General features: G+C 36.5%; 3 protein-coding genes and 1 non-coding gene across 6 annotated transcripts; 3 read left to right on the top strand and 1 right to left on the bottom strand.

The window, feature by feature from the left end:
* The first annotated feature begins 19,603 nt into the window (after positions 1 to 19,603).
* LOC110783808 (uncharacterized) lies at positions 19,604 to 35,922 on the top strand. Its single transcript, XM_021988190.2, has 21 exons — positions 19,604 to 19,832; positions 19,950 to 20,023; positions 20,120 to 20,197; positions 20,290 to 20,421; positions 24,602 to 24,652; positions 24,759 to 24,899; positions 24,990 to 25,112; positions 25,285 to 25,362; positions 26,016 to 26,108; positions 26,206 to 26,328; positions 26,843 to 26,926; positions 27,885 to 27,983; positions 28,226 to 28,432; positions 30,422 to 30,491; positions 31,346 to 31,449; positions 31,547 to 31,806; positions 31,906 to 31,992; positions 32,091 to 32,321; positions 34,458 to 34,536; positions 34,699 to 34,762; positions 35,512 to 35,922. Exons 1-21 carry the CDS (start codon positions 19,742 to 19,744, stop codon positions 35,628 to 35,630), a joined length of 2,388 nt encoding a protein of 795 aa, XP_021843882.1. The 5' UTR covers positions 19,604 to 19,741; the 3' UTR covers positions 35,631 to 35,922.
* Positions 35,923 to 39,780: 3,858 nt separating this feature from the next.
* On the top strand, positions 39,781 to 39,870 carry LOC130462316 (small nucleolar RNA snoR114). The gene has a single exon (XR_008922412.1). It is a non-coding gene; the product is annotated as a small nucleolar RNA snoR114 (small nucleolar RNA).
* Positions 39,871 to 40,067: 197 nt separating this feature from the next.
* LOC110783823 (cyclin-J18) lies at positions 40,068 to 40,955 on the top strand. Its single transcript, XM_021988207.2, has one exon. It carries the CDS (start codon positions 40,083 to 40,085, stop codon positions 40,827 to 40,829), a length of 747 nt encoding a protein of 248 aa, XP_021843899.1. The 5' UTR covers positions 40,068 to 40,082; the 3' UTR covers positions 40,830 to 40,955.
* Positions 40,956 to 43,824: 2,869 nt separating this feature from the next.
* LOC110783807 (pentatricopeptide repeat-containing protein At1g76280) lies at positions 43,825 to 67,788 on the bottom strand. Of its 3 annotated transcripts, none has more exons than XM_021988188.2 (15): positions 67,223 to 67,788; positions 66,080 to 66,208; positions 65,919 to 65,979; positions 65,607 to 65,664; positions 64,453 to 64,646; positions 61,448 to 61,555; positions 60,351 to 60,533; positions 56,040 to 56,564; positions 53,702 to 53,797; positions 53,429 to 53,602; positions 50,881 to 51,108; positions 47,982 to 48,119; positions 47,712 to 47,900; positions 46,178 to 46,297; positions 43,825 to 44,690 (listed from the first exon to the last, which is right to left on the bottom strand). In XM_021988188.2, exons 2-15 carry the CDS (start codon positions 66,091 to 66,093, stop codon positions 44,304 to 44,306), a joined length of 2,475 nt encoding a protein of 824 aa, XP_021843880.2. In that variant the 5' UTR covers positions 66,094 to 66,208; positions 67,223 to 67,788; the 3' UTR covers positions 43,825 to 44,303. The 3 variants fall into 3 exon arrangements, with proteins under 3 accessions (XP_021843880.2, XP_021843878.2, XP_021843879.2); XM_021988186.2 differs by lacking the exon at positions 67,223 to 67,788 and adding an exon at positions 66,653 to 66,924; XM_021988187.2 differs by lacking the exon at positions 67,223 to 67,788 and adding an exon at positions 66,376 to 66,463.
* Between the last annotated feature and the right edge of the window lie 4,301 nt (positions 67,789 to 72,089).

The raw sequence follows: 72,089 nt of genomic DNA, 5'->3' as shown, positions 1-72,089 counted from the left end.
TGAGTGTAGCAATAATCGTGACTTTTTTTTTGGTGTGGCTGCACTTGAATTGTTTTTTTGTTACTCAAGCTGCCTACGTACTTGAAAAATAATTGATAAGTTACCTTGCAAGATCAAGCCAACGTAGTTCAACAGACATTTTTTTTTTCGTTTTTTTTTTTTTTTTTTTGTCAAATTTTCTTCTTTTTTTTTCGAGCGAGCAGTTTATCGTCTTACTTAGGAGTTTACATATATTTCACTTTTCATGAGTAATACCGCTTCAGAAACTTGTCGTTGATAGGCCCTACTCTCAATCCTTTTGCGTCAACAATTTTGTACGCCCCGTTAGTGTATACCTCTTGTACGACATATGGACTATCCCATTTTGAAGTGAATTTACTTCCAGTCTTACGAGAAGTAATGATAGGTCGTCTTACTGCTAGGACTATGTCCCCCACTTGAAAAGAGCGAGGTCGAACTTTCTTGTTGAATGCGCTTGACAGACGAGCCTGGTAGCATTCTGATTTCTGTTGTGCTCGAAGTCTTTTCTCGTCAAGTGCCTCTAATTCTGCTAGACGAAGTTTATCGTTTTCATCATTAGTCAACCCCTCTTGAATAGCTACTCGCAACGACTGGATTTGAAGTTCCAAAAGCAAAATAGCTTCGACACCATACACCAAAGCATATGGGGTTGACTGTGTTGATGTTTTGTATGACGTCCTGTAAGCCCAAAGACCTTCCCCTATCCTTTCATGCCAATCACGCTTCGATTTGGAAACAACTTTGCTCAATAATTTGCAAAGTGTTTTGTTGAAAGCTTCAGCCAGACCATTTGCAGGAGCGTTGTACATGGACGACTTGTGCTGCGTGAATTTAAACTTCTCACAAAGACTTGTCATTAGTGTGTTGAAAAACGGTTTTCCATTGTCAGTTATGAATCGTCGAGGTATACCGTACCTGTAAATGATGTGAGTACGAATGAAATCGACGACATTTTCTTTCTTGACCTCGCGAAGAGGAATGGCCTCCCACTTAGAGAAATATATAATCAGTTGCTTCTAAGATGTATGCTTGACCTGCAGATGACTTTGGTGTAATTGGACCAACCACGTCAAGTCCCCATGCTTCAAAAGGCCAAGATGAGACCGTAGGGTGCAATGGTTCTGGAGGTTGGTGGATGAAATTAGCATGAAACTGACAAGCTTCACATTTCTTCGCATAGTCCATGCTGTCTTGCACCATTGTTGGCCAATAATAGCCCATTATTTTAAGGCAATCATACAACTTAGGACCTGATTGATGTGCGACACAAATTCCAGCGTGAGCCTCTTCCATGGCTTTCATTATTTCTTCGTCTTCGATGCATCTTGACCACGAGTCATTGAAAGATCGTCGAAATAGAGTTCCATTAAAAAGTATACATCGAGGGGCTCGACGACGAATCTCCATTCTATGTCGTGGATCACTAAGCAATTTTTGATGACTTAGATAGTCGATAATTGGTTGACGCCAATCTTCCTGATCAATTTTATGAACAATGATCATGTCGACTTCCTCAACTTCTTCATCTTCAATTTCGTCTACGTCAAGCGCAACGACCCAACGGTTGCAAACCGGTACAGACATGGTTTCTTCTGCCCCTAGTGCCAAAGTGGCTGCAAGCCCTGCAAGTGCGTCAGCCATTTTGTTGGCACTCTTTGGAACATGATTTAACATAACAGTGTCAAGCTTCTCAAGAAACTTTGTTGCATATCTGTGATGAGGAATTAAATCCTCTTTCTTGACTTCATATTCTCCTAAGAGTTGGCTTATCACGAGTTGTGAATCCCCGTAAATATCTAAGTCCTTTAGTCCTAGTTCCATAGCCATATGGAGGCCTAAGATGAGGGCTTGGTATTCGGCCATATTATTTGAGCATAACTAAGTTAACACAAACGAGTAAGTCAGAACATGCTTTTCTGGAGACAAAAAGACAACTCCACCTCCAGCGCCATCTTGACGAGCAGCCCCGTCAAAATACATCTCCCAAGGTGGGAGTACGTCAATATAGAACACATCCTCCCCAGGCAAATCAACAGAAAGCTCCCAGTCATGTGGCACTGGATGATCAAGAAATCTGCTATTGCTTGGCCTTTCATGGATTTTTGTGGCACGTACACAATGTCATACTGTTTTATGAGTACAACCCATTTTGCAAGTCGTCCTGAGAGAACTGGTCTTGAAAGGATATACTTGATTGGGTCAGCTTTTGAGATGACATGGACTATATGAGCCTGCATGTAATGCTTTAACTTTTGGATGGCAAAAACCAAGGCAAGACAAAAAATTTCAATAGGTGAGTAGTTCAATTCAGCACCCACCAACGTCCGACTCAGGTAGTAAAGAGTCGTTTCTTTGCGTTCCTCTATTTCTTGTGCGCACATTGCCCCCAACGACCGCTCTTGTGCAGCAATGTAGAGGATAATAAGTTTTCCTTTGACTGGTGCCCTAACACCGGTGGAGAAGACAAGTAATTTTTAATGCTTTCAAATGCCTTTCGACATGAGTCATCCCAATTAAAAGGAGTATCTTTTTTCATGAGATGGCTAAATGGGTGACATCTTCCAGCAAGGTTGGAGATGAAAGTTCGAATGTATGCCAAACTCCCTTGAAGGCCACGAAGTTCTTTAAGATTTCGAGGTTCGGGCATTTCTTGGATTTCCTTAATCTTTGTCTGATCAATTTCGATACCCCTATGGTTGACAATAAAACCTAGAAATTTTCCAGATGTGACACCGAATGCGCATTTAAGGGGGTTCATTTTTAATTGACATTTTCGCAATCTTTCAAACACTTTGCGGAGGTCAGACAAATGACTCTCCCTCTTTCTATACTTGACTACCAAGTCATCAACGTAGCATTCCACTATCTTGTGCATCATGTCTTCAAAAAATTTCGGCATCGCACGTTGATATGTGGCTCCTGCATTCTTTAATCCAAAGGGCATGACTTTATAGAAAAATATCCCTTTTGGTGTGCGAAACGCGGTGGCTTCTTGATCTTCGGGCGCCATACTGATTTGATTGTAGCCAGCTGTACAATCCATGAAAGACAATTCTTCATGACCAGTCGTAGCATCTATCATGATTTCTGTGACTGGTAGCGGAAAATCGTCTTTCAGACATGCTTCGTTCAAGTCGCGAAAGTCCACACAAACCCGTAGTTGTCCGTTTTTTTTTCTCACGGGGACTACATTTGCTATCCATGTAGGATATATGACTTCACGAATAAAGTCTGCACCTATGAGTTTATTTACCTCCGATTCAATTTCAGGGATCAACTCCGGTCTAAAACGTCTTTGAGATTGTTTCTTTGGAAAAACACCTTTTTTATCGCCAAGCGATGTAAGGCGATTCTCGGGTCGAGACCGGGCATTTCTTTATAGCTCCACGCAAAGACATCTTTAAATTCTGAGAGTAATTCAGCATACTCATGTTCTTCCTCTTGAGTGAGAAGAGAGCTAAATACACAGGACGTGGTTCTTCAAGAGTTCCAAGGTTTAACTCCTTTAGTTCGTCCACAGTCGTTTGCCCCCCATCTTCAAGTATTTTAGGAGCCAAGTCGGTCTCTATTTCATCATCCGAATTCGAGACTTCTTGGGTTGTCACATGATTTGAGGAAACAAACTTTTGGTCATCCTCCGCAACATTTTCAGATGACTTCTTTTGATTGGTAAACACCACAGTACGAACCCTTGCTTTTGGGGGTTGTTGTTCAGTGATGTCTATGTCTTGAGTGCGTTTCATGCGAGAGGGAACAACACTTATTGCATCATCATTTCCTCTTGCATCATCATTTCTTTTCCTGATGTGACCAAGTGCTGATTGTCTTAATTGGTTGGTCGTCAAGCGTGGATGACGTGCCGACACGACTGAAGACATATCCTTTCCTCTTTGGCCAAGGACTTGATGATATTTTCCTCACATTCCCATGTTCACCAAGCCTGTCAAACACAGATGACTGGTTCTTAGTTGTAGGTGGACGCAGTCGATCGAAAACATAAGTTTTCTCCGGCTGATCATCACTTTCAGCCTCATTTTCTTCAACCTCTTCTGCAGTTATATACTGTGAAGACGAGGTGTTCACTTTTCTCCATTTCGAGATTTTGACTGGTGTGGGGTAGGGATGGCAATAGGTAGGGTCTGGGTAGGGTCTAGTAATACCCGGACCCGGACCCTAACTTTTTGACATATACCCATACCCTACCCTTACCCTACAGGGTCTAAAATTATAAGACCCTTACCCGGACCCTATGGGTTCGACAGGGTATGGGTAGGGTCTAGGGTCTTATGCGGTTCCGCGTAAAACTATAACTTTTATTTCCTTTTTTGTATGAAATTATATGTAATATGCAAAAATAATACAAGAACAACGATTAATAAGGCATTTTAAAACAAATAAATAGCTAGTCTTCAAAAATTATCCTTGTCTTTCCTTAAACACAATACATTTTAAAGTACGAAGCTCATAAATTACAAAATCCCACATTCTTAAATACACAACATTAATGTTAATAAATAGGCATCCATTCAGTACTTTAGTAGTAGTTATCGTCCATATCATCATCTACTTCATCATCAAGATCCTACAAAAAAAGTGAAGTACATAAAAATAACAAAATTTAAGTGGGTCTAAATATAGGGTATGGGTAGGGTATGGGTCTTAAGGGTCCGCGGGTAGGGTATGGGTAGGGTACAGGTCTGAAAAATTAAGACCCTTACCCTACCCTAAAAAAAACAGCATATGCCCATACCCTACCCTTACCCTATAGGGTCTAAAAAATAAAGATCCATACCCTAATTTTAGGGTAGGGTCTGACAGGGTCCGGGTAGGGTCCTGGACCCGCTGCCATCCCTAGTGTGGGGCTTTTAAATCCTACCCCCGTCTTGGATTCCTGAAACCCGTCACCGTACTCAAGAAGTTTCTTTTGTGTGTCATTGAGACCATGAGGTTTAGCATCAATGACTTTACTCATAGGTGTTGGATTTTTAAAAGCATATCCCGACTTTGCCAAGAGCTTATATGCATTCAGGTCAAACTTCTCTTTATTTAGCTCTTTGACTCCTGAGGATTCTTCAACGATAGGCGACTTGATTATTTGACTACTCTTTGCCTTAGAAAGGGGAAATATTTTTTTGCTCTTCAAGTCTTGGAGAACAACTTCATCAACTTTCTTCCCCACCTTTGTCTAAAATTTAGCGTTCTGACATTCTGCAAATGGTGATTCGCCTTCTTTGCGACGTGACTTTGGGATGTATCGCAAGACAGGGGCGGTCGATGGCGCTTTTTCCTATTGGATGGGTTTACGGACAACTTCTTTATTCACCTTTTGAAGTTCCTGCTTCTGAATTGACAACTCCTTAGGGATTAAAGACGAATCAACTTCTTTCTTGTTATCCTTCTTGCCTGTAGAGAGGATTTGAGATGGAAGTATCTCACTTGACGCTCCTTCATCTTCAAAGAATTTGGCGTCAGCAAAGTAGGAATAAGCTTTAGCGAAAGGTTTGACATCCCCATTGATTTTCTTTTCACCTCCACGATAGTATTTGAGACATTGGTGGAGGGTCGAAACGACGACACCATTTTCATGAAACCAATGTTAGGTTAAGATACATATGAATAAACATAAATCATGCGGAAAAACCATAAAGCCAGGAAACATATTATTTACACATAATCATTTAGCATAATTCAGATGCATACACTTTGTAGCGTGCCCTCCCTAGCTGCGCCCGAACCGAACAAGAACAAGTCTTTAGGACTCCAAGTGTCGTCCCTCCGTAGATAGTCCACAGCACGTCCGGATCCTCCTTAAGATTGACCAACTAGAATCGCCCTTAAGGTACTATAAATTTCGGCTAATAGGGCAAGTGTTTGTGGCTGATTTTTGCTTGAAAATCTTACCTTTTAATACTTCAATTTTCGATGTAAATATGTGACCCTAGGAACCTATTTATAGAGTTATGGAAAAGGACTTGGAATCCTATTAGGATACTAATTAATTTAATTATAATCCTACTAGGACTCTAATTAAATAAACTAAATCTTTTTAGGATTAGATTTAATCATATGACAAATCCCGGTAGCCTTAGAATTCGAGTAACACACTTCGAGTGATACGCTAGCACCGCACGCAGGCCTTACGGCCCACGCACAGCGCCAGCCCACTCGTCGCAGCCCATGTCGCAGCTCCGCGCGCGCCAAGGCCATTGCTGGGCCTGGCCTTGCGCTGGGCCTGGCGTGGCTTGGCAGCGTGTGTTTGGGCGCTTGGGCTTGATGGGCGTAGGCCTGGCTTCGTGCTGGGCCTTCGTCTAGCAAGTCTCGTCCGATGCTAATTTGTACGATGCGCTTCCGATTAAATTCTCGATTCCGGAATTTATTTTCGATACGAACAATATTTAATATTTCCGATTCCGGAATTAATTTCCGTTTCGAACAAATATTTAATATTTCCGTTTCCGGAATTATTTTCCGATTTCGATAATATTTCCGATTCTGACAATATTTCCGTTTCCGGCAATATTTCCGATTCCGGCAATATTTCCATTTCCAATAATATTTTCCGATACGTACCATGTTTCCGTTTCCGGCAACATCTACGACTTGGATAATATTTTACATTTCCGATACGATCCATATTTCTGTTTCCGGCAATATCATCGTTTCCGGAGTATTCATTTCTTGCCTTTGACGATCTCAGCTCCCACTGAAACCAAGATCCATCGATTCTGAATATCCATAGATGGAGTATTTAATGCCATTAAATACTTGATCCGTTTACGTACTATTTGTGTGACCCTACGGGTTCAGTCAAGAGTAAGCTGTGGATTAATATCATTAATTCCACTTGAACTGAAGCGGCCTCTAGTTAGGCATTCAGCTCACTTGATCTCACTGAATTATTAACTTGTTAATTAATACTGAACCGCATTTATTAAACTTAACATTAAATGCATACTTGGACCAAGGGCATTATTTCCTTCAGTCTCCCACTTGTCCTTAGGGACAAGTGTGCATTTCCTAATTCCTTTGTCGCTCAATGCTTGCTCTTGAACATAAGGTAAGAGTTGTCATCCTTATTATGTCCACTGTTAGGTTATTTAGCATACTTGGCGTGTGGTTTGTTGCACTTGGGCCTGGCTTCGTGTTGGGCCTTGGTCTAGCAAGCCTCGTCCGATGCTACTTCGTACGATACGCTTCTGATTAAATTCCCGATTCCGGAATTCATTTCCGATACGAACTATATTTAATATTTCCGATTCCGGAATTAATTTCCGTTTCGAACAAATATTTAATATTTCCGTTTCCGGAATTATTTTCCGATTTCGATAATATTTCCGATTTTGACAATATTTCCGTTTCCGGGAATATTTCCGATTCCGGCAATATTTCCATTTCCGATAATATTTTCCGATACGTACCATGTTTCTGTTTCCGGCAACATCTACGACTTGGATAATATTTATATTTCCGATACGATCCATATTTCCGTTTCCGGCAATATCAAACAATAGAATATCAACAGACACATGAAAGTCCTTGAATATTCTGTTCTCCTTGAAGCACTTGTAAAGTCTTCTAAGAGATGTCTATTCTTTAAAGCCACTTCTATAGTCCTTAAAGAATAAGTGTTCGGATTTTCTAAAGAACTTCAAAAAGCCTCCAGAATGTCCATTTATGTTTGTTGTTCGCCTCGAAGACTTTCGAGGTCTATTTTCTCCCACTTGTCATTTTGGAAACGAATCTCCAAAAGGACATTATTTCGAGCAAAAAAACATTATGTTCTCAAAAATTCGTGGTAGAAACAATACCCTTGTGTCTCATTTGAATAAATCACAATGAAACATATATCTATACTTGGGCCTTAGTTTGTTGAATAACAAACACTAAGCTCCCACTGAGTTTAGCAACTCTTTAGATATCTGTTATTGAAAAGATATTCTGAAATTACTTTTCAATAGCTTTGACGAATTTGGTTTAGTTTGGTAGTAGTTGAGCATTTTGTTTTAGAAATTATAGGAAAAGTCTTTATGATTCATCATTGATCGAATCAAATACTAATTGACTTCGATCATTCCAACTTAGATATGCCATATCTTATGGAGCTAGATCGTGAAATTACAACACATAATCATTGATGATCATTTTTGGTCTTAAAGTAATCATCAACATGATCTAACCTAGATCTTTATGATTTTTTTCCAAGTGGGATTTATACTTCTGAATCTTTGAACTAGCCAAACAGATTCAAACTTATATCACATTGAGTAAATAAACCTATATTCACTCAAATCTGTGTGAAATAATAAAGTCATAAAACCTTTCTTTAGCTTTGAACTCTATCGTCTAGGCGTTCTAACAATAGTTCATATCTTTTGTTACTTTCAACAAGTAAGACTAGCTTGTCTTGAATTGATCTAGAAATCAATCAACTTTCAAAAATCCATCAAAATAGAGCTTATGAATGTTAACTTGTTTATATGGTCTAAGCAACAATGCCAAAGATTAGTGGAACTCAAATCAAGGGTTTGATTTGAACCTAGTAAAGTTCTTATTGTTTAAGAGTTGTTTGTTTTAATCAAGCATATTGACTCAACCCGTAAATGACCATTTCATTCAAATAAACAAACAAACATTGTTTTTGTCTTTCTGAATGTGAGTCTTTCTGCGTTTGAAAACAGAAATTTTGGTATGCTGATTATGGAACAAAATAGCCATTAAGTTCCAGCATTTGAAAGGACTTAAAAGAAACTAGATGACCCTACAACTAATGTAGCATTGCCATGCTTCATTTCCCACTTGTAAGCCATTTGTGTAGCCTAGCTTCCATTATTTGAGTTATTACCGAAGTAAGAACCTCAAGTGGTATATGATACCAAGGAAGTTTGATTTCTAGGTCACTTCTCTTTAAATATAAACTTATAGGTAGAAACGGAATCGTAAATTCCTTTCATTTGTTCCTTGTTTTCCTATTTCTTGTACCCTTTCTTATAGTCTTAAGAAGTGAATTCTCTAGTGTTGACTTTTATACTTTGTTAGACATGTCCAATGTCACTCCAACAAGGCTCTTACCATTTTATGTTGAATATTAAGTTTCAACTAGATGATCTTACCGGAAGCTTCTAAAGTTCTCTAAGCATCGATCTATTCGAATGTCTAGGGACTAGACTCATTCGAGAATTAAATGGACAAAGATATTAGGTTGTTAACCATTGGACAAGGCTCTTACTATGTTGGTTAGATTTTAAGTGAACTAAAATCCTTAATCATGCAACATAATCAAGCCATAATCTCATGCATAATTAAGACATATTTAAAGCAATAAATAATTTAAAGCATGCATAAGATAAATGTGATCTAGTATGGCCCGACTTCATCTTGAAGCTTCAACTTCAAAGTCCGTCTTTGAAAATGGATTGGAAACTCCGTCTTGAATTTCACCGTGGGAGGCGCCATTTTCTTCAAATAGGATCAGCTATAATTAAACTAATTAAAACTATTTGATGGTACGCAGACCATATTTGAATTGAAAAACAAACTTTGGTGCATTAGACCAATTACATTCAAATTAATGGTACGCAGACCATATTTTCTATCCTATTTAGGCCATACTAGTCACTTCATAACCTGCAAAACAGTACATATACAATATATACCATTCACCCATTCATTATCATGAATGGCCCACATAGCTGGTTAGTAAAACACATTGTATGCATCACATAAATATTTGCAGCAATTAATCAAGGGCAGCAATAATCTACCAATTATTCAGTCCTTATTAATTCTAATCAAGTTGTTTAACCTTAAAGGATTTGTAGACCTAATCAAGAGTTTATGACTAAAGGCTCCCACTTAAACCAATAACTTTATATGCTTTACTAATTTTAAACATAAAAATGTATTTCTAGTCTAACCGGAAACATACAAGTTTAATTAAAATTTAAAGCTCATATAAAATTATAATCGAATCCATTTATTTAATTTATTTTTCAGTTGAATTAAATGAATTTAAATTAATTCAAGCTTTAATTTTAGTAAAATAATTAGTATAAATTAAAATTTATAATAATATTCAAAATTAAAATCCGAGAAAATAATTTAAATTATTAATTTTAAAATTAATTAAAATTATTTCTGAACTGAAATTTTCAAATTAAACTTCAAAACGACTCAATCGTAACACGACGAGCACTTGGGCTTGCGCCCAAGCCCCATCGTGTGCACGACCGATCGCATGGCCATGGCACATTGTCAGCAGCAGCCACGCGCAAACACAGCAAGCCAAGCCACGCTTGCGCGCAGCATGACCATTGGCGAAGCTGCGCTCGTGGTGCGCGGAATAGTGCTTGCTGGGCGACCCAGCTTGCGCTCTCCCGCGCGCATGCCTCGGCCTTGTGCCATGCCCCTTCGCCCACCGCCCATCAACACAGCACACACGCCCAGGCTCCTCGCCTCGCGCGCGCGCCATGACTTGGTTGCTCGTTGCATTCGTACCGCACGGGCGACGAGCTCCCTTGCTCGTCGTCGCGTGCCCGCACTATACAACACCCCTTTAGGGTAACACGTAGCTTCCATTGCTTTGTGCGTGCAACATTTATGGGCGTTTTTCAAAAAATTTAAAATTTTTAATTCAAAATTAATGACAAATTAATAAAACATATTAATTTCATAATTTTAGGGCGAAAAAATCGAAAATTTATTAATCAATTAATTTCCGATTAACATGGATTCAAATCCAGGTCATAAAAAATTAAAATTTAACATATATTAACAATTTTTATGGTGGTTTTTAATCATGGATACCTAATTAAATTATTAATTAATTATGAAAAACAAATCAATTCTAAATTATTCGAATTTCAACAAATTAATCATAATAACAAATTAGGTTGTATAATTAACAAGTCTAGGCATTCAAAGTTGTTAAACATATACTGTAGGTCAATCAAAAACTCAAGATTTATCAACAAGAATCGCAAATATTCAATTTAACATCTTAAATTTACAAACTTTTGCGTTCGAAAAACTAAAACCTCCGAAAAGTCATAGTTAGGCTTAGAATGCCTTTTACATGCGGAATTGACACAAAAATCACTCTATTTGGTTGAGTAACGAAGAAACTGCCGAAAAACTGTGTACATATAATTAAATAAACGCAATTTGCAATTAATTAATAATTACGAAAATTAATCACCCCTTTTAATTTCTGCAAATTTGTAAAATTTAACCATGTTATGCAATTTAGATTATGAAAATAATAAGAGGCTCGTGATACCACTGTTAGGTTATGATACATATGACAAAACATAAATCATGCGGAAAACCTTAATGCCAGGAAACATATTATTTACACATAATCATATAGCATAATTTAGATGCATACACTTTGTAGCGTGCCTTCCCTAGCTGCGCCCGAACCGAACAAGAACAAGTCTTTAGGACTCCAAGTGTCGTCCCTCCGTAGATAGTCCACAGCACGTCCGGATCCGCCTTAAGCTTGACCAACTAGAATCGCCCTTAAGGTTCCTAGGAATTTTCGGCTAAACTGGTTGCAAGTGTTTGGCTGATTTTTGCTTCAAAATCTTACCTTTGAATACTTCAATGTTGTGTACAAATTTGTGACCCTGGGCACCTATTTATAGAGTTATGGAAAAGGACTTATAATCCTATTAGAATACTAATTTAGTTTAATTAGAATCCTGCTAGGACTCTATTAAATAAACTTTATCTATTAGGATTAGGATTTAATCATATGACGAATCCCGATAGTTTTAGGATTCGTTTAATCACGCACACGAGCAACGCACAAGCACCGCACGCCCACGCGCAAGCCTTGTGGCCCACGCCAAGCGCACAGCGCTGAGGCCCACTGCTCGCAGCCTGCTTGATCCGTGCGCGCGCCCAATTCTTGGCTGGGCCTGGCCTTGCGCTGGGCCTGGTCGAGGCTTGGCGTGTGGTTTGTTGCGCTTAGGCCTGGCTTCGTGCTGGGCCTTGGTCTAGCAAGCCTCGTCCGATGCTACTTCGTACGATACGCTTTTGATTAAATTCCCGATTCCGGAATTCATTTCCGATACGAACAATATTTAATATTTCCGATTCCGGAATTAATTTCCGTTTCGAACAAATATTTAATATTTCCGTTTCCGGAATTATTTTCCGATTTCGATAATATTTCCGATTCTGACAATATTTCCGTTTCCGGGAATATTTCCGATTCCGGCAATATTTCCATTTCCGATAATATTTTTCGATACGTACCATGTTTCCGTTTTCGGCAACATCTACGACTTGGATAATATTTATATTTCCGATACGATCCATATTTCCGTTTCCGGCAATATCATCGTTTCCGGAGTATTCATTTTTTTCTTTTGACGATCTCAGCTCCCACTGAAACCAAGATCCGTCGATTCCGAATATCCATAGATGGAGTATTTAATGCCATTAAATACTTGATCCGTTTACGTACTATTTGTGTGACCCTACGGGTTCAGTCAAGAGTAAGCTGTGGATTAATATCATTAATTCCACTTGAACTGAAGCGGCCTCTAGTTAGGTATTCAGCTCACTTGATTTCACTGAATTATTAACTTGTTAATTAATACTGAACCGCATTTATTAGACTTAACATTAAATGCATACTTGGACCAAGGGCATTATTTCCTTCATGATTGACAATTCATTTGTTTTTATCCCTAAATCAATCATTGTGAATTTGGGCATAATGTTGACAGCGGATCCACCGTCGACTAAGATGCGACCCACTTTTTGTTCACGAATATAGCCAGACACAAACAAAGGTCGATTGTGGGGCTTTGACCCCATGAGCAAATCATCATCTGTAAAGGCCAAAGCTGTATTACAGGATAGACACTTAGCCGAATTCTCTGCAGGCTCCCCCAGCATCCTTTACCTTGTCAACATATAATTCAGGGTGTTGGAGCGCAAGGGCCACCTGTTGGCACATTTTCTTAAGCAAATGGAAAATTTGCTTCCAGCCCATACGTGATGGCAACGCTTCTAGGATAGCGGCAACTTTTGAGTCTACCACTGATTCAGACTGTTGTAAGGTCAATTTTATGGACGTCTCCTCTCCACCGACTAGTTCTTCCTCACCCTCAACGAATGAGACTGTATTGACAATCACTGTATTGAAGTAATCTTCTGTAAAAATTCTTCTAAAGTCACAGGATCCAAAGGTTCCTGCTCAAGAATATCGATAGGGAGCACCTTCTGTTTGTTAGCACTCCTTGACTTCCTTTTTCCTTTTGAGAGTTTGACGCTCTTCTTCTTTTGTTGTTTCTTCTTGCGACGAGGGGGTTGCGGTTGTGGCATGTGTACTTGTTTTCTTGGCCTCTTCCTTGTGACGACCGTCCACCCTTCGTCATCTTCCTCGTGTTCAACTGGAAACACATCATCATGTTGAACTGCTTGTCCCATCACGTAAACAATTACTGGCTCCAAACTTTCGAATTGTAGGGTTTGAGCCTGTAGAGGTGATTCACACAATGCTGAAGCGTGATTAGTTGTAACCGCCTCATCCAGATCAAGAACAATCTTCCCATCCTTAGCAAGTTGCATAATCTTCTCCTTTAGAGTTATGCATTTTTCGATGGGATGACTCACCAACCTATCTATGGGCAGTACTTAGGATCGGAAGTTCTTCCCATTTGCTCAGGTCGCTTGGAGTCGGGAAGTTCTATGACTTTGTTTTTAAGCAAGTCAACTAACATGCCAGGCAAGTCTGAGTCTGGGAAGGGATATTTCTTAGCCTGCAGCTCCTTCAAAGTAGGCTTGTCACTCTTGGAAAACCTGGAAGACGAGGCTTTGTATTCTTCCTTTGCCTTTCCAGAAATCTTGATAGGCGTTGAACTAGTAGTTATTGACATAGTCTCCTTAGTCAGACTTTTGAAGGGTTTCTCAACCTTAGTGTATTCCTTCTTCTCTTTCTTTACTTCCGAAGAAGCCCCTTTTTCTTGTTTTTAAGGGAAATCTCCATATCATGAGCCCTCGTTGCCAGCTCTTGAAATGATCTCGGCCTTATACCCTGTAAGATATAAAGGAGATCCCAGTCCATTCCATTGATGCACATTTCTACAGCAGAAGTTTCAGTCAGACGATCTTTGCATTCCAGACTCAACGCGCGCCAACGGTTGATGTACTCAAGGACCGGCTCATCCTTCCATTGTACAATTTGCGTTAGCTCTGTCATGCTAACTACGCGTTGAGTGCTAAAGAACATTTTGTAAAACTCGGTCTCCATTTGATCCCAACTGTCAATGGATTGCGCGGGCAGACCAGTGTACCAATCAAAGACAGTCCCTTTGAGAGAACGGACAAATTGTTTAATGAGCAAGTCGTCCGTTGTACCGCCATTGTTGCATGTCTCTATGAAGTGTGCGACATGCTGCTTGGGATTACCCTTCCCATCAAATTGGTTGAATTTTGGTGGATGGTAACCTGTTGGCATCCGCAGCTTGTCAATTCTCTTTGTATAAGGTTTCACGTAACGATGATTGCCATGAGAGCCTCCTCCCAGTTCACTTCTGATAGCTTTGGCTATCATGTCTTGTATTTTTTGAGCACTGACTTTGACAGAGCCACCTGAGTGACTACTAGAGTCAGAGTTATCACCATCACTCTCAGAACTCCCGTGACTTGAAGTGTTGTTTGTAGGACGTTTGTTAAGCTTCTTAGTTAGATGCTTGATTTTAGCATATTTTTCTTCTCCATCCGCCTTTAGCCGCTCGAGAAGAACCCTCATCTCAGCAAGTTGCTCCTCCACAGTTTTCGCATTAATCACCATTACAGACGCAGTGTCTGCATGTGAGAACTCAAAGGGGTCTTCGGAACCAGGTGCCTCTTCGAATGTCGCAGTTGGAGAAACACTACGTACCAGTTTCAGAGTTGTTCTCTCCGTCATAAAATTCGAAGAGTGGGATATTGTGGATGACCATCTTGTCATAAGCTCCAAGAAAGTTTTGCTTTAATTTAAGAGAAGCAATAGGATGTTGTTCCGGTTCAGCTGGAAACGCTAAACCGAATACACAGCTTCATGCGAACTTTGAGAGGAAGGTGTGACAAACACCTTAGCAACTGAGGGAAAAGCATGGTGTTTGCGCGCCTTGGTAGGAACGCATGCAGTTTGCAGATCTGCTACAGCAGAAGCAGTATTCTTCTTCCTCATTCCTCTCGTAATGATACTAGTGTTTTGGAACATTGCAGCCAATGTTGCAGCTCGCTCCTGAACTGTGACAGTTGTCACGCCAGCGGGTTGAGAGTTGATTTTCTTTGGATCCATGGAAATAGAGATGAGAGGCAGAGATAGTCCCACCGAGCGTGCCAAAATTTGTTTACACAAAGTTTCTAGTCTAGGCAAATAAGATAGAAAATAATGTAACAAAGTAATTTTATTGATATTTGAATATTTGGGTACAATCTCTGTATTTAAAAGTTTACAAAAAAATAAACTAAGTCCTCTGATTATGTTCCGCAACTGACGGTGACACGTGATTGACACCTGTATTTGAGTGTAGGGTGACAGTCGTCTGATGACGTCAACCTGAGTTTGAGTGTAGGGTGACACTTGTCGACGTCAACCTGAATTTGAAGGTTTTGTTTGAATGCACTCGAACGAGAGCTTATAAAGCTTTAGTATCGTTCGAACGTGTTTGAGTATATCTGAACAGTCGGCACGAATTTGATGTGCTTGTTGACTACTTTTCAGAGAGAATTCCAAGAGAATTGTATGAGCTCCTGAGAATAATGAATTTCTGATGATCCCCCGCTACTGAAGTAGAATAGTAGTATTTATAGGAGATGAAGACTCCTTTACTGGACTTGATAGGTTTGGGCTCGGGCGCATTTTGTGACTTGAGAGTCTTTAACCTGGTCCACTTGATTGGTTTGTTTTGGGCTAATAACATGGACTAGCCCAAATGTTTATGACCCAAATTGTATTTGATTGATTTGGGTATTTAGTTTAGGTGGGCTTAAATAATTAAAAATGGATTATAATATGATTTTGGTCCAAATTAATTAATTAAATTTAATCGTAATACACTAATAAATTTTTAGTTTCGACAGTCGTATTTAAGGAAAAATATGCACCTGAAATATATTGTTGGTTGTTATAAAACGTAAATATTCTTTGAATATCTTAAAAAATTACATATAAATGTAAATTATCAAGATTCCATTCTTAAAGTTCATATAATTATGTAATAAATAAGTATGTTATTTTCCTCAAACTAAAAATTTGAGTACATGGTGCTGAAAAGTATACCTTTCTCTTTTATTTGCTCATTTTATAATACAGAAAATTATATTACACATAAATTAATTAATAGATAAATTATTGTCATACTAGATTGAATGCATTATATTTTATGGTAACAATGACTTATCAATATGGAAAAGTAATTTTAAAAAAGTTCAATGTTTTACGTACGTAGGAAATTGACACCTAATATCTTAATTATATGGAGTACTACCTAATAAAATTGTATCTTATTATGTACTCCATATATTTTTTTTTAAATAATATATCATGAATATTTCATTATGGAATACAATTTTATGCAATATCTTTATACACAATAATATCATTGACAACATTACTAACATATATACGTACTTATTTAATCCATTATACAATTTTATTGTACATTCTCACGTCTTTATAGAATGGAACTGAATATCTAAACATATTTTTAAAATAAGAACTAGTGTGTGGCCCGGGCGATGCCCCAAATGCTACATTGAATAACTAAAGTTTTAGATTTTTCTTGAGCTCAATATTTGACCAAAATACTTGTCTTCTATAGAATGAAAAATATCCGTTAAGTTCATCAACTACACAGACACGCTAAGTCATTTATCATGGCAAGTAAGTTTTCAATCATATCATCTTACAATGTGTATAATTTGTTTTCTCGTGGAACTAAGTGCGTCAAATTTATAAACACCAAATTAGATATATATACAGCTATGTAAGGCAATCCTATAGTTGATTCTTATGAGACTTATGACATCATGTTTCTTCATGGTTGTCATAATGCTTTAATTTTTCTTCTTTTCAAAATAGTCCATAGAAATTAAAAAGTCATTTAAAAATTTATTTGTTTTAGATTTCATGTGAACATTTATTTATAAATTAATGTGAAGATATGAACCACAATTGGTAGTTGGTTAAGATGGTAATGAGAATTATCATCCGCACTTGAGGTCTGGTGTTCGAACCTCATTGTATTGATTTTTGGTTGTCCATTACATAATACTTGGTGAGTGGATGATGTGGCGTGAGGAGAGTACTACGTGACACATATACATTTTCCACAACGCCTTTTAATATATTATTAGTATAGATTATAAACAAGCATCATATTATTGTTACTAATAATATGTACTCCGTATTGCATAGTAATTTCTTAGAGGGAATAATTTATGTAAGAGTACACAAGATATGAATCTTAAACTTAAATTATTTTTATATTTGATAAAATGTACTACTATAGAAAAACAATTAAATTTTAATGCAAGTTTGCGATAAATTAAAATTAGTTTACCTCCCTATATAATATAATCAAGGAATGAAAACATTTTTTGTCTGTTAGGAATGAAAGCATTTTAGCATATACTATTCTTCGTTCTTTTGAGCGCTACTATGTTATTCATATTGACCAAAATCGTGGATACTCAACAACCGATTTGACAATATAACAATAAGATGTTAGTAATAATTTGTTAATGGTTGTTTTAATTTTTATTATTAACCTTTTACGAAGTATACAATTGAAACATATCAATAAAATATAAACACTATATCCAATAAAGTAACTAATATCTAAGATATTATGACTTTATGAGAAATATTATTCTCAATTGCATGGCATTATTATCTACAACATCTCCATATAAATACGTTAAATCATAATTAAAATAAAAAAATCGGTGGAACAGATTTAATGGACATTCATCTATCTCCGCCCTGTTTAGACGTAAATAAGTAGTGGTTTGATAAGTGATGAACATTTATACAGATAAAATAATATTCTCCATGGTGACCTGGTCGGTTTGGTTTTGAGTTTTAGCCAATGTAGTTTCTTTCTTCATAAATACAAATCACAAAGTACAACCAATTTTTTAAATTTTATTTTGATCACATAAAAAACAAATGGAATAAAGAAAAATGGAGGTAGGGTGCATTCTTTTCACCTTATTTAAAATGAATTTAAATTTATCTAAACTTATTGGATTTGGACTTGATTATATATAGACCTAATTAAACTTATTGGATTTGATCATAACTGATTTCAAAAGAGTACACTTGAAATAGAGCAAGTAACAAAATGAGGTGGGCAACAAAATGATACGGGTAACACAAAAAAAAAAAAAAAAGACATAATATCTGAACATATAACTTTTTTTTCAAGGGTGAAGAAAACACATATGTAATATAAGTTATAATCATTTGTTCCGAATATTTCTATAATTTTTATAGTTATTAATAAAATATTTTGTTAATAAAATAAGTTCAGTATTCTCAAAAGTGAGTAGATATACTGCACATTTTTTATGGATTCATATTTAAATTTTAAAGTTACTATGCAAGGTAAAAGAAATTTCTGATAAGATGCATTTGTAATGGGATAATAACTAGAGATGGCCAACGTGGTGTGTTGGATCATGAGTGAGTTTGGTGGGTCATGGGGCGGGGATAATTAACACACAAACCTCCGTAGTTAAATCAGGGTGGGTTGAGTCGTGGATTGTATCGGAAAAAATGGACAAAGTACATGATGAGTCGTGGGTTACATGGGTCGTGGTGGGTTGTGCGTATCGAGTGGGTTCGATGGGTTTGGTGGGTTACGACAGGTTTAGGCCAAATATGACTCTGATGGGTCAGGTGTATTAGGTGGGTCTGGTAGGTTTAGACGAGTTTTAAGAACTGATGTGGGTTAGGTGGGTTTAGACACTTTTTTAAGCGATAAAAAGTTACAAATTTTATATGAATTTAAATGAATTAATATATGTTATTCACATACTCACATAAATGTGGTTAATGTATATTTAAACAATAAAATTAGATTTTTAAACATTTTAAACATACAAAATAGTTTAAATTAGAAATGGTTCGGTGGGTTGAGTTCGTGTATTGGGTGGGTTGGGTTTAGGTGTTGGGTTGGATGGGTCGGGTGTGCCGTGGTGGGCTGTGTCGAGTTCGATGAGGTCGGTCGAAGTGGGTTGTGTTGAAAAAACTCGACCCACGACACATTGTGTCATGGGTCGTCCCACTATGGCTGTGTCAGGATGGGCTAGGTTAGACCCGACTCACTGTCCATCTCTAATAAAGACTAACGAAGCATGTAACCAAATGGGTACGAAAAACACGATAAAAATATGAGATAGTATAGGATGTTAATTGATTTTTATACCTAACATGAAATTACGAATAACATGTGTAAATCAGTAAATGAGAATGAAAAATCCAATTTTTTTTTTCTAAACTAATTTAACTTCGCACTTAAAATTAAAATTTGTAAATAGTTGACATCCCTAAACACAACACACTTACACACCCAAACAGAGTTTGGCGGGGTAGGGTTTTAAGTTAGCAAGCATTCTCAACTTCCAGAAGTTAGGGTTTTTCAGTCTCTCCTCCCCTTTCATCTGTAAATGGTCTCTGTTTTGTGAAGCAGTAGCAGCGGCAGCGGCAGCCATGGGAGGTTCTCGAGCTCAAGTTAACAAAGCTCACAAAACTCGTTTTGCCTCTAAATCTTCTCGCAATATTCACAAAACTTCTCTTAAAGGTGTTCTTTTCTTTCAATTCCTGCTGCTCTTACCTTCAATTAGCCTCAGTTTTCTTCTTTATTCGTTCATTATTCGTTCATTTTGAAGGTTTAATTTCTAATTTTTGTATGAATCAGATAAGCATCAAAATGCGAAATCGGACCGTTTCGGTAAAGGTGCTCGTGCTGCTCGCATTCAGCGCAATAATATGGTAATTTCTTAACATATTTTTAACCATAATTGTTATTTTAATCATATTGAATTGATTCATTTGATAATTTTATTTGAATTTGATTAATTTTGATAGATACGAGATCAAAAGCGGACTGCAGTCTTGAATGAAAAAAGGGCATCAAGTGGATCAGCAAGTCCACCTCTTGTTATTGTGAGTTATTATTATTCATTGTTTATTTCGTGAGTTTGGTTTGATTAAATTTGTTTATTTTGTAGCTTATTAAATTTTTTAATGGTAATTAGGTCTTGTTTGGTCTGTCTGCTAATGTGGACCTGAATGCGGTCGAAAGAGATTTGTTGGGATTACTATCATCAGAATGCGGCAGTGAGGCATCTCCTACTGTTGTCTCGTCCGAGTACAAGATAAGAGCCACTGTATGTTTTCATTTCTCGGATATATAATTGGTTTTTATTGTTGATTCATTGATGTGGAGCATGTTTCCCTAGAATGCACAACCAAATTTGTGTCGCCTGCCTGGTATCCAATTATCCAAAGGTTTGGTTTGTGTTATTTTCTTCCCTCCTTTTGGTCATGTTGAGTATGACCTTGTGTCATATAAGTTAAAAGACGTAAACTTGTGTTCCGTGGATACTTTTTTTCGCTACAGCCGTTGTTCCTAATTTCCTATGGATCAACTTGTGATTACTTGCCACTACCTGTCTGAGTACTGTTTCAGTCATTAAATAGAATTAAGGAATTGATAATGCACAGCTCCTGTATAAAAATCCGCAGCTTTGTTCCCCTTAATAATAAAAGGATGAGGAGTAAAGGAGAAATGTTCAATTTTCAATGGAATATATTTTCCTATACAGTGTCAGACAAAGTGGTCTACAATCTATACTAATATATTAAAAGGCGTTGTGGAAAATGTATATGTGTCACGTAGTACTCTCCTCACGCCACATCATCCACTCACCATGTAGTATGTAATGGCAACCAAAAATCAATACAATGAGGTTCGAACACCAGACCTCTAATTTGGATGATAATTCTCATTACCATCTTAACCAACCACCAATTATGGTTTATCTATTCACATTAATTTATAAATAAATGTTCACATGAAATCTAAAACAAATAAATTTTTATGTGACTTTTTAATTTCTATATATGTACTATTTTGAAAAGGAAAAAAAATTAAACATTATGACAACCATGAAGAAAACTGATGTCATAAGTCTCATAAGAATCAACTATAGATTGTCTTACATAGCTGCATATATATCTAATTTAGTGTTTATTAATTTGACGTACTTAGTTCCACGAGAAAATAAATTATACAAATTGTAAGATGATATGGTTGAAAACTTATTTGCCATGATAAATGACTTAGCGTGCATGTGTAGTTGACAAACTTAACGGATATTTTCCATTCTATAGAATACAAGTATTTTGGTCAAATATTGAGTTCAAGAAAAATCTAAAACATTAGTTATTCAATGTAGCATCCGGGGCATCGACCGGGTCACACACTAGTTAGATAATTAGATAGTGTTTTGGTTTCAATTTTTTGAGCGTGCTTCTTGCTACTGTTTTCACTATTTGAGCCTTTGAATTTGCTTTACTTGTATGTTGTAACCACATAAGGTGCGAGATATGGTAAGAAAGGCACTCTTACAGTTCAAGATTTTTTCTGTGATTTTGTGGTGCCCCCTTATATATTTAACTTCCAAGACCATAGGTCGTGAGATCGGTAGTGGTCGCTGGGTGGTGCTGTTTGGTTTCAGGGTTTCAAGTAGTTTTTTTAAAGTAGATAGAAAAAATAAAAAATTATCATGTCAAAAGCTAGTTTGATCAATTAACTTCTTCATTGACAGTTTGACATCTTCCAAAAACAATCAGAAATTTGTGATTATTCAACAATTACAACTATTTAGAATGTACTTTTTTAAACAATGTAAGTAGTACATTGCGGAATATAAATATCGACTTTCATATTACCTAAGGAAAAAAAAACCGATTTTCATTGTAAAGGTTTTAGAAAAAAAAAATACAAATATTACGTATGTAGAATGTATAGTTTTGAGGGGATGTATATTATATTGTAGTTCTTCCTTTTAATTTTTTACTTGCACCATTTGTGTTGGGCACAAAGATTAAGAAAAAATGTAAATATCAAAATGCTCATGTGATAACGAGGAAAAGAGAGGGAAAAGGTTAGGTAACAATGGTAATGTGAATTGTTTTTTTTAAGGAAAAATTAAGTAGTTTTCCTTTGTTGGGTTCCTTACCAGAAAAGTAATAGAAAAAGGAAAATGTGTGAAGGTTGATAGGAAGAAGGAAGATGGAGGTAAGGAGGAAAGATGAAAAAGTAGTTTCCCTTCCTTTCAAATGGAAAATGTTTTTCCACCTTTGAGGGAGTTATGGAAAATTATTTTTAAATATTTTGCCAAACCAAACAACGTAAAATGATAGAACAGGGGAAATTTATTTTCCATGAAAAACGTTTTACACCCTCCCAAACAGAACCCAAATAGCATGTGAAAACATACCATACAAGGAAAGGTGAAACTTATATTGAAGGAAAATGGTGCAAGTAAAAACAGAGGAATTTTTATATACTAGGTTAGGTCCCGTGCAACACACGGATGAGACTACATATTTTATTTTTCTATTCTGAATAGTTATTTAAACGAAGTTTTTAATAAAATAAAATCAATTTTTTATCAACGATTGTTGTGAAAATCAAAGAAAATTATTATTTATTTGGACCGTAAAGTGATTAGTGCTAGTTTAGGAGTTTAGCATTTCGACAAAAATACTTAAATTGGGAAAATTTAATAAAAAAAGACTTATCAGACAATTATTAGATATCATTATTTATTGGAATTGAATAATATCTGTAACCATAACGGCGTAACCATACCCGTACCCTCGATCTATCCAAAATTTTGGATGGTATTGATTTGATAACCATATCAGTTATAATACCCTATTTTCTAGATTGGGTATATAACAGAATTTTATGTTTATAACTAATTTTGTTGGACCCACTTTTTAATACTTGTTTTACATAAAATAAAAAATAAAAAATAAAAAATTGTTTTTTGTTTGGATATGGTCTTATAATAACACATTTCAGTGTAATTTGTTCATTTATTTAACTATTGTAGGTTAAGAGTATAATGCATTTTTTTGAAAATTTTATATGAAAATCAAAAAAATATTTTGTTATTTTGCTTTTACGGAGTTTCCGTAATAGCTTACTACGTATATTATAGAAACAGTAATACCAAGAATACTGTGATTTTTTTTCCATTCCTGACATATATGTTCCTCAAATTAGTGATAATATATGTTTTTTTTTTATCCTTGTCGTAATACATGAAATCATAATTTATTTTTTCATGTAGAGTTCTATTATATTAAATATTAAATATAAGGAAAGAATAAGGGAAAAAAAAATCAGGAAATCAGATATTTTAAAAGATTCTTATATTGTATTTTTTTTTTAAAAAAATACTAAAGACTCACCGGGATGTGACACGTGTTATTCCTGGTGTCTCTTTTAGAATATAGTAATAGATTCGTTAAGTTTTATTACAAAAATGTCAATTGTTTTTTGAGGGGGACAAAATGATCACTTAATTGACCTAGTTTATCAGTCACCAAGATCAATCGGCAATTTCTGTAAATGAACCTAGCCACCTAGTATCACGCAAACCATGCAGTAGTGTCTTGATGTCATCAAAGTGATGTACTCGTGTGGTTTATGTTGACTGGGGTAAAAAGTACTTCACAACTCCATTTACGTGTGGTTAAATAAGCGCAACAAATTAAAGAAACAAATCTAGGTTATATATGTCGTCATCTTGTTTATATTTTATTTTTAAAATAAAAATAAATTCCTAGGTCTGCCAACATACAAGTATCATTTAAACACTAGGGTGTACCTTCGTTATCTTCTGAAATTTAGTAATATATAGGAGTTATCCTCTGGATTTTTTTTTGTTAAAAGCCTTTACTCGTGTGGTTTATGTTACTGCAAATCTGCAATCGTTACTGAGAATTTAAGTAAGATAGACTTCATATAAACAAAATTACAAGGGGAGACAAGAATAGGGATACAACTGTTTGTACATGCATCTGGAGAAAGACAATTTTTAAGTTGATTAAAGTTAAGCTGTGAAAAAATAGAATGAACTTGACTGGAGTTGACCCTGATATGGGGGATAGAAGGTGAAGAATCATAGAAAGATTTTCTATGTTTGTGGTGTTCATTTAAAGACTGAAGTAAATCTTACGCATAACAGCTGAATCTGTAGCAAAGGTTACTGTTATAACTAAAATCCTGAGAAGCACATCTGCACATGTGCTGCTTACTGATAGACTCGTACCCACAACCTTTTTTTTTTTGTAAGCTAGGGAACATTCTGCTGCTTTGTTCTTCTAATAAATAGTTTTTTTTTTCTAATTTACAATAATATGAGTCTAAAGACCTTATAAAGATCGGTTTTGTGAACTTTCACTTTAATTGATGATTTATTTTCTTAAATTGCAGTGTTCTGTTCTCACATGTTATAAAGTTAACTTAGAGGTGATTGTTTCCTGTAGGTGCTGAAAGCTCCTCATGGGGATCTATCTCCGTGCATGGATATGGCCAAGGTACTCATTTGTCCCTCTTCAGTTTTATATAATTCTGCTGTATTAATTTGAAATGCTATGGAAACGTTTATAGCTGTCTCTTATTTTGTCAACATGTCTGCTATAGGTTGCTGATTTGATGGCTTTTGTCACATCAGCGAGTTCTCCATGTGAAGACGGCTCATCTGATTATATTGATTCATTCGGATTACAGTGTCTTTCTGTCTTCAAAGCCATAGGCTTACCGAGCACTGTGGTCTTGATCCGTGTAAGCAGACAATTTAATACGAAGTATTTGGTTTAGAATTTTAATTTCAAGAAATGGTTTCATTGTTTCGTGAACAATTTCTTGCTTCAGGATTTACCAAGTGACTTGAAAGGCCGAAATGAATCTAAGAAATTTTGTAATTCCAGTCTTGCTTCCGAATTCCCTGATCCTTGTAAATTTTATCCGGCAGATACAAAGGATGATTTGCACAAGGTAATATCTGCAAGCTCTGTACAAATTTGATTGCTGCTTTTGCCGTTTCGTGAGCTAAATAGGGATTTAGCTGGGGGATAGGGTTGGATGGGTTTTCCGCATGTATTGAATTTTCTTTTTTTTCAATGAACTAATATCAGAATTCATGAGCTGTCTTTCATTGTTAGTGCAGTTCTTATACCTTCTGAAAGATCAAAGGTTGAAATCTCCTCACTGGAGGAACCAGCGTGCTTATGTTGCTTCTCCAAAGGTTAATTCATGACTTTGTACTTATAAGCAGTTTGTTTGTTATTCTTTGTAAAATAAAATGCTTCCAGCTGAAAGGAAATAAATAAGTTGCCTCTTGAAGTCATCCCTCTATCCCTTGCTTTTTATATGTGATGCAGAGCTGTAAATAAGTTCTTCATTCCATTGAACAAAGAGATGTTAATTGATGCTCCTGTTCTGTGTGCCAATTATAATAAATACAATGTTTTTCCTTCTCAAATACTTTTATTGCTAGTAGTATAGGTTTTCCCAAGGGCAAGGTGAAAATGAAGGTCATGTAATTTACTCACAGCTGACTATGTTTGCAAAAACTATTAAATTCTGTATGTATGTACACACTAGTATCAGTAGTATGTAGAGGATTACATTATGTAGCTTGTTCAACTAAAATTTTCTTTCTGAAATATTCCTTTTTCCTAACTTCGCCAGTGTCTGAGGGGCTCTAGGGTATTTAATGAAACCATAGTCTGTGCTGTCCTAGTTCCACTATGCAAAGGCAAGGTTGATACCCTTTGCATATTCTATCTTGTCTTCCGTAGAAGATGTTTCATTTCATGTGATAGTTTCTGATACGAGAGTATTCTTTTTTTTGTTTCTGCTAATAGTCACGATTTCTGTGTTTTCAAATTTCTGCAGCTTGAGATGCTTGATCATGATTCTGTTTCTGGAAAGTGTACCCTCTGTGTCACTGGTTATATCCGTGGGCGTAATCTATCTGTAAACCAGCTGGTAATTGTTTACAGGTTTTTTCTCCTTGATTCTAGCTGTTTACAATTTTTCACTTATCAAAGCATAATGCTTAAGCATGGTTTTTCTGGTGTGCTAGGTTCATGTATCTGGAGCAGGTGATTATCAATTGAGCAAAATTGATATTCTCAGGGATCCATATGCTCTAAATCCCAGGAAAGAACAGGACACAATGGATGCTGATGATGCGCCTGATCTACAGGTTGGTTATATTGGCAACTTATGATATAATTTTTCCTTTTTCTCTGGTCTTTTTTTTGTTAACATTGCAATAAGAAGAGTATCCCTTCTATTCTTGGTACTAGTAATAGCTCATAGATGATTTTTGTGTGAATGATCTCATAGTTTCACACTTTCACCAGTATAGACTCACACACATCCCTTAGATCTGTAAAGTGAGCATGGTTTAGTATTCTATCATCTAAGCCTTGTTTCTTGTGCATGATATCACGGAAATATTATTCTTGATTCGAAACTGAGAAAAGATACGACTGTTTGCATCTTTTGAGAAATTCTGTTTATATGCTGTTCTATTTTGCTCTCAAATCAGTGCAACTTCAAACTTCATTGGTCTTCTCTATATCAAGGGGAGAACGTGACACCTGATTGCCTCATATAAATGATTTAACCATAATTTTTGTGTTTTAAAAATTTCACGAGAGCCTATTAATTTTCTCTCTTTGATGGTCACCATGCTTTCAATTTGCTCTTTGTAGGTGATCAGCTCTTTAGTGCCTGATGATTCAAAGCAAGAACCCTTACATGTCGAAAATGTTCCAGATCCTCTTGCTGGAGAACAGGTTGGTGGTTGGTGGTTGGTGGATAACTACCGGTCCTTTTCTTTCCCCTCTTATTTTGCTTCTGTGATTTCATTGTTATTTGATGCTTCCCACCTCTGTATGGTATCTTTTTGCTGGTTGATGTTGTCGTTTTTAATCGAAATCTGAAGTTATGGGTTCATAGTAGCTGGAAATCTTTATCTATGTAATTGTTTTCTTGACCATTCTTGAGCTGCTGGTTCACTCTTTCACGCATTGTTAACTTTGCTGTACTCATAAGCTTCAAAAGAGTTCTGTCTGGTAAATTAAATGCTTATTGACTGTAATGTAGATGTGCTCTCTTTAATTTCTTGGCTTGGTTCAATTCAGCTAAATAGCTAATGAATCTCTTATGACCAGTTTTATTGTTCCTTGCTTCTTGTTCATGAGCTTAGAAGGTCTTTTGTTGCGATGGAAAACTGTAGGAACTAGGAAGTAGAGAAGAATTTAAGTTCATTGCTTATTTTCTTGTCTCATATAAATTCATGTAGACATATTTGTATTTTATGCATTCCATGTAGCTAGGTGACTGAGTCTGACTGTCATAAAGGATGCCTCAATGTATGTTCACTGCAGCGTGCCTTTTCAACATCATCTAGTTTCTGTATACGTTAGATTGAATTCTTGTCCAATTTGGTTAAATTTAATCCAATTTTATTCCAGTTTGGGCTTGTATTGGTCCAATTCCGTCCTAAGTATGCATATTGGATAAGAAATTCTATGCAGTGGAAGTTCTTTTTCTTTTTGAATGGATGTGGCAGTTCTTTTTCGTAATCTAGTTTCTACTGTTAGATCGAATTCTTGTCCAAGTTGTTAAATTTGATCCAATTTTATTTTAATTTTGGGCTTGTACTGGTCCAATTTCCTCCCAAGTATGCATATTGGATAAGAAATACTATGCAGTGTTGTTCAAGCCTGATAATCTTGTGTTTTCTATCAGACATGGCCATCCAAGAAGGAAATGGAAGATGCAGAGAAAAATCTGAAACATAAGGAAGTAAAGAAGAGAAGACTTCCACCTGGTACCTCGGACTATCAGGTTTGTCATAGCATTTTGTCAGCCGCCATTCTCTTTTCTCTTCTTTAGTCCCTAGAAAAGGGCCTACGTGGTCAAGAGACTGAAGACCACTTTTAAGCCAATTATTGGTTGCGTACACCCGACCCCCCTTACCCCGCTTCTTGCGGGAGCCTCTTTGAGGCAATGGGGTAATGATAATGATGGATGATTTATTTTGTTACCTTGTTTTATGCCTAACAATTCAATAAATTTCTTTTTTTCAGGCTGCTTGGATTGTGGATGAGAGTGATGATGATGATGATGATGATGTAGGAAGTGTTGATGAGTCAAATGATGGCATGGCCTTGGATGACGAAGAAGATGGTTTTGCTTCTAAGGAAATTTCTAAAAGTTTTGACCTTGATGAAGATCAAGGTTCTCTTGATTTAGGAGAATCCGATGGAGAGACAGAGACTGACTCAGAGATGATCGTAAGTGTAGTAATCATCTATCCGTATATATTTAAGTAATACCTCATTTGTTTCTATTTGCTTTCTTTCTTTCTTTCTTTCTTTCTTTCTTTCTTTCCTCACGCTTGCTAATTCAACCACAACAACAACAACAACAACAACCAAGACTTAGTGCCAAAATGACTGGGGTTGGCTAACATGAACAATCATAAGGAATCGTCTTTCAATTGACAATTCGTAACTTAATTACGAAATAGAAAAATTGTACTACATCCATTCCTGAAAGATCTTTACGCTTCTTGAAAGATCTTAACACTTTGCTTTATTCCATTTTGGCATATAAATTTTACATTTTGGCATTCATACATTCACTTGGCTCACCACAATATACAGTCTACAATATTTTATTATGGGAGTGATCACAATTTACCCATTCACACTACTTCAATATTAGTTTTCACTCACTTACATTGTTGGACAATTTATAGCAATTCATTTTCCCACTTGTTACCCGGCACCCCAACCATCACATACTCACGAAAGTTTCTTAACTATCGTCCAAATAGTAAACATAAAGATCATTTGGAAACGTAGGTAGTATAAGTTAATATATACTTGTAATAAAATATACATTGAGACCAATCTTACAAGATCCCATATGACGATGTTTTTTCTTTAGTATTAATCACAGAAGACAATCAAAGTAGAGTTTGTGAATAATGCCAAAGTCAAAACGTAGCAGTTAAAAAAAAGCACATAGGTAGTGAAGACAATCAAAGTAGAGTTCGTGAATAATGCCAAAGTCAAAACTCAGTATTTATTTTTATTTTTTTAATTATTACAGCGATTTCCTTGTTTAGAAGTTACATGTTAGTTGCAGCATACATACATACCTATTTTTTAGGAAACATGTCGCCCATCAATTATGCTGTATGCCCTTACTGACATTTCCTAAACTGAGTTTTGTGGGAAAATCGCATGGGCTTTGCCCCCCCCCCCCACCACCCACATGTAATCTATGGTGCAAGTGTGCAACAATATAAAATGGAGTATAATAGAAATACAACACCAAGGCGCATCATCCGTTTACAAAAGATGGATTAAGAAGAAAAACTTTAAAAATCAGAGGGGAAGTGAATAAGTGATACCCTCAAAATTGGGTCGCCAATCTTGGCATCAATCTTGAGCTACACTCAAATTAATGGGCTTCTATTATTCTTTATGTTGTCTGGCTTGTGAGCTCCTATGTATGTGTAGGGGAAGTGAATAAGTGATACCCTCAAAATTGGGTCGCCAATCTTGGTATCAATCTTGAGCTACACTCAAATTAATGGGCTTCTATTATTCTTTATGTTGTCTGGCTTGTGAGCTCCTATGTATGTGTAGGGGTTGAAAGCTTTGCTTGTGCATACCACTTGTGTCGCTGGAAGAGTGGAAGTTTCAGATGTGAGATGATGCAATTTAGTGAACAATAAGATAGTTCTTCAATCTTCAGTCAATTTCTTTTCGCAGTGACTGTTCTGTGTCTTTTGTAGCCTTGTATGCTCAATTTATTGTACTCAGTACATGCCCTCCTTTTCAAGCATTTGATTTCCATTCTTTATCCTATTTAGGACGTGGTCTCCTCCATTACCTTTTCTGGTTTTAGCAAAGCATTTTTTTCATATAAAAAATTAAAACATACCTATAAATAGAAAGAGGTACCTCTAAATTTTAATACCATCTCCAGGAAAAAGATGTTATTTTATTAACTTTAAAGATAGAAAGCAGTGCAACAAGGAATTTCATGAGGCTGGAAAAAGTTTTTAAGCACTATGTTTATCGGCTTTATCCCATGGTTTGCCAGCACAACAGAGTCTATAATTTGGTGCAGTCTGTCTTAATTAAGATCATATTTACTTTACATGTATCATATATGCATGTTAGTCGACATCTGATGGTTATCATTTCCCTTGCATTTGATACTCTATCTTTGTTTATTTTGATACTTTATGTCTCATTTTGTTACAGGAAGGTCCGACTAGGGAGCAGATAGAACATGACATTAAAAGATTAAAAGATGCTCATGCGGAAGATGAGGGTAATTCCCTTTGTTCCACATGGTTTCTGATTTTTTTTTATCAATCATGTCACCCATCTTGTTTAAGCGAACTTAGAGTAGACAGTTAGACACATCCCTTAAAGTTACGAACAATTCAGTCAGACACGCCTATATGTTATGTACCATTTTTTTTCATCTCGAACACTAGGATTCTTATCGTAATTTTACTCAGAAATGAGGTTGATGGCAACCTACTCATTGTGAAGTGACTATTTTATACTTTTATCTTTGATACACTAAAGTCCTGTTTCCTGAAATCCTGACCGTAAAAAATACAGTAAAAGTAAATTTTTAGAGGTAAAAATAAAATGCAATCTGTTAAAACCAGTTTTGATGAGTAAATATAAGTCCACTTCAGTAAATTGAGTTATAATCAGTAAAAATCATTGAACTCATTGCATAAAAAACACAGTGAATCAGTTAAAATTAAATTTGGTTAGATAATAAAAAAGTTTTAATAAATGAAAATAATTCCAGTCTTGTGATCTCCTTCTACGCATATAGTCATATACTGTTTTGGGTCTGCTGCAAGTTCGATTTTTGGGGCTTTGAAATGGTAAATTAGAAAAAGATGATGTGACATAATTCTCTATGCTGATTTTGTGGTCTCTATGGCTAGAGCGAAATGGGCTAATCTTCTCGGTAACTGCTTTAAATAGTGATTAGCTATAGGCTAGAATAACTAATTTGTCTTATTTGTGGCCTTAGGCAGTGGGAGCTTTTAGTTGTTTATCAATTGGGGAAATTGTACCTTCTTGCCGCCTTCCTTAATATTTCATCTTACCTATTGGAATCACTTGTTTTGCTTATTATTAGTGCAACTTGACTTGCAGAATACCCAGATGAAGTTGATACTCCATTAGACGTGCCTGCTAGAAAGCGTTTTGCCAGATACAGAGGCCTGAAGTCCTTTAGAACATCTTCATGGGATCCAAAGGTAATATTTTGGTGCCTCTTGAAATGACTTGTAAACTGATGCCCATTTCAATCTCAGTTATAAGTATCTCTTTTGGTGTTTCTTCCTCAATGATTAGGAATCCCTACCAGTTGAATATTCTAGAATATTTGCCTTCGATAATTTCACAAGAACTCGAAAACACGTGCTTGCTAAAGCTTTGGAATGGGACAATAAGAGTAAAGAAGAAACTGTGTCACCTGGTACATTTGCAAGGCTCTATATCAAAGATGTACCACAAGCTGTTGCTTCAACTTTATATTCGCGTGCAAAAATGATTCCCATCATAGTATGTGGGCTCTTGCAACACGAGTCCAAGATGTCTGTCCTTCACTTTAGGTATCTAGTTCTGCCAGGTCTTCTATTTATTTTAATTTTCTTTACCATATGTGATTGATTTGTGGAACATTCTAATCACATAATTTACTATCTTAACAGCATTAAGAAGCACGATAGTTACCATGAACCAATCAAAGGGAAAGAGGAACTGATATTTCATGTTGGTTTCCGACAGTTTGTTGCGAGGTACTTTTTTGTTGGAAAAATAACCCAGCTGCTGAAACTATATTCTTTGTTTTATGGATCAGTTGTTATGATACTGAGCCTTTACTTGTTATATGAAGGCCAATATTTTCTTCGGATAACTTCAATTCAGACAAACACAAGATGGAGAAGTTTCTTCATGCAGGACGCTTTTCTGTAGCTTCCATATATGCTCCAATTTCATTTCCACCACTTTGTTTGGTTGCCATGAAAAAATTAGGAGACATGGGATCACCTGTTCTCGCTGCTGTTGGTTCTTTGATAAGTGTTGATCCAGATAGAATACTGTTAAAGAAGATTATTCTAACCGGGTAAGTATTTCTTCACTATAAGAAATTACTCATTATGGTGCAAATAAATTTAATGTTGATATGTCTTTGCTTTTGTGGGTTAAGTAATTCAGTAATTTCAATGTCTTGTCAAGTTGTTTTTACATGTAGTTTCTATTAAGGCACTTCTTAAATACCTTGTTTCTTATTTTGGCATGTTGAAGCGTTAATGTAGCACTAAAAAACACTTAGTCTGTACTCTGAAGCTTCAGAACTATAGGAGCTGGTGCCCCTGTTCTGTAGAAATTGATAATGCGAAGCAATTGGTTTGGGTGGTCCTTGCATGTTGGTATTTAAACTGTATTATTATTTTTCTTGTAGCTATGATTCATTGTGTATCTATTGTAGGATTGGGGCATGTGAATGTCGTTCTGTATTGTAAATATTGTAGGGTACACTTATAGTTTATAGATAAATACTTCCTCCGTTTTTTTTAGTTGACACAATTATTTTATCACGTTTGCGAATGCAATATTTCAATCATAAATATCTTTAATTATCAATGGGTAAAATTATAAAAAAAATAATATATTATAAATCTATATTATGAGACCATTATAACAAGACCCCACATAACTATATATTTTCTTACTCCCTCCGTCCCATAATATAGTGCCTTTTCCCTAATCCGGCGTCCCTAAAAGATGTGCCTGTTTCTATTTATAACTGTTAATATTTGCCATTATACCCTCATACTCAATATCTAATTCCAATTTTATCCTTAAAAAGTCAGAAATACAACTTTGAAAACTGTACTTCTTGACTTTGGTTCAACTCTTTGTTTCGGTTTTTTAGGCGCATTTATGGGTTTCACCTAAAAAAACCGAAACATTACATTTGTTGGCTTAAACCCCTGTTCACCTCACCATTTCTCTCTCTTCCTCCATTACCCTAATTTGCGATCTCTCTCCTCAAAATATACGGTTCTTCCCTTGATTTTTCTGATTTTTTTTTTAGAAATCGTTCACTCAACTACTTAATGAAAAGATCCCCAGTTTAATTTGAACAAATTCGGTCTGATTCACTTGATCTGTGAGTTGTATTTTTCTCTGTTCTTCGTCGTTATGGGTTTGTTTCTTCCGGAGATTTGGGTTTGATTTTCCTGGAGATTTGGGTTTTGGATTTGAGTTTTTGTTCTAGATCCGGGTAATTGATCTGGGTTTGGGGTTGGGATGTTGGGTTGTTCGTTGTTTGCTTCATCAAATTCTTTTTTTTTCTGGGTTTGGGTTTGGGTTTTCCTTGCTTCATCGATTTGTTTTTCTGGGTTTGGGGTTGGGTTTGTTTCATCAAATTCTGGGTTTGTGTTGCTTCGTTGATTGGGTTTGTTCGTTTTATTTTCTGGATTTTTCGAAGGTCTTAGTTTCTGGTTTAGGAATTTTCAAAGATTTACGGTTTCTGGGTTTAGGACTTCTGGTTAATTCGAACGTTTAAGTTTATGGGTTTTCGAAGGTTTGAGTTTCTGGGTTTTCGAATAATCAAAGAGTCACAAGTTCAGAAATGTGATTTTTAGTGATCTTTGTGTTTTTTAATATGTAATTCTATTGGAAGTGGCTGAGAAATAACGAAATTTTATTGGTCTGTAAATGTTTGTATGGATTAGTGACTTGGCAATCAACACTATAATCCAAACCATGTAATTGCTGTTTTGTTTGTTTTTAATTAAAATTAAAATAAAACATGTACTTTATCTTGAAAGTACAATCAATAATTTATGTTATCCATTACCTTAATAACCGTGATTTTGGTCAAACGGGCACTATATTATGGGACGGAGGGAGTATGTCTAAATCACAATTGATAGTCAGTAGATTATATGAATAGTGCTAAAAGTCAAATTGTGTCATCTAAAAAAGAACGGAAGAAATATGAGTTCTCCTAATTTTTTGTATAATACACTTTTGACTTTTAAATCGCATTTTAAGTTGTTTTCATTTTTTTTTATATAGATTCCTCGCTCGAAATTTCTGTCTAATTTTCTGGGATTGTTATTGCAATAACTTTGAGCAGTTCTTTTGATCTTGATAACGCTAGGTTAAACGATCTTTTATTAGCGCACTTGTTTTTCATCTGCCAATCTAGTCTGTCGGTTATAACATGCAAAATCTTTATTTCATGCAGTTATCCCCAACGAGTTTCGAAAGTCAAAGCGACAGTCAGATATATGTTCCACAGTCCTGAAGATGTGCGATGGTTCAAGGTATGGTAGCTTGTCTTTTGCGTCTCCATTCTACAACTCCCGCATATCTTTTGTTAGAACCGTATTTTTGGGTGAAGATGGGGGATGATTGTTGGTTTAAATAGAAAATAAATTATGATGGTTTGATTGGTTGAACTCATTCAAGTGGCTGTTTAACTGCAGCCTGTAGAAATATGGACTAAATGCGGACGCCGTGGCCGTGTAAAGGAGCCTGTCGGTACACATGGTACATTTCTTCTTATCAATGTCCAACTTTTTGGAATTATATTTGAATGGTTATTTTAGTGCAGTTATCGTTTGGGTTGTTGCACTCTTTCTTCCCTTTTACCATGAATTGTCTGGGGTTGAGAGAAGATTTAGCTTAGGATCTTGGTGCCTCTTTCCTTTAATTTTTTCAATAAAAAATCTACATGCCTGAATCTTCTGATGTTAGAGTAAGTATCCAATTTCCATAAACAGAAGTACTGAAGCTTGTTTGGCCGAATCTTCTGATTTTAGATGTGTTAAAGCTATTATAGTAAAAACAAAGATAGGTCAAATAATACAGTTCCTGGGTTAATGTGGGCATTGCACGATGAATGTGTTGATTATTCTCTCTTGTGATGCACACGTATGAATCTCCCTATTAGTGATCTGATGTTTTGTTTGGACCATTTTATTTTTTTGCCTAAATGTCCATTACCTTCTCAACATTATCACCTTTTAAGGCAGTAAAGAAAGGTTAAATCTTTTCAATTCCTTATGCAAGGGACACAATTGCCTTTCATGACAATACAAGGGCCGTGATATATGAAATCAATTTATAAAAAAGGTCTTAGGCCTTGTCTAAACAAAGGATCTTAGAAGGTCTTATGAATAGCGTATATTTTCAGTATTTTGGTTGATTTCCTGTTAATTGCCTAAAACCGGAGAAGGCGACATTGTTTTTTGATAAATTTGACAAGGATGATTGATATGTTTTCTGTTGGTTTGCAGGGGCAATGAAATGCCTCTTTAATGGTGTCCTTCAGCAGAGTGACACTGTGTGCATGAGCCTGTTTAAACGTGCATACCCCAAATGGCCAGAACACAAGTTTCCATTGTCCAACTTTTGAAATGATAGATTCTCAGTGCAGTACAGGGTATAACTCACTGTTGCTGTGATCGGGAATGAAGCACTGGTTCAGAATTTGTCTTCACATATTTTCTTGTATGTCAGTAGGTTAGTTTAGTTATTCTTAAAATTATACATCTATTACCTGAACCCACTGATTTGAAGGGCATCAAATTTTGCTGAGTTTTGTCCATGTAGGTGATTTCATATGTAGGGAGAGATCAAATTCTGCTATTATGGATTGACATTGTAAAATCAAGTTTAAATTTCTGTATATTTACTTATTTATACTATTATACTCTCTCCGTATTTTATAAGTGATACATTTTTCTTACTTGACCGTATTTTATTAAGTTATACACTTTCTATTTTTGTCATGTCATGGTCCTCACCTTAACTATATTAATCTTTCTCTCCCTCTTATGGTACTCATGCTTACATCCTTTTTTTTTTACTACAATACATCATTCACCTACTATCAATTTCTTACAAGAAATAATAACTCATTACTCCACTTCCATCTTATTTTAAGTTGTATATCTACATCTTTTCAAAAATCTGATTTGATATATAAGAGTAATGTTCCAACGTTTTATAAATTTGTTTACATTTTTTTATTATCGATATCTTACGTGGACATCATAATGAACAAAAAATATACTTCAATGACCTCTCTAATTTGCTAATTTAATCATAGTCCTATATACACGCTACACGTGCTTAAGCGTATGCACATTTGTTAAAATATGTAAGAAAATTTATTTATAACTATACATATTTGTATGTAAAAAAATCTATACTCGTCAAAATAATAAAAAAAATCTATATGTATTATATGACAATCTATTTAGTAATTAATGTAATAACGAATTAACTAAAATAAACGTAAAATATTGAGTTTTTTTTTTTTTTTTTTAACTATATAAAACAAGGATGTGATTAAAAATAAGACTAAGTTTAATTTTGTAATAAAAAAAATGCGAGAGTCAAAGTTAGGTGAGGCAAACAAAGATTTTAAGTGTTGATGGTGGCGACAATGTAGCAACGAGCGCTTGCAGAACTAGAAATGCCGACATTTCAAGGGTAATTTGAAATGACATAAACATGTGCCCTTTTAATTAATTTGTGGATTTGGCCCAATTTCATATTTGTAAGTTTTGAATTACTTCCGTTTTGAAATAATAGAGACACTTACGCATTTCACAACAATCAAGATAAATGATTGGAATGTAAGAAATAGGTTCCTTAAAAAGTGGAATGTTGTAAGAAAAGAATAAAAAAAAAAAAATTAGGTTGAGTAGAGTGGTGTAAGAAAAGAAAAATGAAAAATATAGGTTGGATGGAAAGTTATGAGTAAAAAGATAATATAAAAGTAGATTGAGTTGAAAGTGGCAAGTAAAATGGAAAAAAGAGTAATGTGAATTCATTAAATATGATGAGTCATACACCAAAAATTAGAATAAAGTCATTGTCCCTATTATTTTGAAATCGTCCCCGTTCTTTCGAAACGGAGGGAGTATTTCTCAGACACCTAATTTCACAGATCCATAATTTCAAATGATATTCTCTTATCCAAACACACTATTTGGGTGCTAAAAATGGGTATACCATTGTAACTCAAAAGCTAATAAAACCCACTCAAGCCCAATATCACTCATAAGACCTCAAAGGCCCAACAAAACACTATATATACCCCTCAAGGGACAAGGTAAAAGAGGTCATTCTCTAACCCTAGATAAGCCACCCTACTCTCTCTCTCCCCAAAATGTTCTTGATTTATACATCAATTGTACTAACTTGAGCGTCGGAGGCTCCGTCTCGGGGACCCCCCTTGGCCCGGAGTTCATCTTGCAGGCACCGTACGTGGCCGGATCTCAAGACATTAAGGACGCGCATACCATCGTTTCAACCCTGAAACACACCATTTAACAATTCCTGATATTAGTGTAGTAGTGAGGATTTGCATTGGAGTGCTTTTTATTGTAACTAGTTTTTGGGCCCGGGCGATGCCCCGGGTTACTACGTTAACAACATTCACATTTACTTATATATAATTTTTTTTGCAATGATAACATGAAATATTTAATAGCTTGGTGGTAAAAGCTTTATTGTTTAAACTCAAGATCAAGAGTTCAAACCTTATGCTAATCATATTTGACATTTTTTTAAATGTATATAAAGATTACATGGAGCGAACGACCCATAAGTACACGTATGCTATTTTATAAATGCCTTTTAATATATAATATAGATAGATTGTTTCTGACTTGAATGTGAACCGATGTCAGTACGTGATTAGAGCTGATTAGAGCTTTATTCTGTCGTGATTGCATTTGACAACATGTCTTTTCTGCTCGAATAATGCGACATATCATTTGTCTCGTACTTCTGATTTGCCTCACAATTAGGGATGAAGATGGGTTGGACTAGGGTCAGACTATACTAGACCAGAATTTAATCTGATTGGTTATCGGACTGAAAATCTAAATAAATCTTACTTCTATTTCAAGAAACACAATGTTTATGGCAGTATAAAAAATGCTTTTTAATTTTTTTTTTTTTTTTTTGTCATCGACTACCTATTAAAGCATATGATCCAGCTTAGTGATTTTTTGTGTTTTGATCCTTGTTTTATTACATACTCCCTCCGTCTCAGAATAGTTGTTACACTCTATTGGGCACACAGTTTAATGCGATAAGTAGTAGTGTTATCATCAATTGTTATTTTATTGAAAAAATAGATGTGATAGGAGTTAGTGGGTATTTTTTTAATTGAATGAGAGAGGACATGGGGACAAAATTGTGGGTCATTCCTAAACTAAGTTTAGTGGGAAAAGAGAGACAATATAATAATAATTGTGGGGTCATTCCTAATTTAGAAGTGTAACAACTCCCTATACAATGAATTACTTGATGTCGGATCCTTAATTCCTATTTTGTTTTATCATTGAATTTCTGGTTATTTCTTGAAATGACACCCTGATTTCACAAAATTCACGAAATAGCCTTATGCATTCATAAACCCCAAACACTCATGACACCATGAGATTTGCTAAAATGTATTAAGGGCCCTCATTGACTAACGAACCTTAGCTCCATTAGTCGTTAACCCTTAATAAATTAGTTATACCACTAACCCACTACATTAAACTATCAGAAACTTAATTAACCCCACCCTTAATAAATTAGTTATATGTTTAATATGATGATTTGACCAAAATATTTGATATGATTAATATGTATAATTGATCAGAATATTGAGTAAGAATATTTTCTATTATTGATAAGGTGTTTTGAATATTACCAAAATCGTATACAATCCTATATATAATTCTATGTATTTTTCATATGTAAACAATTTATATAAAAGGGAAGAAAATAAAATAAAAATAAAGTAGAAATGTCTTTTTGGCGGAAAAATTTTGTACTAGGAAGTGACATGTGTCATTTCTGGTGTATGTTTTAGTATAATGTAATAGATATATGACGATTTTTAGGTATGGACCAATTAAAATCCCTAGTCCAACCCAAAAAGCCTGTTTTAATTTGCATATTTACATATTCAAAAATTTAGAATATTGGTTTGATTTAGATTGGATTGAGTCCAATTTAGTTTGGATTCGGTTTGAGTTATTATCCAAATCAAGAACCAAACTTTCTAACCTAAATGACAAAGCCAAAGAGGTAAACTTGAATTATTTTATTTTCAATTTTCAAACGTAGTAGTCCATACTCCATACTATGGACCAGTGGTCTAGTGGTAGAATAGTCCCCTGCCACAGTATACAAACCAGTCCCGACTGGTGCAAAAATATGCAAGCAGTGATGAAAATTATGCATTATGTGGCACTAAGGGTTAGCCACCAATACCATCTTTCAGATCTACCTGATGAAATAATAGGTGCATCTGAGCTTGCTGTTGTTACGTTATTTGCAGTTTTGCACACCGCATTTTCCTTTATTTGTTAGCTGAACATAATAACTTTTATGGGCCCAAATGCTGAAAATTCCCTCATATTCATGGAAAATTGAATAAATTATATGTTAAAATTGGTAATAATGAAACAACAAGCACCAGTGGTCTAGTGGTAGAATAGTACCCTGCCACGGTATAGACCCGGGTTGATTTCCGGCTGGTGCATTAAATCTGTGAGCTGTGATGAAAACTGCACATTGTTGTGGCACTGGGTTCGCCACCACCATCAGAACTACCTGAAGAATTTAAGCGTGCATCTGAGCCTTTTTAGCTTTTTCTCCCCCTATAGTTGCTCAACATCTGTTGCAGTCTCTCATCTTCCCTTTCAAAATCATATATATTTTGAGCCGAATATAATTGGACAGAAACTTCCTAAAGGGGATGCACAATTCTTTTACGAGTACCTAAAAGTTCCAATTTGGAATGTTTTTGAGTAAAAATTGAAGTTGAAGATTTGCACATTTTAACATTTTCGCGATGACAGAGACGAAGAAGATAGCCACCAACGAGCAGATTCCTTCATCTTCATCTTCATCACCATCACGCCGCCTCCAAGCCGTCAAATTCCTCATCAATTGCGCCGACCAACTCAAATCATCTCCCATCGTCAAATACTCCGCCCTCTCTCTCTTTGCCCACCGTTTCATCCCTCATCTCTCCTCCTCCCGCTACCGGAACACCCACCACCACTGGCTGTTAAAAAACCCTCTTCATTTCCCACATCTGCAGCTATTCTCTCTCATCTCCCTCTGGATTTCCAGCAAAACCCACGATTCTCCCCCTCTCGCTCTTAAAACCCTAAAATCAATCGGCGATCAATGCATCAAAGATCAACATTTCACAAAAACCGATTACCTGGACGCCGAAATCCTATTTCTGCAATCCCTCAATTTCGAAGTTGGGACGATGAAGAATTCGGTGTTTTTGGTGATTCAAGAGTTGACGTTGAAGCTCAAAGAGGTGGCTAGGGTTGGAGAAATGGTGAGCTTTCAAGTGTGTTGCGATGTCATGGATTTGATATACGAAAACGATGATATTTCGCGGATGTTCGTGGAATCACCGGTGTATCTTGCGGCGGCGGTTGTGGTGGCGGTGTATGCGATGACAGTGCCGAAGAAGATGTGCGAGTTTCCGGTAGTTGGTTGGGTGAATTTCGTGACTGGTTGCAGAGAAGAGGATGTGATGTGGGTTGTCAAACTCATCCTTCAGCATGTTGTTGGATAAATTAAGTTTGTATTTCCCGCCAAGTTTACAGAGAAATTAGATCGAAGGAAAAGAGCAAAATTTATACTCCGTCCATGGTTTAATTTTGAAAATATCTATTCTAATATTTAATAACGGAGAAGTTTAAAGCCCATATAGAGTGCCACGTGGCCTCTTTTAGCATTCCACAATTTTTTTCTTTATCTTAAAAGAAACTAAGAAACTATGTTTCTGTTCATCAAAAAGAAAAATAACTGAAATCTTTCTTCACTCAAAAATCCATTGCCATTTTCACGTGTTTGATAGAGAATAAACTACCTTATTCTGTTACTGCTCAATCTCTCCTATCGTTTATTCTCCTGCGTATAAATCAAGAGAAATAAATTAAGGGCAAGTATTCAATTGTAATTTTTAATTTTCAGTAGTTTTTAGTTTCAATTGGAGTTCCTCTTCAGCCTCCGATTTAATAACAACATTTGCAAGAGTATAGACCATCTTTAGAACATTCCCATTTTATTTTCTTTAAACTTTATGCCCCTTCCTTCTCCAATATGTCTTTTCATCACCAAAAATAATCATGCCCCTTCGTTCTCCAATATGTCTTTTCACCACCAAAAATATTCATGCCCCTTCACCTTCGATAAATTTCATGCCCCTTTATCTTTTAATTTTTCCATTAATTTCAAATAATATAATTACCAACTTATATTATTATCAACGTTGTTTTTTTAATGACACACGAAATAAAATACATTTCACTCTTAGTCGTATGATGAATTGAAAAATTAAAGTCACATTTAATACATAACAAAAGCCGTGCATGGCACGGGGTCAATACTAGTTTTATTTAAGTATGTTACCATTCACACATTTTTCTGAAATGGTGATGTATTTATTTTTATTTTTAAGGCTTGGTTTGTAAGAGACTAAGGGGGCGTTTGGTTGGGGGTAATAATCAAAGGGAATGGGAATGGAAGGATATCATACCCTTTGTTGTTGTTTGTTGTGCCTATTTCTTCATTCCCTTTACCTTTTTCATTATTGAGTTTACCCCAAAACCTTCTACACTCATCCCCCCCCCCCCCCCCCACACTTTCCCATTCCATTCCCTCCTTCACTTTTCCCACCCCCTCTCTCCCTCCTCTAACCCACAACCCAGACCAAGACCCTCCACCGCCGCCTCCAAACCGTCCACCGCCTCCGTCGCTGCCGCCTCCAAACCGTCTACCTTCCGCCGCCGATTCGGCTTCATCATCCGGAAACTCCACCATCTCCGTCGCCGCTCGAGCTCTAAAGCTTCACCATTAATGGCGACTTCGAGCTTCATCCACAAAACTCTCAATCATGGCTTTAAATAGTCAAATTCGACCATAAAAACTCCAGATCTGGTGTTTTTATGGTCGAATTAGACCATTTAAACCTCAAATTTAACCATGAAAATATGAGAAAAGTAAGGGGAAGGCGGCGACGTCTAGGTCTGTGGGAGGATATGCGACGGCGGCGGCCAGATCTACCGGGGAGAAGAGGCGGCGGCGAGGGAGAATAGGCGGCGGTGTGTGGGGTTCTCCTCCGATGTCGGTGCCGCCTTCTTCTCCGGCTTCCTTTTTCCTTTTTCTGGTTTTTTACACTGTGCTTTCTTCCCATTCTTTTTGTTCCCACCAAACAATATTCTAAATCAAAGGGATTCATTCCCATTCTCTTTCTTTCCCTTTGTTGATTCCATTCCCTTTACACTCTGCGAACCAAACACCCCCTAAGAGGAAACTAGTTTTATATCCACATTTCGTGGAATCACGTATTTCATAATGCACAATTTTTATGTAAAATTAGTTTTTTAAGTTTAAGGTGTTTTAATTGATATTTATTATATTTCCCTTCTAAATATTTCTGTTGCAAAATACATATAAATAAAATATTAAATCTCAAACAATTCAAAATATACCTATCAATTTTAGTTTTTTGATATTACATACATGCATAACACATGTACAAACTAACAAAGCCACCCTTGTATTTGCACCCAAAATATAATAAAGTATAGCCACCCGTTTCCTTGAAATATGAAAAACCTCACTACCCGCCCCAGAGAAATTCCAAGTTTATCTCCTTGATTAACAAGAACAAGTAAATCAAGGGGCATACTTGGAAAAAAAAGGTGAAGTCATTTAATATAAAAGTGACTGTATGTTATAAGATTCTAACTGTATATTTTTATAAAATGACTATGAATTAGGCTTATTTGACTGTATATTTTTGTATACTGAGTGTATATTATTCGAATTTGGATGCAATCAGATCTGGAAGACATGGAAGGAGGCAGAGGGGACAACAAGGTTATCGGTTGCTACTAGCATGTCAGCGTGGTGTTGGTGGCAGGCAGCAACACACTAAGAGTGCAAGAAGATCCGTCTGCTCGTGGTTTGGATTGGTTGCAGCTTGCGGTTATTGAAGAGGATGGCGGAGCCGAATTCACCGATGCAACAGCACCGGTGGTCAGAACTGAGGGTGGGGACCACCACCGATGAGAACGAGGATGTTGTAGCGTAATAGCATGTGGACGATGGAGAGAGAGTGGGAGAAGGTGCAATTGAAGATGGGGCGGTACTCCGCGGAAGGGAGTCATTGAATACGAGGAAGCTGGAGTTGGTAGGTGATGTCTTTTATTTAACGAAATGCCACTTAATATACTCTTTTTGTTAATCTCCGAGATAAACTCGGAAAAGCTCCCTGTCCCGATCTCTTCAACCCAGCAACACGTAATGTCTCTCCTCCTTTTCCTTTTTATAGATTTTGTGATTTCAACTCTGCCATCTGTTTGTTGAAGCATATATATTTCTTTAGTTTTGATTTCTGCACGCAATGCTTTGGAGTTTAAATCCAATTTCAGCAACTAATTTACATACGTTGCTTTGGTTAATGTCAAACACTTCTAATTATTTAAGGCAACTTAAATTATTTGCACCTAAAGGGAGTTAAAATAGTTGCCAAGCCTAGCCTTAATGAGAAAATAGGCAAGTTCAGAATAAACAGTCTTATTTTAAACTTCAAATATAAGCAGTCATGCTTTAACTTTTTCCTTACAACTTCTTAATATGAATTCCGTACAGCTTTAGCCGTTAAAAACATTATAGGGAAATCACATCATAATTGTAGTCATTATTGAATAAACCTGACTACGTGACTCATCACATCGTAATTGTATAAACATGACCCGTAAGGCCGTAACTCTTTAACATGAGATTGATTCTCCTTTTTCATTGCGACGAAACAGAGTATCTTCCTTCCAACTGGTAAGTGGTAACTATTGCACAAAATTGGGATCATGCTGGTATGCCAAATATTGCACAAGCATAGCAACCAAATTTCATTTCCAATAAGGAAAACTGCTGATGATATAATGGCAGCATTGTACTTGTATTGCGTGCTTCATTTCCATCGAGGAAGAGGCCGCCTCCTCAAAATACACGAGTGTAAATCAAAGTTGAATGCGCTGATTCATAAGATGTCTGCAAGTCGTTTAGCCCATGGACTCTCATCAGGCACCCATGAAACCGAGGAGCCAAGAAAGGAACACCATCTTAAATTGAGAAGAGCAGCAGCTAGGTTCTCTGAATCTCCAATTAGGAATAGCTGTATTATCTGTGTGTCAGCGTCTTCTTCTTCAGCAACAATCAGATACTCGTATTTCCTTCTCATATCCTCTAGAATATCATCATCTAAGGAGATCATCCGCAAGCTCAACACCTGCAAGGCTTCTATTGCAGTGCCAACAAATTCACCTTTAGCATAAGCATTAAATACATAATTGCATGTTGATTGATCTGGTTTGATCTTCTCCCGATGCATCGCCTCAATTACAGTCTCAATTACATCGATCCTTCCCTGCATCATAAATTGATTATTTTCATTAAGGAAGAAATAGCAATATAACTTTGTTAACCCTATAAGTAATAGAGAAAAAGTAAAAGCTTTTGTTTTGAACAAGATGGAAAATAATTATACATCTCAATGAGGTAGAAGAAATGTTACCAAGTAAAACATTTATAATACTAGTACATCTATCACTCTATCACCCTCACCTTCAAGGATTTAACGAAGTATACTTCTTCCTATTGGGAAAAAGATCGATAAATTGACAGATTTCCAAACATTAATATTTTTTGGAACAGAAAACAAACTGCTTAACAACAGGATAAGATGATAGAGGGCTATTCTGGCTACACTTTACAGCCATCCTCAAAATTTAAAGGCTCACTGCAGACTTGCAACCGCATGGCCACATATTTGCAGAAATCTATAATATTAAAACTCCAAGGCAATACATGTCATTTCCTACGTGTCACCATTTTCTCAACATGAAATAAGTGCATACGTTGCAATGTGCTTTTAGCTAATTCCAATTATCCATTCACTTAAAAATAAACGTCTCTAACAAGATTTGAACTCATGATCTTTCATCAATAATGTGAAAGAACTACGCTACATAATTTTTATGTTATATCAACCCAACCTTTACTACATTGCATTTCAAAACTACAAAACAAAGACTAAAATGAATCTAAACCATGGGTAATATATATGCACATCACTTTATAAAAATAAATTTTTATTTATCACAAAACCATTATATCTCCAATTCATCTATTCATCTAAAATTTTAGAATTTCAACAATTCCATCTCATCATTATCATCATTATCATTACCCCATTGCCTCAAAAAGGCTCCCGCAAGAAGCGAGGTAAGAGGGGGTCGGGTGTACGCAACCTTACCCCTGCAATTGCAGAGAGGTTTTTTCCAATTGACGCAAAAGCGATAACGGAACGACAACGGGACGACCGTCTTCTAATTCATGGAAAGGAAGCGAAGAGGTTTTAAGAGTCATTTTGATTTAGTCCATTACATCCTACAGCCAAAAGAACAAATGAATCTTGGCTCAATCGGAAATGAGCATTTCAATAATTCCATCTATTAACAAAATATTAATATCACATTAGCTACAATGACCAAGACCTGCGGCATCGCTTGGGTCAATAACTAGTTTCTTTTTATATATAAAGGGAACTGCAAATGCAATCATAACTTGCTTCACTTCACAACAGAGATAAGAGAAACTTGAAATTTGCCGTGCTCTCTTTAAGGCGCGATTTTTATTTACTGGACAATCATAATCTTATTCCAATTTACACTTGTTACATCAACGAGCCAAAACACAAAACTGACCGGGGTTATTGACTTTGCACTCACTAAAAAGCCTCACAAAGCCATACTTGTTTGCGGTTAAAGTTTGCGTCGGTTACCCTCATATCATCCATCATATGTAACAAGCAAAATAGGAAATATGTCCTACAGAACAGAAATAGATACCTACCCGTAAACTGGCTTTATGGAGAATGGGGTTGAATAGCAATATATTAGGTTTATTTCCTTCTTTGATAGTTTGATCAAGAAGATCCAAAGCATCATTGAAAGCATCATATTCCATCAGCATCTGAAAACATACACAGAATTGATGCAGAGAGTCAAAAACAATAGCTTGCATCAGAGATATTTTCAGCACTCGCGTACAATGGAACTACCAGCACAGAAGCAAGGCCTAACAAACCAAGAAAATCGATCAGGATTCTAAAACTTGTGCTGCAATTAGTATAGTATTGTTGACTTGGTGTGAAATTACATAATTTTAGAAACTAAACACATTTACAAATTACAAGTCAGGTATTATAGCAAAACATCAGTTTCCACCAGTGAGCATTTCTTTAGTACATCATATAGCAACATTAACACCACCTGGAAAAGGAGTAAAGAATCAATGGGGAAATTCAAAAAAGTGCTCGACGGCTTAACAACTACTCCCTCCGTTTCTAAATAACGGGGACAGTTTCCATAAGTATGTGTTTCAAATTAATAGGGACACTCTACTTTATTCTATTTTTGGATGGATGACCCACCATATTCAATGCATTCACACCCTTCTTTTTCCCACTTTACTTACAACATTCTACTCAATCTATTTTATATTCTATTTTTACTCATAACTTTCCACTTAACCTAACTTTTATTCTTCTTTACTTACACCACTCCACTCCACTCAACCTAATTTTTAATTATATTTTTCTTACTACATTCACTTTTCCCACACTTATTTTCTACTTTCCTATCATTTATCTTGGTTGTTGTGAAATGCGAGTGTTCCTACTATTTCGAAACGGTTGGGAGTACTATACAAAACCAAGAAAATACCAATATAGCTTTGATATACCTAATTATAAATTAATTCAACTTTATTTTGTTATTATGGAGGGGCGCATTGGGGGGGGGGGGGGGGTTGTGGAATCGGCTACAACACAGTAGATCTACTATCACAAAAGTTCAGAACAAAATATACTTCCAACATTCTTTATTGTAGCAACACTTGCTTTTTCACGGGCTCTAATGTCCTAACAACATTTCACATTGTAATAATATTTTTAATACGTTGTTCAAAGTCTGTGGAATTGAGTATTTGATCACCAATACGCAAGTGTTGCAATAATAAAATAACGTAGGAAGTAACAAACAGGGAAAGACCACAGGCAGAGTGGCTGACAGAAGTTTATCCTCCAAAGTACAAATTGCAGCATCACCAATTAGCCCTAGTGTTACAAATTACAATTACAAGCAAATGAACTCTGACTTCACATGGAAATATGACATTAGGGGTCTTGTATAATTTTTATCAATCTGGTAGTGTTATGAATATGGTCCACCTCATACCCTCACCCTAGCTTTAATGGCAATATGACACTAAGGCCCTTGTATAAATTTACTGCTTAGGGTCACACTGGGTAGAGTGAGGGGGTCAGTCCACATTATTTTTCCAAAAATGAACTACTATCCTAGACAACTGTAAACAAAACCAATACCTTTATAAGTACAGTATATGTTATCGTCTGGGGAGGAAAGCCTTTACGAATCATAATAGAAACCAAGGCACATGCAGACTTGAAACATCTTATATTTGTGCAGCAATCGATCATAATGGTGTAAGTTACATCATCAGGATGAATCCCACATAGTTTCATACTTCTGAACATTTCAATTGCCTTGCGATCCTGCAAAACAATCAAAATATTAAAGAAGTCATCAATGTGCAAACAGATTCCAGGTTGCTAGGGATTGTAGGAATAGCAAACCTCTTTAGCCTTGACAAGTGAATGTAGTACTGTATTGTAGATATCTGTACCAAGATAATTGTTGTGAGAGAACTGACTTGCTCGATACAAGTACTTTAGCAGCTCCTGCACCATCCCTTCTGCTCCAAGGGCTCTCAACTTCAGAAGAGACAAGGTCCAGAATGGGTTAGAGTTGATACATTAAATAGTTTGATGATATAAACATATAATACATAAAGCATAATGCATAATGCATTTCAGAAGGACAAAAGAACCACCATCCATCTTATCCAAGGCCCTCAACATGAGACGAGACAAATCCAGAATAGATTTTAATTAATATATTACATTCAGACGATGTATTGCACAAATCATGATGCGCTTCCGGAGAATAAAGCACCCAATTGACTCACATCTAAATGCAATCTATATTACTTGAATTTTATAAGATTCTATAATTCATACAAGAATTACGTAGGATATTATTAAAACTATTGTGACAGATGAACTTTAGCGAAGCTAAAAATCTTCTGCTTTTTGATACAGATCCTAAATTGAGAATAATCCAAACCCAACCAGCCAAATATACTTGGACTACTGAACATTGGATGCAATTTCAGTTTTGAATTACACCATTAAAATTTAAGTCCCAACTGAAATGTCCTCTGCTTCTTATTTTGTATAGTGACATGTACGAGTCGTAAATGCCTTTCTAGAGGATAAGTAAGAGCCTCATATGAGGCATTGAGTAAATACTATGACATCATTGATGTAATAATCTATATCACTCAGACTATTCATTTCACCTCAAGTACCCATGCCAAATCTCGACACAATTCCTTTCAATTCGAGAATAACATTGATGGAGCAATTTATCTACAGAATCAAGAATAGTCAGCATTTCTCAAAATCTGAAGCTTGGTTCCATTTATACAAAAGCCTAAAGAAAAAAGGATCTCAAAACCTTAACAAGAGGAAGCTATGCCCTCAAGATCTATTGGTCACCAAAATACCAAGGATATCATCCACACTTCCACAAGCCAACCTTTCTTCATCCTTCTTCTCCAAGCTACGAGAGCATCCTTCATGGAAATAATCTGCACCTAGATCATCCCACAAGGCTAAGAGAAGTACCAAAGAGTCCAAGAACAGAAAATTAAAAGCCTTTTCCACAAGACACAAACCACAACAACATGCAATGAAAATTTTCCTTCTCGTCAGAACATCCTTGTTGAGATCTTTCCTTTTACAGCCTCCCAAGCAATGAAACAAACTTTACAAGGAGCTTTAGAATGAAATAATATTTGATAATATAGCTTCCAAAGAGACGTGAAAAACAAACCAATGCGACATTTTGGTAAACCAACTGGGCACCCAGGCAGAGCCCGGCCGGACACAAAGAGAAACAAATTAAAGTAGAGTTGTTCAGTAAATAGTCAGACCGCAACACTGCCTCCAAATTTGAAATTTGATCTGTAAACCTCTTCAATACCTTTTTTTTTCTATTACACCCCTCAACACCTAGCCAAACTACTACATAAGTGAGATAAGAGCGTATTTATTCTATAGATGTTCCTATATAATAATCGTGAATGAAACATGGTATATCTCAATCAAAGAAGTTCAACAACTCACAGCCATGTTAGAACACTGTTAACCCACAAGGATATTGATTAATCGAATATCATTATTCATCGATATAATCTGTCTATTGTTGAATCCTATCCTCATGGTGGCAAACCTACCAACTAAAAATAATTGTGTGAACATCCTCAGACAACAAAAAATGCTGACTGGAATTATTGATCCACCTCAATTACATTTGGCCACAGGCAGAGAAATCTTGAACAAACATACTATAAGATGTAGAAGATGAAAATAATCCCTCACGACATTTAGTAATTCTATTCTCCTGTTTTTGCTAAATAAGAGAGCAATGTAAGTTTTCAATAGGAAAATGCACACAGCTGTCACATCTTCTATTAAAAAAATGTACATGCTAACAGTGGCGTATCCAGGATTTTGAAACAGGGTAGACGCTTTTAAAATAAACAAAAAATACAATTTTTTTTAAAAAAAGATACAATGAAAATGACAATTTGCGGATTACGAATTACAATGTTGACATAAAATTTATCAATTTCACTGTTCACCGTTATTTTATAAATTCTAGGATTTTAAAGATTATACAAGATAAATATGTATACGCAGTAATCCATGTTATATAAGCAAATAACAACAAAAATTTAAAAATATACGAAGTAGAAATTAAAAATCAGATGAGAATATGACATGCCACCCCGAAAAAGAAAAAAGTATATATATACTGAAATGTTAAATACTTGACGATCTAAACATAAGGTTTATATATTTAATCTGCACAAATAAACATAAAGCCAAGATGCTAGAGTGGTTAGGGAGAAAATCTAGTTATGATTGTCCCCTTTGGTCATGGGTTCGACTCCTACATTGAACAAATTCATGTTTTTTTTTTAAATACTCAGCCTATTAAAATGATTTTTCAGTTGAAAAATTGGGTAGACATTTGTCTACCCAATTCACAGTATGCATCCGCCACTGCATGCTAAACCAACCAACGTCCATAGATTCAAATTGCATTGCAGGATAAGCAATCAGCAAGATACGATGTAAGTCCATGATCTGTTTGTCCACCTATAACACATGAAATCTAGCTATCTTAGAAAATCAAAAACCACGGTCAACACTTATAAAAAAAGTCGTTACACACAAAGATCATTAACACAATCAGAAACTGACTACATGACGATCTAACACAAAATTGAAGAAAGTACAATTCAAGATATGCTTGGTAACAAAAATCATAAAATGCATACCTAACCATAAATATTGCATTCAAACAAAGGACCAACGATATCACAAGAAAAGAAGGAAATATTACCAAATTCTTTATTGAAACCTGACTATGCTGTATTCCATTCTGGAGCATATCTGTTTCTATGGCATTGATCCTTTTAGTAACGTCTGCATGTGATAATAAGTTACCTTTTTCATATAGGGAATTGATATTCCCAAACAAAGAAAATAGTAGCTCGTATGTTCTGATATCTGGCTTAGTTTTAGCTTCTCTCATCTTAGCCAACATTTTGACAGCACGTTCAGGTTGATCCTGCATTAAACAGGGGTGTCAAATTTACATATCAACAGAACAATTTTTCAGCAATAGCAAAGTAAACTGTAGTACAATGAAAAAAGTTGATATAAGGAAACCAATCTCAGCAGTCAGCATTGAAAAATTCTATTAATGCTTTATGCCAAGTTTTCAGTCCAACAGTCGGCTTAAAAACAAGTCTCATGGTACGTCCAAGCATGTTGTTATCCTGAACTTACTGCTTCAAAAGAACGTGGAAATATACGCAAGAACAGTTAAGACGGTTATTTAGTGAATAAGCACATAAAAATCTTGCAAATTACACAAACAATTAGCACAAGATATCTGCCCTGTCTGGTTCACAAGTTTCAGCAGTTTGATCTCACTTTGATTCACTACTACTCTCCGGAAGTACATTAAAGACTTACGTTAATTGGACAGTAAACCTAGCAAACACATCAGTAGAAAGAACATAGAGGCTCCAATACATGCTTCCACGCAACCGCTTCAACACAAGCACATGTCTTGAACATACCAGTATACCACAAGTCCACAACTACAATGCCAGAACCAAGCTATAAGCCATATTCGCTGAACTATGTACAGAAAACCAGATTCAGAAGACATCCAAGCTCAACTGACTATTAATTAACGTAAAAGAACCAAGAAAATGTCGAACGAATTGCATTTCAAGAAGCCTGATGTTGAAGTTTGGTAAAGCACGTGATGCATCATTTCGAAATGCGTAATTGAATTCAAAATATATCATAAAACAATGAGATACGGTCACCAAAATGTAGAAATGTGCCTTCATGGAGAAAGAAATAAATCTTCAGATCAATATTCTATCCTATTGTAACCATAAGATCGTTAGTTTAAAACCATTACCCCCTCATATTTTTCCAAAAAAAATAGCTCTCTTCCGAGAAAGGTCACTTCAGACACCTTATTCTGCAACAACTATGAATTAGCTAAGCATGCAAAGCACCACAGTTCAAACATACCGGCATCACACCTACTATCTCCACTCTCCAAGAGCTCATGCCAAAATAAATGCTAGCACAGAAATGCAAGAAAATTATCTTCCACCTTGCAGTACAGATAGCAGCACACATGGCAGAGAGGAATTTACCATAAAAATTAAGTTTACCCAAAATTGTGGCCTAAAACCTTTCCGGGAACTTTTCTTTCCATGTATACTCAGTAAGAGAGGATAAATGTTTGTTTGATGAATCTTGTAAAGGCTTTGAAAAGACAAGAAGGACTCCAAACAAAAACCAATATACTCTTCAGATCCAAATAATAAATCTAATCCCACAAGATGACCCCTACTATCCTGATATCTTTTTTCTTTATCAAGCTGATAGTGAGTCTTGTCCACATGTTTTCCTTCATTCTGAAGTGGAAGCTACCTTTGGAGGAGTTTACTAGTTTTGCATGAGAAATCTTTGGTTTTCCCTTCTAAAGTTTTGGAGTTTCTGCAGATTCGTTTTATGGGGTATGGTAAGTCAAAGGAGAAGGTTTGTGGCGCAATGCTGTCATGGGAACAATATGGGGTGTGCGGTTGACGCAAAAATCTCGTGTCTGTCACCAGCTTCCTTAACTTCGGATTTCCCGTGGGACAAAATCACTTACCTACTGTTGTTATGGGCTAAGGCGACAGGGGCTTACAAGAGTCAAAATGGTACAACTATTTAGGGAGGTAGTATTAGAAAAGGGTGCTAAAGCGTAGAAAATGAATATCTTAAGGGAGCAGATTACGATTTTGACTTTGACAGAAGGAGCACCTGGTTCAGCACGAACTAAAGGGGAGCAGATTACGAAAATAATTTGCGAAAATAGGTAAAGTAGGTCAAGTACATTCGAAACAGAGAAGGAAATTTTTTCCTGTTCACAATGTAGTAATGTATAATGACATACCTGATAAACAACTAATTATAAACTTCATGCAACGGACACGAAATGAGGATCTTAAACTTCCAATTAGTTTCCTTCAAGTAAAACTCATATTATGTGTTCAGCAATCTAATGATTGAAAATGTAGGGTAAAATGATATGCTAATCAATTTAAGACACTGCAAATCTGTTACCCTTTCTATCCCAGAAAGAAACTGAGGTCCTCCTTGCACTGTCGTACAAACACTTCTATGAAAACTTCCTAGCAGAGTAATAACCTATCTGAACCATATACAAGGGGACAACAAAAGAAAATTCTGCAGCACAAACTTATTGTCATATCAATGGATTTCCAAGATTCAAAGGACTACAATTATTTCCTCATGAGCCCTCCTAATTTCACATATCTATGATAAAAAATAAAATTAAAAAATCCACTCACCATAATATCACATGCTTCGAAAAAAGCATTGTACGGGCGAGCACAAGGACTTGCTTCAATCTGATTGAGTAAGGATTCAGCCAAATCCAAGTGTAAAGCATTGCTGCAGCATATTGAAAGGGTTGACAGAGTGGAAGCATATGGCTTCAAATTTTTACCTTCCATTACATTTAGCTGCAAATGTTATAAACAGGCAGCAGAAAATTAATCTGCTTATTAATTCAATATCAGGAGCCAGCAGCAAACCACAAAAGTGTGAGACAAATAACTCACTAGTTCCATTATATCACTGATTCTTCTGGTTGGAATAATTGATTTGGCTATACCGTCATAAGTGTGGGATGATGGTTCCAGCCCAAGATTTTGCATCTAATGATATTTGGCGCTAAATTCAGTATTTTGTATTGAGCAATACATATAATGACTTAAGACAACAACAAAAATAGAATTCAGAAAGGAAATGCTCGACAAAAATCAGAAGTCCGGGAAAACAAGAAATGATGAATTGTAACTCTGACTACAAAGCAATGAAAGCAGGACATGTCCAGCTTCGCAACATTTTATTAAACTCTATCCCAAACATATTATTCAAATGCACCACATTGCTGACACCAAAAACTTTTGCACATCAATGGGACACTTGAAAGAGGTATAACTGACTTCATAGGCAGAAACTCTAGGCAGAAGATGGGATTAGTTTTTCTCTTATCTTGGCAAATAATGATTTCCCCACAGGTAAATGAAGCATAGGATTGCGATGATAACCTAACAGCTTATCCAGTTTGATGGGTACTTCATAATTCATATCACCAAATACGCCTTTCTTGGAACACATAAGTCATATTCATGGTACAAAAACTCGGCTGATCAGTAGCATACGGGCTGATCCATATTCTTTTTAAACCTTATTGAAACAATATTCCAAAGTCATAAAGTATTATTAGCTATCAGTGAAACAGAGTTGTTACATGCCATACAAGACCGAGAAAACATGTCAAATCATGCCATGTCAACCGCAACTATTATCATAACACCATAACACCGCAACTTTATCATAACACAATAAAATAGCTTAAATAAAGGCAGCCTTTCCATGTAAATAATAGGAAAAAAAAGGACATTTATTTTTTTAAGAGACCAAATTAGTCAAAAGAATACTTTCTTGTACGCAAACAAAAGGGAGGAGAGTAGCGGACAGAGCCCTAAGCTCTTGTACTCAATCAGTTTTAACTTCAAATTTAAGATGTAATAATTTCTTAAGATAGACATTTCAATATTTCATTGACGGGGAACACCATAGTTTATACTTCATAGTTGTACACTTTGAACATAAGGTTGCAAGAGCTTTTTTGCAACTTCACGTCTATAGTTGCATATATTAGAGTGATTGTATGGTATGGCATGAACGTCTCCAAAGGGTTGATTTTTATTTTTATCTGCCACACCTAGGGTTATTGTGGTGTGGTTTATACAGGAAGAGTACTAGAAATCCAGAATCCTATGTCATTTGAATGCCAGTGAACTACAAAGTATAAACTCAATACAGGGAACAAAATACAGTGCATTGGTATACAGGAAAACCATGTCACCCAGTCTTTCCGTCCACAATTAACAGAAAAAACAGCCTTCACACTTCAGCAATCCAAGCCATCTTCATCCCCTTTTCCAAATTTCAAGCCACAAACATGTCTTGGATTTACTAGGTACACCCACCTCGTCACAAACAAAGCCAAGTGTGAAAGAGAAAAAGGTAACCAACAAAAACTACCTCATCTTCACACACAAGCTACACTTAATTGTAAGGCTGAAGTTTCACCTTTGAAACACATCCCCTGTCACAACCTCAACTATTTCAGACATGCTTGGGGAGATAAAGCATTAGACAGGGAATGAGCAGAAAAATCTACTTCGTATATAGTTGTACAGAAGAAGAAACAGCAATGTACTGTATAAAGAGGATCGTCTAAAAAGCCATAGAAGCAGCAAGACTTGAAATCTACCGATTCCCCTTACCAAAAAGTGAACAGTGAGGCTGTTTGGCTCAAAGCTCAAATGTCCAAAAGCAGAGATCGGAATTTGAGTAGCTAGTCTACAAATTTGTATTTCAAAAGGAGCTGGAGCATTTGGAACATCTTTCTTGGAAGCAGAAAAGTTCAGTAATTTGAATGAGTATTGAGTAATACTATTAGTTCTCATTGCTTATATTGTACATTTCCCCTCTCCAGGTTTCTGCAGCTGACACCCCCACTAACTAAGAAACTTCTGTGGTGGCAAACATAAAGATCTAAAGTAAGGGAATATCTGAAAGCAGATTTCCAGAAATTTTAATCACCAACTTGATCCCTTGAAGATCGAAAGGCGGAACAGATTTTCTCTCTACATTATCTACTAAAATACCCATGTCACCAGTTTAGCTACCAGGGGAACATAGCCTCTATAGAAATAGTTTCAACTCTAAAGACACTCATATAATGATACAAGAAAGCCATTAAGATAAAGCATAACAGAAATCTGAAGTTTCCCTAACCGAATCACCACAACTATTTCATAACACAAACAGTCAGAATCCCGAAAAGGATACAAGAATGCGGAATGGTACAAATATCATTACCTGCGCAATTAATTTTTGAGCTAGCTCAGGTTCTTTACAATGACCACATGCATGTATGACATCATTGAAAGACCACCTCAAGATTTTCTTGATGGGCCCCTTCTTAAGATCCTCAAGCATTTCTATCCCAGTTGAGCAATCCATGTTGTCTTCCGCATAGAAAGGACTACATTGCACTTCCTCAATTGAGTTCATAATCATTCCTTCACCATCAGAAGAGGCAGGACTGGCATGTTGGTCCTTATGCAGATCGAAGCACATCACATCCGCCACACTGCCTGAAGGAATGGGAATGTCCAGCTGTGGACAATAGATCTTTCCCTGTACAGTTCTACGCAAAAAGATGTCTTCTTTAGACACTAAAACAACCATATGTTGCAATGTTCTATATGCAGATTCCAAGTCCATCAGACGCGTAAAAGACCATATGAATTTCCTCAACGAAAGAACGTTCACTTTATAATGCTTGCAGTGCTCTCTCCATATTTCATGCACAGCGGACAAATTTTTCTGCCAAACTGCAACCTGGAACCGGTAAACTAGAATTAACAACCAATCAATAACTACTAAAAACAACAGATTCGTTCTAAAAGGCGATCAATAAAACTCGGAAGTCAACCAGAGAACTCGAACTGACCTAGAACAGAAAAATAACAAACCAAAGGTTGACACATAGTATACAATTAGATAAGGCAAAATTACATCAATGACACCAACTTAGGTCTAACTATAGCCATTAACACCAACTTATCCCTATAATTAAATAGACATCAACTTGGTTATTGAAGATAATTATTGATATTCCGACGACCGGAGTAGGCTCTAATGACCGGAAAATGCTAATTTTAACATAAAAACAATTTAAATTATTTTTAAAATACATTTATCAGTTAATTTAGATATTTTAAAAATGGTTTCAAGGTCTTTTTATGACTTTTAAAAATGTTTTTAAGATCTTTTACGAATTTTAAAAATGGTTTACAAAGTCTTTTATATTACTCTGAATATGTTTTAACGTTTTCCAGCCATTGAGACTATTCTGGTCGCCAGAATGTCACTAATTGTCTTTAATGAGCAAGTTGGCATCAGTTTAATCATATGGGGTTGGTATCAATTGCATTGCAGTTGTGCCTGGGTCAGTCTCAGTGAGTGTAATTTTGCCATTAGATAATGTAGTATAACTAATATAAACAAATAATAATGTAAATGATCTGAGCCATACATTTTAGATAAATGACATCACTCCCCCCCCCCCCCCCCCCCCCCCAACCCTCACAACTACTACCTTCAAAGGAATAGAAGGTTAGTTCACAATTTATAAGTTTACCAGTCCTTCTCCTCCCCACCCCATGGGAACCTAGTAATGGTCCGAAGCTTCTCAAAGGTACCATTCCCTCCACCACTACTAGTGAGAACTAGGGGTGGCAAACTGGCAATTTCATCTGAACCTGGCGAATATCCGAACCGAATATATGGATGAAAACCCGATAAACACGGATGTTAAACGGGTGGATCGGGTGATGGATCGGGTCGGATTCAGGTGATGGTTCATCCAACCCGTCACCCGATCCATCATCTGACTTATCCATCCATCTGTTTATTTTATTTTATTACAATTACTTAATTATTAATAGAATATATAAATATATATACATTAATATTAGTACTCCATATCAATAGATATTGGATTATTAGGCATCTAATTATTACCTAATATTTTCAATTTGCAAGGACAAAAAAAAACCATTTTTTTGCTAAAAGTTATATTCTATGTATTGGACAATAGCGTTTTAGGCTATTTTATAATGTAGATGTATAAAAATGTTAACTCATTGTCCACTATATTAACAAGTATTAGTTTGCATAAATAAAGTTGATGATGCTTTTAATTACACCCACTAATCACCCGATCCACCCGATTCATCTGCGGGTGATGGATGGGTCTGATGTGGATGAAGGGTAAATCGGGTGATTGATGGGTGTTGGATGACGGATGGACCGTCAGCGGATGGAGGCGGATGAAGCTCCACCCGATCCACCTCCAATTCATTGCAACCCCTAGTGAGAACATTGCCCTTTCGCTTGGTTTCATCTGTAATCATCAAATAATAAATGCCTTCAAACTCAAAATTTATTTTATTCACTCATGAGCCATCATTTCTAGCAAACTAGTCTTCATCTATCATGGTAAAGTCACAACTTAAAAGGCATGCTATTTTTTTTGTATTGTCCTGTTATGTATGACGATAAAATGTCCCATGACGTGTTACTACCAGTGATTTACATAGGCAGAGCTTACAAGTACAAATAGGCACAATCTCATACAACATAGGGGTTTTAATAAGACATGTGGATACAAAAACTACAAAAACCGGAGGTAAGCCAAAAAGCATTGTCATAGTTACAACTTACAACACAATTAGTCGTCTCCGCCATAAGCTGTTGTTTCATTAACAAATTGTTCCATTGGGCTATGTTACCATACTACCATAGTATTATAAAATAATTCGTAGTACATAAAGAAGCCATATTCCACTTCACCTTAGAAGTAGAGCAAGAGTATGATTTCATGACATCACATACACCCACCTTCCCCAACACTTTAGCTAAATTATTTTCAATTTTCTTTCTCCTTTGGACAATATATTATGGCCAACACCTCCTGACTCAAAACAGAACAAAACTAAGCCCCTTAATCAAAGAAATTCCCTCTTCCACTTAAAGAATCAACTATAAACACTAGGAGAGCATCTGATACACCATAACGTCTATATGTCTTCTTTTAACTTGATTATTTTCCATTGTTTCCTATACCAGAACTAAGTCACCCACAAAGATTGACATTGGATTTACGGAGATGAAATGCAAGGGTTCACCTCGAAAAATCAATAAAATGAGCCAACTCCTAAGCTATCGTACAGGAATACATAATATTTCAGGGAGTCAGGGGTTCCAATAAAGACATGTTCTATGTGTTAGAAAGAGAAAAAGAAATGACATCAATTACTTTACTATTTTCCTTAAAAAAAAAATCTAGTGTAGGCTCACTAATTCTAAAGTTCACAGCACCATTGTTTCCTATGGAAGCTCGGTTTCACCAATTTTAGCAACTAGTAAATGACTCAGGCTACGAACTTTAAGTTCTGTTACCTTCAATGTTTAGACTCCAAGTTAAGTTCCATTTAAGGTGCTAGTGGGATAGTCTTCACACCTACTGAAAAGAACTTGCTACTGATTCTCTGTTCTAATTAATTCTCTTCCCAATTGCTACAACTAGAAAATAGATTGTATCATGTCAGAAACTTCTTATATCAATAATAAACAGTGTGAGGAATTGAGGATCCCATCTCATACTAACCCGACCCATGTAAATAAACAGTTGCGACTAACCTGACTTCCGGCTCTCATATTAAGCTGTTTGATTACAAATGTTGAAAAATCTTTATATTGAATGACTGTTTCGTGTCTCTATTTGTTATGCCATCGTGTTACTTAGCATTTGACTACCCCTTTGCCTTTTAGTGAATTGAAAATAAAAAGGATTAGTACAAGTTCCGCAATGTCTTACCTTTTCTTTTTGGTGTTGATATGTTGAATAATTTTATAAGTTTAATCAATCGGATTGGTGAATGTTACATTCGTGTTCAGAAACGAATGATTATTGTGACCTTTTAATTGAGATGATAGTGTGCATCTCTTTAACTTATCATTTATCATTACCCCATAGCCTCAAAGAGGCTCCCGCAAGAAGCGGGGTAAGGGGGGGTCGGACGTACGCAACCTTAGCCCTGCAATTGCAGAGAGGTTGTTTCCAATTGACCCAAAAGCGATAACGGGACAACAACGGGACAACCATCTTCTACCTCATGGAAAGGAAGCGAAGAGGTATTAAGAGCCATTTTGATTTAGTCCATTACATCCCACAGCCAAAAGAACAAATTAATCTCTGGCTCCATCGGAAATGGATTCATCTCTTTAACTTAATGGGATAAAAAATCTCGATAACATGTTTTTGTTGTGGCTGGTTCTCATTATGTTCTCATATTGGATTAGCTTATTCCAACTCGAAATATCACCTTCCTTCTTCCTCTGCTTATCTTTTCTCTCTTTCCCACATAATTTTCTACCTCAACGATCCTACATCAGTTCTGCATTTAAATCTTCTAAACTCCAAAGATAAACAACCATTACACGAAACCTGTATATTTTGGAAAAAATATTTTCTAAATATTTAAAAGAATCTTGTGAAAATTATCACTTTTTAATGAAATTCTCTGCACCAAGATAAATATACTCAGTTATATTGCATACCTTGAGAAGTGCTGCATATGTAACTTCATTCTTCCCTAGAGATTGGCTCTCCATGAGATCCAAGCACTGATTAAATAGCATAACATCTTTCATTTTTGCACAGGCTGACAGAAAAGTATTGCACAGAGGAAGAATATAACTTAAACGATCATTTTCCCCTATAAATGTCATCAGATGAAATGCCTGGAAAAGAGGGGGAAAAAGCAAACGGTTTAACTAAACATCAACTATAAACTTATCACGGTCATGCACAGTAGACAAATGCGCAACTGGAGAAGGTACTGCTGCCAACAGCCTGGAGCAGTGCACTGCCACATGCTATCATTTATAAGCAATTCATGAGCTGACAAGATACTAATTTGCCAACTGAGAGACACAGGATTTTACTTGTCAATAAAACCTTAATACAAATAAAAATACCATGCTTGTTACCATCTTATACTACCTCTGAACCTTCGTTATTTTTTTTATAGTTACGGTTACTGTGAATTTACAATTTTAGTTGAAATTGAAAAGACAAATATTTAGGACTAATTAGGATAGTAAAAGAGAGGGTGTGGCTGTTAGGGCATGTGTACGAAAGAGAGTATTGTGAGTAGAGCTTGTGTAAAGAAAAGTAGGAAAAGTGTTGTAATTGAGATTTGTGTAAGAAAAAAATAGGAAAGAAAGTGTTGCAAGTGGGGTAAGGTGGGAAAAGACTTTGACATAATAGGAATAAATTAGAAGTGCAACAAATAAAAAATAAAGGATGTAAATGGAACTCAAAGTGTAACTATAACAAACAATTGGATGTCGTATATGTACAACATTTTGTGGACAGAAAATAACTACTATGTCGTTACTATCTTATATATATAATGCTTCCAATGTAATTCTTCTTTTCTTCATTATGCTAGAGCTCTTACATGTCTCATTATTCTAATAGAGTTGTATAGAATGCAAGAAAAAAATTTGGGTTTTCCCTGCCTTAAGGTTGTATAGGATTTGAAATTTTTCATACATGCAAATCATAACTTTATGAACCAAAATAATAATGATTATACTGAGAAAGAGTATTCAACAAAAGAAATGCATACAGGCTTACAACTGCTCCATACCTCTTCCAAGTAACCACCATTACAAAGAGCACGGACAATAAGCATATAGCTTTTCCAACTCAAAGCAATATTATTCCCTTCGAGGACCCTCCAAGTTTCCATCACAAACTGCAGCACGGAATAGATTGTATTAATAAGGCAGCCCAGCTGCAACACATGAAATACTGAAAGAAGTTTCAACTATCAGAAACAATATCAGGATTACAGGAAATGACCAATCTCCCAAAGGATCTATTAGAGGAAGAAAATCTAAGATATTGCCATAAAGAGAGCTGTTAAAAGTTCAAAATTATGATATGCAGGATTCAAACTGTGATTTGGACCACAAATTAGGTGTGCCTGCTTTGGGGGAATAAGATGCAGCAAATAGGTATAACAGAATCATCATTCCCATCAAGAAACCATTTTCAAACATTCACCAAAATTGACAAGCAATTCTCTGATAGCCATTCATAGTCGTTACCTTTAGTTCTTTCCTACAAGGACGAGTTTACATTCGTGTCAAGTTGTTTTTTACATCCTTTTTAATAGATTAACATAATATCTGTTCCCAATTATAATTGTGTTTGCTATGTACTCATTGCTATTACCCAAGTAGGACATATTACCACAACTCTCCAAACGCTGAAGAACAAAATGAGATAATCTATTACTCTATTAATTTCCACTTCCTCTCTTTTCTAAGAATTGTAACAGTTTCACTTTTGCACTACTCCCTCCGTCCCGGAATACTCGCACCGCTTTCCTTATAAAGTCGTCCCGGAATACTTGCACTGTTTCTATAAATGGCATATTTTTTCTAATTTTACATTGTTTCTCTCACTTACCTAAGGTCCCACTTGTATTCCTAACGTCTAAAAAAAACATTAAAAATCACCCCCACCCTCCACCACCCTCAAAAAGTTAACACATTTCCCACTAACTATATTAAAAAAATAACCAATATCAACCACCACCTAATTAAATAATAAGTCAATTAAATTGCCTTAAACTATGTGTCGGTCAAACCGGTGCGAGTATTCAGGAACTGAGGGAGTACTTTTGAACTGCTCGTAAAATATTAGAATGCAATGTTTAATCAATTAGTAGTCATTTGACATAACACGAACTTAGCTGGGCAAAAAAAAATTACATGGAGAACTTAGTTTTAAAAAGCGCGCCTTGGTGCGTCTAGGCGCGCCTACCCATGACAGGCTCATGCACCCTCCAAAAGGCGCGCCTTTGCGTCTCTTTCCCCGGGCTCAAGGCGCAGCGCCTTAGTTTAAAAAGGCGCACTAAGACGCACAAGGGTCACGGAGCCTAGGCGCAAGGCTCAGGCGCGCGCGCCTTTAGGATACAAGGCGCACATGATTTTCTAATACACCTTAAAATTCGTTATAGAAAAAAATTAACACAATTTATACTCAAAACAACATATTTCTATTGGAGTGCCATATTTTCTTGCTGGTTCATAAGCATTGTGTGATCCCGTCTATGGAATGCCAGAATTAGAACCTTCCATGGTAATTACAAGTTGGAAATATGAAAATTAACTCATATTATGCTATTTCCACTACCCAATAAGCTAAGGTTGTAGCGATATGAACGTTGATCATAGATAAAAAATGCGGTATCGGTCACGGTCGCGGAGTCTCGGTAACGGAAATGATGCGTTAGTCGCGGACCGTGTCGCGGTTGTCGCGTAGGAATTTGAAATTTAAAAAGAAGCCCCATGTCAGCCCCATTCACTACCTACCCTAGTTCCCCTCCCCTAAACCATACACGTGACATAATTAAAATGAATTCCTTTGTCTACCTTCTCTCTCCTCTCTTGTTTTAGATTTGAAAATGGAGTTCTCTACTCTATTTCAATGGAGTTTCTCCATTTCTTTCCTTTTTCCCTTTCTTTTTGTCGAAAACATGGGGAATTCGGCTGAAAACCGAGTAGATGTGAGGTTTATAATGTTTAATGCGGACAAAATTCGTTCGGATCGGTTGTACCGGCCGAGATCTCGCCGTTTTTAAAAACACCTTTACAACTCGGGATATCTCGTATCGCCAGCCTCCAAAACCTTGTTAACTCGGGCGATACGAGTTAACTCGGGCTAGTTTTTACACCATGACGTTGATAGGTCACATAGAGTGTGTTTATATCATTAAAAAATAAAATAAAATGTAAATGAAAGATCCACGTCATCCTACTGCGCCTAGGTAAGCCTTGCCCCTAGGCGCGCCTTGAACGCGCTTTTTTAAACTAAGCGCAACGCCTTGTGCACCTTCTGGTATAAGGCTCTAATTGTTGACAAGTAATACTCCCTCCGTCCCAGATTAGTTGTTACACTTCTAAATTAGAATTGACCCCACAATTATTATATTATCTCTCTCTTCACACTAAATTTTGTTGTCCCCGCACCCTCTCTCATTCAATTAATAAAATACGCCACTATCTCCTATAACATCTACTTTTTCAATAAAATAACAATTGATAACCAAACAACCACTTATCGCCTAAAACTTTGTACAAAGGTAAGTGTAACAACTAATCTAAGACGGAGGGAGTATATTTTTTTGAAAAAAGGCCAAAACTATGTGACTTACTAAGTTACTATATTGAAAAGAGGAGAGAGAAAACCCTAAACTTTTCCATTTTTCCCTTGTCTCTTTCAACGACATGTCATGCAAACTCTTCTTTTTTTCTATTTTAAAGTTATTGTTTGAATAGCCAGTGAGTAAAATGTTAGCCTTCCTTAGTCCCTATTTTGTTTGATTTTTTTCCTCATAAAGGCTTTTGGTCTTCCTGTAATTACTATTTTACCACTTTGTGAAACAAATATACTATTTTGATTTTTATTTCCGGAAAATAAATACCACAAAAATTAAAAAAAATGTGCGCCTTGCATATGAAAGGTGCGCGCCTTCGCCTTGGGCCTAGGCTCCAAGGACTTTCGCGCCTTTGGGCCTTTTAAAACTAAGCTGGAGACAACCCATTCACACCATAAAAATGTCTCAAAGATAGCTACACTCACCAACGGATCTGGTAATCTTGCACAGTACTCAAGAATGTAAACAATATCTTCAACATTAAGTGCATGGCCTGCAGCACCAGCATCCGAAAGTATATCAGAAGCTTGGCTTCTGTGACCTAATTGAAGAGCATTAATAACTTGAAGGCCCAAGGAATTGGTAATTGTATCTCTCCTGTAGCCAAAAGTAACGGGATCTGTAAACAAAGCCCAGACTTTGAAAGTTAGATCCACAATTATTGAAAGGGAAGAGAACAGGACAACAAAGCACCACAACAACGATTATTTGATTACCTTCTAAGATATCTTATCATTCTAACATGTGAAAATCTTTAATTCAAGCTCTAGCAAATCATAAGCACATACATCAGGACAATCAAACAGCCATGATTTTAGTTGTATATGGTATTCACTTTCCTTCACAAGGAACTATTAGAAGCAAAAAAAAATTCACTATTGAAAATCATAGAATAACTTTAATCTTGAGTTCCTCCTGTAGCCTTTTTCTTAAAGGAGTGCCGTAGTAATCATGATTAAAATAAAATAAAATAACATAAATCCAGATAGGATTAATATACTACAAAAATGAACATAGAATGGTTTTAAATAATAACATGAAATGTGAAAGCTAGAATACAGACAGTTAACCCAGATCATGCAGCAGCTGTCCATCATGTATTGTTTCTTCATTAACCTGTACCAGCACGAATTATGCGATGTACAAAGCAATCACATTTTTTTCTATGGTTCTATCTTTCAGAACATTGCTGGTAAATTTACTCTCGGAGATGCAATTTATCAAACTTGCAAAAGCCACAACAATGAACACACGCAAAAGTCGCAACATTCTATCCTTGAAGAGAATAAATTTAAATCGACAAAAGCACAACATGACATAGATACCGGACATTTTGAAAATGAAAAGATATGCAATGTATAAAGCCTAGTGACACAGGAAAAGATTAGACATCCCAACTTTGATATCATTTATGAGTATGAGCATATCAATATTCTATAAATGTGAGGATATCTTGAGTAGACAAGACGTCTCAGGAGTCAGGACACCTTCACACTCTTGCATAAATACATCACAGCCAGTCCAAAAGAAAGGTTCAAAACTTTAAGAGAAAAAATACAGCTAGGAAATTCTTCCTTGCCTGTTGAGCCTGCAATTGTTTGGAATGATTTGACAAAAAGGGATCCATTTTGCTTCCCCTGCCACGACAAAAGATGACAATCATGATCCATGAATTACTATATCTCATCATTTAACATTTTTCCCCTTTATAAAAACCAATTTATTTAGGAATAATAAAAAATAAAATCTTAGAAAAATAGATCATTACGCATGGGAAGTTGGTGAAGTATATTGGATAACTTTATTCTGATTAACTTCACAATCAGAAAAAACCTATCTAAATGATACAGCCTTTTACAGCTAAACATGGTTAAGACTCCAGCGTGCATACCCTTTTCGGCAATAAGGATCCAGAAAACAATTCTGCTACAGACCGCCGATGACACTTTAGTCTGTGAAATATAAATTATAGAACAATAAAACAAAATAAGTCGGAAGAAAATCAGTGAAACAAGCCACGATGCACGAAATAAGGTGTGGAGAGGCTCTTACATAATCCGATGCATTCCTGAATTAACAGCATAGCCTATATCCTGTAACTTTGAGTTAAGCAAATGAGCACTGAAGCTCCAATGAGCCAAGTTCCTCCTTATTCGCCGCCAACGAAACTGATGAGGTTACCTGCTTGGCACAACCATATGATCCCTCATCAATGAAGCCATCAATTTGACAAATATTACAATACTAAATTGTTGGTCTTTTAGAGATTTTATCAAACACTTCATGTGCACCCATTAACATAAAATAATTTCCGCACATTTTCTAGTATTCGTACTAAAGAATCTTACATCCCAATTGTAAAAACATGTTAGGTTGATAATGTCATCCGAAAATGAAACAAGATTGCAGCTTTAATCCATCATATGCAGCAACACATGAGCCCCTAGTAAAAATTTACCACACGATTGCATGAAGAATATTTGAGGAAATCGGATTGCCCAGATTCAGAAATTAACATAAATAAACATATGCAAAGCATTTTCATCAAAATAATGATAGAGAAAACATAAAACAAGATAAAAGAATTATGTTTGGAATAAAAACTCAGCAATTGAACTATTTTACCAGGTAACAACCAGCAGCCTATTTGACAGAAGAAGGTATAATTATCCGGCATATATTGCAGAAAATCAAGTCAAAGTGACTTAATGAGTAGCTGCAAATTAATCGAATTAGATTACTCAGATTATCTGGGAAGGAAATATTGAGGAGAGAATGGTAGTAGGCTGGCGGGAAATTGAGAAATTGAGAAATTGAGAATGTGAGGGATAGGGAACACGGAAATTGCTAATGTATCTCAGGATTTGGCAACTCTATAAATAAATTTAATTTTTTTATTAGAAAAAAAAATACACAGTCTTCGTAGTGAGCGGTGAGCCTTGTTTTGACTAGAGTACTACTCCATAGTTTTTGGGCCCGGACAATGGCTCCGGATTATTATATTAATAACTTCACATTTAGTTAAATTTCTTTTGCAATAATAACATGAAACATGTCATGTCTTAATGGTAAAAGCTTTATTGTTTAAACTCAAATTATATGGAGTGAAAGAATCGTAAACAGAGCGTCACGTGTCACGCGTACTTTCTTACAAACACTTTTTATAGCAAGTATAGAGATTAGATGCATGTGTACCGTCTCACATTGTCTCTGTCCAAACAAAATTACGAGGGTTAACATTGCACAATCCACCCCTCTCTCTCCGCCCCCAACGCTCACCTCCTGCCACTATCCTCTAACACCACTCTAACCACAGTCCCAACCACCCTTTGTCGCTGATTTTTTTTGTTATTTAAATATCGCGTACATAGTTCTTTTGTCCAAACAAGCAATTTTTTGCTGAATTGGTTGCTAGAAATTATGCTCCTAACCTCGAATTTTGCAACCTTTTCATTTAAATCATTGCAACCTTTTGAAAATACCCTAGAATTTTTAGAGCAAAATTCAAGAATTTGGGGGGTTTTGGGCAATTAGAAACTGTGAAATTCGGGAAGGGTTTGGTCTATTTGGAGGGGAGAGAAAAGGGTTTGTGGAATTCAATGGTAGGAGAAGCTAATGAGATTAAAGGTCATGTGAAAAATGAAGGGCTGGGACTTGTTGTAGTTAATCATGATTATGTCAAAGATCATGATAATGATGGTAAGATCGAGTTTTTTTGCCCAGTGGGAGTTCAGATTGAAAGCACGAAGAGTATTATATGACTGATCATTTTGAACAAATGAGGTTGTTTAAGGAGCCTAATAACACTCCTTTTCTATCTATTCTCTAATTATCCTCAGTTTTTCTGCCTTGCTTCCCATGATTATGACAGGTATAGGAAGGAAAAAAGAAGAGGAAAAAATGGAAAAATGGAAAAGAAAGGGAAAATAAATAAATTATAACAAATGGTTGAATGACACGTATACAGGTTACCTACTGTATCCGGTTGATGACCGGTTGGGTGCAAAAAAGGTTAATGGGGAGTAAATTTTGGATTATTAGATAATAATTCAAAGATTGGATTATTAATGGAAATTCGTCAAAAGGTTGAATTATTTAAAACAATTTTTTCGAAAATTAATGCTAATATAATTCACACGTGGAAATATTCACCATAACCAAGAGCACATGCAAAAGTATAGCAAAAACTTCAAGTGTAGTTCCTCTACAATCGTCCACCGACACGTCTGTACCCGCTTTGATTCAGTTAGCTTAGAACTTTCTCTATGGTGTTTGTCTTTTCGGGAAATCTCACTAGAAGGCACACAGAGAATTAGGGTTGCAATGTGTGTTATAGGGTTAAGAAAACAACTTAGGGTTATTGAATAAAACCTGTAACACCCCCCAAATTAGAGCCTTTTATATAATAAAAAACCTTGTTTTTATTTCATAAAATCATCGTTCAAATCTTGGGAGTGCCACTTGTAGACACCTACTTTTGTCCCCAATCCCGCAAGGGAAAAGGTTCAATGATGAAAGCATAAAAACTCCACTTGACAACGCATCTCCTATAAAATAAACGAATCTCGATTCCCCATTTCATTTCACCCGAAACCTGCTATTTTTGGAAACCTGCTAAAAATAGTAATTGCCGTAAAAGGTAGCTTCTAAAGTGGCAAAATCATAAAAGATAGAAACCTGTCAGAATTAGGTGTTGCATTCCAACATAAATCCTAAATGAGATAGAAAACCGCGAGAATCCTATTCCTAAAAGGGTTCGGAAATAAGAGTTACGTATTAATTTAAATCGTAACGAGCCTAGAGTTCGTAACGGGCCCAGACGCATTCCGTCACAAATTGATACGCGCTAAAAGACTCAAATTAATCTCAAACTCTACGGATTTTAGAATCCGAATCTGACTAAACAAAAACTGCCCAGACCCTATTTTCAACGCCTGGCTCTGGGCGCCGAAATCTTCGGCGCCCAGGCCTGGGCGCTGAAAATACCTGGACACGTCTCTTTTCCTAATTCTTTGTGGATTAGAACTCTGCAATTCTATCTTTCCACGAACTCTTCCCTATAAATAGACCCCTAGTTTCGACGTGAAACAACACACAACAACACATAATATGCTCTGAGTATTGACTCTAAACCCCTTAGCCTAAGCCTCTCGCTGCGAAACTGTTCACGCGTTCTGTCGCAATCGATCCATAAATCGAACAGAACGTATCCTGTCCCATAATCGAGATTCGTTAAATAAAAAGGAGAAATAGCAAAGTCAAAGTGGTTAGTTTTCTGAGAACCCTGACGCACCTCTCAAGGGTGCGTCGTAATGTGTCCCTTTTCGATGATTTAACTGCTTTCCTCGCCCTTTTTATGAACTGTTAAATTAACCTAATATGATTGTTCTATCACGCCTAACAAATATAATATTTTTGGGAAATCGGATTATCATGCTAGGTCCCTTAATGTTATTTAAATCAGATAATCACGATCGAATTAGTATTATATGTTGCATATTGCTAAAATCAATTTAGATTAGTTTAATAGTTAACGCATGTCCCCTCAATTATTTATGCTGAGCTAGTAAGGATATCCTGCCTCTGGAGTTATCGACGAGCGAATTACTCCTCTCGGTAGTTACAGTCCCCCGAACCCTCAATCTCTACCTTGCGGGTGTATATTGAGAGATCCCCACACCAGGGATCACAAGGGAACCTACGGCCGTCGTGGTCAAACATAATTGCTCTCCCTTTATGTCACGATAACCGGGTTTTGTCAGTTTTTCTCATTGTCGTTAAAAACTGAATGACGACTCCTATATTACTAGTCAATTGGGTGTATACTCACAGGAAATCCAATTACACTTGATTGAATAAAAAGAATCGTCACACCCACGAGGGACAAGGTAACGCATTAGCCTCGCGCTTTTTCGACCCCCTCACAGTGGCGACTCCGCTGGGGATAGTGAAGGAAATACTCGTGCTTGTAGGTAATCAAAATAGCCGAAGGGTGAAACGATCCTACCCCGCGTTTATTTCCCCATCAAGTTGGGACGACCTGAAAATCAGCATATTAATGTGAACGGGCAGAACATCATAACGAATCTCGGCTCCCTCGGGAGTTGGGACTAAGGATACCTTTTTTCGCCAATAGGGGGGTGCATACGCCGCGCATGTTTCCCACTCGGTACTTGTGCAGGTAGTACACCTATCCCGAACCCAATCGCTCGCCCATTAGGTCCCTCTCGCCTGCATGCCCCCTTGGCTTGCACTTGCGGGTTGGACTCTTGAGCGAAATTCGTCTGTTGAAGACACTACCTTGACCGGGACATGTGTTGGATCTGCGATAGAAGCGGTACCAAGCCAGGCGCAAATAAACTACCCATAGAAGCCTATCATAAACTACGTGGCATATTTAATTTTCAAATCCATGTTTGTAATGTAGTTATGTGTAGCGAAATATGTGATTGTATGACAAACTATCCTAGAAAACCAATGACCTTAAAAATTGCCCAAACATTCATAGACGAATTTGCCAAAGAGTTATACCGAAACACGTGTTCCGCAAACCCGAACGATCGCCACAAAATAAGCGACGCTCAGGATGGCCCGTAACGAACCCCACAAACGCTGTTACGCGTAAAGGACGTTATTAGGCAAGCACGCAAGTCGAAGTCGCATGAACAGAAAACAGAAAACGAGAACCAGCCATGGACGCATTTTCAACGCCCCTGGCTGGGCGCCAATATTTCTCACGCCCACTGCTGGGCGCCGAAGTTGCTGCTTGGCTTTCTGGTCAGGCGCAGCAGCCTCGGTGCCCAAGCAAAAAAGAAAATACGTAGCAAAAAATATCCATAAAGAAGGAATTGCTACGAGGGCGTAAGAAAAGCACTCGATTTCAAAAAGGCGACTCGCGAAAAATTAATAACTCTTTGTGTCGTTGTTAGGCCTCCTACGACGGCAATGCTCGGCACCAAAACCGAACATGCTAACAACTATGAATGTCACACAGGCAAGTGTTTCGAAAATCCAAAGAATGACCAAAATAAAAAAAAACCCCCCAAAAGTGTACCGACAGAAGAAAGAGCGAGAAAGTAAAAAAAAGAGCCAATTTAGAGAGTCGAAGTCTAGACTAAGTAATGCTGGAAACTTTGGGAACCTAAACTTTAGCTTATCTTATGCCTAGGACCGGTCCTGCCACTTGGTGCCGATCAGGGAATCAACGGCTAGTGCGTCTCGAAGATACATCACCAACATCAGGTCTAGTAACTCCAAGCTCCGTCCGTCGTCCCTCATTTCAAGGATCTCCGCTTCCCCAACCTCGATTCGCACCTCCAAACATGTCCATCGAAGATTTGCGAGACCAGATGGTCCAAATGACCCAACTCATGGGCCAACTGAAAATGGAAAATGAAGCCTTAGCGGCTGCGCAAGCCAAAAATGACCTCGAAAACGAGAAGATGATCGAAAAAAGGTCCTACAGCAAACCATGGGGAGCAAATACTTCTCCCTCGAGCCTGAACCTTTTTCTGGCAAATTACCAGAAAAGTTCAGTTCATCTGACTTACCAAAGTTCAAGGCCACGGATAACCCCCGTGACCATCTACTGAGCTTTGTGAATACCATGAACTTGAAAGGCGTGGACAAGTCCATGTACCTACCTGCCTTTTCTTTGTCCTTGGAACCTGTGCCGCTCAAATGGTACTATCACCAGGACCCTAAGCTCTTCCCCACTTGGGAAGACTTTGTCAATGTCTTCATCAAGCAATACTCGTCGAACATGGATTTCCAAGTCACCATGCGCGAGCTGGAAGTTCTCTTCCAAAAGAAAAATGAGGGTTTCACAACCTACTTTGCTAGATGGAGGGACCAGGCGGCCCAGCTAATCAATAGGCCTCCCGAAACAGAATTGGTCCAAAAATTCATTGATAACTTAGACCCGGCTTACAGACAACACCTTAGGTACCTGGGACTCGACACTTTCAAAAGAGTTTATGATGTGGGAATAAAAATCGAGGACGACCTCGCCAAAACCATACAGAGCAAACCTGCATATAAGACCAACACCTATAATCGGGGT

Source organism: Spinacia oleracea, chromosome 5 (assembly GCF_020520425.1).
Source record: "Spinacia oleracea cultivar Varoflay chromosome 5, BTI_SOV_V1, whole genome shotgun sequence".
Lineage (NCBI taxonomy): Eukaryota > Viridiplantae > Streptophyta > Magnoliopsida > Caryophyllales > Amaranthaceae > Spinacia > Spinacia oleracea.
The sequence above is the reverse complement of the archived record's forward strand: the minus strand, read 5'-3'. Positions and strand labels throughout refer to the sequence as shown.

What these genes read in the sequence shown, in the direction of transcription:
- LOC110783808 (XM_021988190.2), top strand. Translation starts at nt 19,742, where the DNA reads ATGGGAGGTTCTCGAGCTCAAGTTAACAAAGCTCACAAAACTCGTTTT. An exon ending in AAGAAGATTATTCTAACCGG is followed by an intron (nt 32,322 to 34,457) that starts GTAAGTATTTCT and finishes TATTTCATGCAG; the next exon opens with TTATCCCCAACGAGTTTCGA. An exon ending in AAGATGTGCGATGGTTCAAG is followed by an intron (nt 34,537 to 34,698) that starts GTATGGTAGCTT and finishes GTTTAACTGCAG; the next exon opens with CCTGTAGAAATATGGACTAA.
- LOC110783823 (XM_021988207.2), top strand. Translation starts at nt 40,083, where the DNA reads ATGACAGAGACGAAGAAGATAGCCACCAACGAGCAGATTCCTTCATCT.
- LOC110783807 (XM_021988188.2), bottom strand. An exon ending in CAAGATTACCAGATCCGTTG is followed by an intron (nt 61,556 to 64,452) that starts GTGAGTGTAGCT and finishes TCCGTGCTGCAG; the next exon opens with TTTGTGATGGAAACTTGGAG. An exon ending in CACTTGTCAAGGCTAAAGAG is followed by an intron (nt 47,901 to 47,981) that starts GTTTGCTATTCC and finishes ATTGTTTTGCAG; the next exon opens with GATCGCAAGGCAATTGAAAT.